The sequence below is a fragment of the Teleopsis dalmanni genome, chromosome 2 (genome assembly GCF_002237135.1).
Source record: "Teleopsis dalmanni isolate 2A chromosome 2, ASM223713v2, whole genome shotgun sequence".
NCBI lineage: Eukaryota > Metazoa > Arthropoda > Insecta > Diptera > Diopsidae > Teleopsis > Teleopsis dalmanni.
Window position 1 is genome coordinate 238,980,816 of NC_051847.1, and position 50,812 is coordinate 239,031,627.

Here is a 50,812-nt window from a genome sequence, read left to right on the forward strand (position 1 = left end):
AGTATTTACACAACGAAAGTTTTTGTACATATTGCATAAAAACATGTTTTTATTGTTGTTGTTGAACGTCAGTTGCAAAAAATTTTTTTGCTGTCACTTAGTTTTATCTATGCAGAACCAAATAAAAAAAGAATTGGAAAGATAACTGTTCATTTGACAAAAATATAAGCAACTGCGCTGATGCTTATTAGTAGTCAAAAGTATTTACATACAATTTTTTGCGTCAAAAGTATTTACACAAAACGTTAATTTCATTTTCTTCTTCTTAATTGATGAATTTTTAAAAAATTTTTTTATTTTTATTTAATTAATATAATTAATATTTGGTTACACCACCTTTGGCATCAATAACTGCCCGTAACCTAGCTGGAATTGATCGCATCCAGCTGCGAATCAATTTGGACCGAATATTCGCTATTTCAATTATGCTATCACTACATTTTGGATTTTTATCAATAGTATTTTGCTGTTTTATGAAGTTTCAAGCATGTTCAATGACATTAAGACCAGAGCTCTGTGCAGGCTATAAAAAAACAGTAGGATTTAACTCTTTTAAAATTGGGTTAAGTCCATATCCTTGATGACATGGTGCATTGTCATGTTGTAGAACTCAGTTATTGATTGGAAAAGGTCTATTCTCTGACGTTAAGACATGGTTATTTAAAATACCAATATAACCGGACTGATTTAAGGTGCCATTTTTTGGTACCAAATCTCCAAATGCATAGCATGATAGACATTCCAAAAACAAAACCGTGCCACCTTCAAATCTATTGAGTGACTGCATTGTTTTATTCTTTTGGCGTTGTCGAAAATGCATGGAGTGGTTATCAAATAAACCCTAGAATTGAAATTCAGACTCATCTGTTCATAACATATTGTTTTAAAACTGTATAGGTTACTTAAAATACTTCAAAGCAAATGAGAGAATATTTAATAAGATCGTTAGAGTAATTTTGACTATTTTGTGCACCACATATGTATTGATATTAATATTTTTCCACCTGCGATGTAGTGTAGCATCACTAATAATCTTGCCAATCAACTTTTCCGATGATGCTGCTATTTTGCCAAAACTTATTGTAGGATTTTCTACGACTACTCCTAATAATCATGTGCATTCCCTTTGATTCATGGGAGGTTTCAACCCAGTTCTCTTCAAATTTATTAAATTTTTGCATATGTTCTAATTTTTATCTAGATTTCACATCGTTTTATGTAAAATTTTACATAACTTTAATAAATTCGTCGCTGAAATCCCACTCTTATATTAGGTGCCAACCTCAGATCGAATTTCAACTGATAATTCCTTGGTTTTTATCATTTTCCTAAATAATTTCTGAAATTTTGAAATCTCTAAACTTGTGTAGTTTGTGACAAAAGCTAACAACTGCACTTACTTAAAGGAAATCCTAGAATAAATGCTCATTAATGTTTTGTATAAATACTTTTGACGCAAAAAATTGTATGTAAATACTTTTGACTACTAATAAGCATCAGCGCAGTTGCTTATATTTTTGTCAAATGAACAGTTATCTTTCCAATTCTTTTTTTATTTGGTTCTGCATAGATAAAACTAAGTGACAGCAAAAAAATTTTTTGCAACTGACGTTCAACAACAACAATAAAAACATGTTTTTATGCAATATGTACAAAAACTTTCGTTGTGTAAATACTTTTGACTATGGCTATATATTGTCCATATAATTAATCAATACTACAATACACTACCGTACAAACATTTTAACAAGAAATGTTATCTACATATATAAAAAAATTTATATGTTACATTATACAATGTATATATTTACTGTGAAGTTATTACATAGCCTACTATTACCGTACAGCACAGAAAAGTACTAAATGTAGTGTGATTGGAAAATAAAAATATCTAATGAAAGACTACCAATGGGCTTGGATCTAAAGCCACCAGAGGCGAGGCGTCGAATGATTCAGAGTGTTCATGGAACACCTTAACAAAGCTTCCTTTTTAGATTCTTAGATTTTTTTTTTATTAGGTAAATAATCTCGCTATGTTACTAATTAAAATTTTTTATAATAGCTCTTCCAAACAGATTAATATAAACACAAAAAAAAGCACACATATGTTAGTTACACCCAACATTACTTATAATTAATAAAAGAGAAAATACATTCCTCTTAAAATATACTAAGGTTCACAATTAAAAATGCACCGCGCTGCTTACAAAGCATGCAAATGAAATCACATTCACATTGGGACTGTTCAATATTGAATATACAATACAAAACATACAAACAAATATAAAAATAAGAGAAATCAAGCCCCACAAAATATGTACGTAAAATAATCATAACTCTTAAATTAATGCGTGCAAGCGGTTCAATAAAAAAGTGAACCTCCAATGTTATGCAAAGTAAATACAAAAAAGAAAAGAAATAACTGAGCGAAAATCGCTTTACATTTGACTAGAGGTTCAGTCGACTAAACTGAACCTCAAGTTCATACAAAGCGTGCAAATACAATCAAAGTCACGGTTTCCGTTTTATATGGGCAAATGGTTCAGTAAAAAAATTGAACCGCGCATAGTAAATACAAAGTAAAAGAGTATATGAATGCATGAGAGGTTCTTACTCTTATGTAGAGGTTGGAAATAAACCAAAAACAAAGTCATTATTGAAATTTTATACTAGCAAATGGTAAAAGTAAAGAAAAAAATTAAAGAAATTTAAAGTGAAACATAATATTTAGAAATGGATAAATGTGTGATTAAAGATTTGATTCAAATATCATTTTTTAAACGATCTTCTGAAAAAAAGGTTTTAATTCATAAAATGAATAGACCAACTCCAGATATGAAGAATTTGGTACCTGATGTAAAATTGTCGAAATCTGTGTTAAGTCGCTGTTTTCCTACAGATATTTACCATAAAAACCAATGGATCACAGGCTGCGAACATTTAAATAAATTGTTTTGTTGGTCTTGTACGCTATTTGCTTGTGGAAAGTACAAAACTCAGAAGTTGGGGGAATACATTATAGTTGGAATTCTGTTTTGATCAAATTGTGAACACTTCACCAAAAAGCTGACGCCCCGCTACTGAAAGCCACCCTATATTTATCAGTCTGGACCGTCTGACTACTTTGCCCAACCATAACTATATATTAAACATATACATATAATATTTCATAAATTGATAATGTGAAACGAAAAAAAAATATAAAATAGCCGAATTCAAACAAGACATTAATAAATTTAAAATACATACAAAAAATTTTTTTAAACAAAAAAATAATGTGTAAATGGGATATTAATGAATTTATATTAATAATAAATATATTAAATGGTTTGATATGAAGTATTTCAGTTTGCCTGTCAATTTATTTGTATAGTTTAAATGATCACCAGTGTCCTTCTCAAATAATATCGTTTTTAATTGTTGCAAGTAATTTAGGAAATAAGAATAAATAGAAAATAAGAACTTAAAGACTGTTTAAAGCTCCATTGCTCAGATAGAACTAACAAGGATTTTTTAAGGTTTTTGAAATTTTTTCTTTATCACACTTTACACAAGGATTTGGGCCCAGAAATGTGTGCTGAAGTTCCAGTATACACGCATTGTGTTAAACGAATTAAATTATTATCTTAAAATTTTAATTAAAGCTTAAGTTCTGTATTTACATTTACTTATCCACAATAAAATAATATTCTCTCCCATGCAATTTTTTTTCGTTTGTTTATAACATATTTGCTGTCATTTGTAACAATATTGCTTCAGTGCTAATGTATATATTCAATTTGTTGCTGATTCTTGTTTAGTAATGTTGATATAAAAGCTTGCTACAATGTTTCGCTACATGACGAAAGCAACTGCAACAATTCTTTCAACAGGTTGCGTAAAAGCAATATACAATACAGCGTATGCAGGATATAAGCAAGCACAAAAAAACTTATGAAATCGTGAATGAAGCTGTCGGAATGGTGGTTGTTCTTCGGTCGGTTGTTATGACGATATGTTGTGTGTTGTAATCTGAAAAAATGAATTCACATTTTGTACCAAAAGCAAACATTTACAGAAGTTGCAGATAAGTTGTGTTTCAGTAGACATTGTTACTTGAAAGAAGTTAGTTGGGTCCGGTTAAACGGTGAATTTAAAATACTTTTTGTTAAGCATTGTAAAAAAATATATGTATAAATCAAAAAAAAATATTAATTTAAATTAAAAATATATATGTTCGCAGAAGTTAAAAACAAAAAAATTTTATTGCTTGAGATTGAGAAAATTTAATAATTATTTAAAAAAATATATTATTAAAAATATATATACGTGAATTATATTCATATATGTGAATAAATTTAAAAATTACTTAAATTAAAAATTTAATATTAAATTTCTATTAATTTAAACAAATGCATTAATCATTTACTTGTGTTTGAAGATCTTAAGATAAAATGTACAATATGTGCGACATTTAACCGCAGCGACGATTAAACGCCGCCTTTGTGTGTAGCGAAATTGTAAACTTAACAGTAGTTGTGTAGTTGTGCATTTGTGTGCGTGTCTCATCCTTTCTATTTCCGTTGATGTCCTCCGCAAGTGCATTTGACATAAAAGAGAAGCTCATACTTTCACTTTATGCTGTTTTTTTTCGAGTCTCGCTTTGCTGACGTGAAAAGTGTTAATTACTCGTAATGCTTTGAACAATGAACACATTATGGTGAAGTACAAATATGCGATAGGATAAAGGGTAGTGTATTCAACCTACACATAAATAGTACTTAATCATTTGATCAGAAAAGTGTAAAAGTTTTATTACAAAGCCAAAAATATACAAAAATATTTAAAAGCATCTCAATGCTTAAAATATAAAAAATTAATAATTTAAGTCGGATTAAGTCGGCATAAATTTTACAAAAATATGTCTGAAATTGTGGATACAGAACTGTTGGTGAATTGCACTGTGTTGGCTGTCAAGCGGTTTGACTTGAGCTCCATCAGTACGGCGATATCGAGTAATTTAAATCGCTCAGAAGTCATTGGCGTACTAACAAAAATAATTGAGAACAGAGAAAACTTGAATAACATCAACGATGCAAAGTAAGTCGTTGCTATATTCAGCTTTTTGTAGTAATTTTTATATTAAAGATGAATTCAAAAATTTTCCGTTGAATGAAAAGTAAATGAACAAGAAATTTATGCTGTGAATGGAAGCATTTACATATCTTTTTGACATGCAAAATAGCTTAAGTGCTTGCAAATATTCACTTCAGCGGAAAAAGTATTTACCTTAGCAACAAAAAAACTATTATGAATTAAAATATTTAAAATTTATTTTGTATTTTGTTTTATTTTGTAGTTGAGTGAATAGTTTGAATATGATTTTTATCAGTGAAAATTAATATAATTCGAAACAAATCATTCTCTTATTGTTATGATAATTTTTTTTCTGTGTATAGAGATGACTTCAATGACTATTCTAAAAGAGAAATTTCGGTTGCTGGAATTTATAATGCGTAAAAACTTTTTAAGAACATAATAAACTTTAACATCCCCTTAATAATAAAATATAATAAATAAGACAAAACTAGTAATAAAATATACATATATATTCAACTACTGTTTTTAAAATTAATATTTCTAAAAATAATATTTATAAAAATACAGTTTATTTACCTTTATACTTATATTTTCTAACAAGTAGATAATCAAAAAAAATCGAGGATTATAAAGCAGTCGATTTTACAGAATGAATAATTGTATTAAATCTAAACCTTAAAAGTGATGTACTATTTTATCGCATCAATTAACTTACGGAACTTTAATGAAGACATAATATATCTACAATAACATAAAAAAATAAACATAAATACATAATATAAATAAACGTATATATACGTGTGTATATAAATAAATATATAAATATAAATATATATAAATAAATATATATAAATATATTGTAAATAAATAAATAATGCATAACATAATTTTATAAAAATATATCTATGTTAAGTGTCAGAATAGTACAGAATATATATGAAATATATTCTACTTCTATGAGACTTTAGTTGCCATATTAATTGAAAAAAACGAAAATTTACGTTTTTTAACACTAATACTACAAATGTACAAATGTTGATTACTTTATGGTAGGTGTCAACCTAAATGGATTTTTTTATTTATTTTTCAGTTTGTTTCAATTTTCATAAAAATCCTACTGAAGCAATCAATCGCCGTTCCCTGTAAAACTACCGACAAAGCCTCGTAAAGAACAAAAAAGGGAATGCGTCTATTAGAACAAATTCGCTTAAATTATTTAATATAATAATTTAGAATAATTTATTAGCGGGCTAATTGGTCACTTAAATAGAAATAAAAAAAAAACTATAATTTATTATTTATATTTAATAACAAATTATATATTATTAAAATATTTTTCCGATATTTTCGACTATCTTCGGTAGTGATCTACAAGTAAACTGGTCACAAATAAAAGAATAAAATATTTTTAAATTATTTAAATAATCCTAGTATACTCATGAGATTAATAATCATCTGATTCCTGCCCCTTTGGGCATCAACGCTCTAAGAAATTTTTAGCTATCACTAAAGTATAATCTTGCTACTGGTAAGAAGAAAAGCATTATAGTATCTGCTGATTTTCCCTTAAAACTGAAAAAAGCAGTATTAAATTTAAAAATAAAACAAGATAAGAATATTGTAATTTTCTATATAAATTGTAAGATGCATAAATGACAAATATGTGGTTATCTAAAAACTTTTATATTCTTTACTTCTTGGCTTGGAATGCAATGCATTTAAGGTGCAGTAATATCTAATAATACTATAACAGACTTAACAGAATGTAGTTTATTAGAACTGAGTATTTACGCGTTTAATTAAATGTTAGAATTTTAGAGAATTTTTTAAATTCTTCTTTTTTTCATTAAACAAATAATTCTGGTGCTTTACTCGGGAACGACTTAAAATTATGATTTTAAAATCGCGGTACTATATGTCTACATAATAATAAAAGTAATAATAAATATAATAAAAACACTGCATTATCAAGGTAGGGGGTAATGAGGGTAATTTTTATGATATATACATTTCTAAATAACTCAAGAAAAACTTTTTAAGTACATAAAAATGTTTTAAACTAAAAAGATTCAAATTTGCCTGCTGGAAAAAATAATATATTCTAAATAAATATTATTTCCCTTACCTAAAGGAAAAGATACTCGAATCAGATATAAAAATGTGCACAGTGGCACATTTTTCAATTTTGTTTAGTTGTGTGTACACACTTTAATTTAATTTAATTTAATTTAATTTAATTTAATTTAATTTAATTTAATTTAATTTAATTTAATTTAATTTAATTTAATTTAATTTAATTTTAATTTAATTGATTTTAATTGAATTTAATTTTAAATATAATTAATTTTAATATAATTGATTTTAATTTAATTTAATTTTAATTTCATTATTATTAATTTAACCTGATTTTTATTTAATTAATTTTAATTTAATTAATTTTAATTTAATTTGAGTTTAATTTGATTTAATTAAATTAATTTTAATTGAGTTAATTTTAATTTAATTAATTTTAATATGATTGATTTTAATTTTATAAATTTTAATTTTATTATTTTTAATTTAACTTGATTTTAATTTAACTAAATTTAATTTAGTATGATTTTAATGTAATCATTTTAATTTAAATAATTTTAATTAAGTCAATTTTAATTTAAATTTCTTAAAATTTAATTAATTCTAGTTTAATTAATTTAAATTTAATTAATCTTAATTTAATTCGTCTTAATTTTATCGATTTAAATTAAGTTAATTAAAATTTTATTTATTTTAATTTAATTTAATTTAATTTATTTCATTTTAATTTAATTTAATTTAATTAATTTTGATTTTATTAATTTTAATTCAAGTAAACTGAATTTAATTAATTTTAATTTAATTAATTTTAATATAATTGATATTAATTTAATAAATTTTAATTTAAATACTTTTAATTTAATTTAATTTAATTTAATTTAATTTAATTTAATTTAATTTAATTTAATTTAATTTAATTTAATTTAATTTAATTTAATTCAACTAGAGATGAATGTTACCAAATATTTTTGGAAACTATTACAAACTTTTAAAAATGACTGAAATTATATTTTTCTCCGAAAAAAATACATGACACTCCAAGAGTGAAGATGTATGAATATAAGACGACATGCCTTCTTTAAGAATGTATATAAATCACTTTAAGACGGCTATCTGATAACTTACTTATAATTTGATATTGAAATCATAAGTATTTATTCGAAATTTCTTAATTTAATATTTATATTTGATATTCAAAGTGATCTTTCTGATTATGAAGATAACAAATTGACTCAAAAATAGCTTATATCGATAAAAATTTGTAGGTGGTCAAACATTTCAACTAGTGGGGATAAGCTTAATATATAGAGCTGAAAAATGGCAACTTAATATAACATAAAGATACTATGTTATATTACTATATTATAAAAAGGCTAGTGTCACAATTTATTACTATAATTATTATAAATGTTGGAAAAGATGTTTCGTAACTCACGAGTACACAGAAATCTTATTTAAAATGTTATTTGTCCTTAACTAATAGTAAATATAATCAGTATATGATGTAAGTATTTAAGGAAAGGTGTTACTTCCTGCATGGAATGGATATGGAAACATAAAGTGCTTACAGCATAACCTCAATATATAGGAGTATATATCAACATTTTTCTATTAGATGTCCTAACATAAAGCATGTACGGTTGACGTACACGAATTTTGGATTATTTTTTCATAATAGCCATAAAATAGTTCACCCTTAAAGCGGAATAAATGACAAGAATTAGAATACTTGTAGGAGTTAAATTTTAAATTAATTTAGAGTTATTCAAAAAAGATAACCATCTAACTGACCTTCTGACATTAGGACGTCCTCAACGGCCGACATTCTAGCCTTCATTCGGAATGCGGAATGTCCTCTGTTCGGTTACAGTCTGTTGAGCATAAAATACCAATCATGGTCGCAGTACTCCGCTCAGTTGGGAGCTACAACCGCGTTCATTCCTATTCCTATCATCTAACTGAAGTCATCAATGTATTATAATATAACATACAACGTGTATCGTGTTTTTACTGTATTTGGTTTTTTTTAAGAGTACACAATTTATTACAAATACACAAATTAATATATACTTTTTGATACAAACTCACTCAATTATAATTCATTGACATTTCTCGAAATCAAAACCACAGCCGGAATGGAAAGTGGAGAGACAAAAGCTGTTTGCGGTGACGATTTCTGGGTTGAAAAGAAAAGTTTCTCAAACTTTATTATCTTTTCATTGTTAACTTTATCAACTTTGTGCGAATTGTTGTTGGAATTGCTGTATTCATAAAATAAATCTTTTTCAATGTTCCACAAATTTACATTTAATTTGCGGTCATTACTGTGGTTTTTGTTGTTATTGTTATTTCTTAGCGCAAAGTTGACAAAGTTTTACGCAATTTAGGGGGTCTATTGAAAATCCATAATTCCTAATATTTGTTTCGCAAAATTTTTGTTTCTTTTTGAACAACTTTTTTATCTTTTTTGTCCTATTTATCTCTTTTTTTTGGTTTTTGAGCGTCTTTTCAAGACAAAATACTTTTGTAGGCAAAGTCTATGAGATTATAACAGATATTGAATAGGCGTAGAATATGTAATGTAGTTTCGTATGTATCATAAGTTAAATAATTCATTCATTGGGCTTTGAGTTTTGTTCAACTTTTTCCTTTTGCAATTTCTTTATGAAATTACCATAGTAGAGATATTTAAACCTCCTTATTCCTTTAATTATATATAATATTTAAGAAGCTCGACTGCATTTTTTTTAAAATTATATCGTTCCTGTAAATTATAACTAGACATCTTTTAAAAAAGCTTTCAATATTGAAAAATATAGTATAGTCATTCTAAAATAATATATCATATTCTATTTACATGTACATTTCTAGTAATAGACACGACGTCATTAAAACCGATTTTAAGTTATTAGTCCATTCAGGTATTGGCTGGCAGGCGAAAAAGGTCACACGTAGACCATTAGGTACCAGATCAAAGTTTTATTTCTAGCAATAGTATGCATTATTTAGGATGCGCGTGTTCCTAGAGATTTGTATTAAAAGCCATCAACGTCAGGCATGTGCTCTAGTCCTGTAAAACTGATAGCTCCCAAGTACTTATGTCAAACTCACGAGGGATCTGGGCAGCACCATAGCAGATGCGCCAGAGTTTCCATTGCATACGGCTCTTTGCATATTCTACCAGCATTGCTGTAATTTAAGCATACTTCACCTGAACGATATAACATCTCCAATGTACTTTTCGTCGTATATATGTCGTATATAAAATCGTATATAAAATATTAGATAACTTGGTACTGCAACCAACCAATCAAACCAACTATTTATTATCCATTTTCGTTGTTGATGAATTACATAACACATATTACCATTAATGCTCCCATATAACAATATTGGTCTTCACAAATTGACATTTGACGTGGGTTAGGATATCACGTACCAGTTATGGTTTGCCACATCTTACACTGACTGACAAGAAACGTAAAAAAATGTAAATTTTCCGCGAATATGTTGTTTTTGCTCTCACAATGCAGAGTTACATGACAGGCAGCAAATCCTTTTCTCACAGAAAAACCATGAAATAATATTACGAAGTGTAATATGAACTTTTGGTTTTTAATATTTATTTCCACGAAATTGAAACATTTTTAATTGAATTATAAATAATTGAAGGCAATATATATGCAAAGCAGTTTTGACGTTAAGTTCCATGTCCAATGCAAATGGTTTTTCTGTTCAACTTCGATTGCCAAAACCACATCATTTTCTCTCAAATGAGCTTAATATCTTAAAAACTTTATATCGGCTTTCACTCACTCAGTCTCTACAGCCTCTCCTAACCTTGCTCCTTGTGTCCAAATCCCACTTGAGCTCAAATAATGACCTTGTGATACCACGGAGACTTTAAGTTGTGATCAACCAATTGTTGCAAAGTCGTTTTTGAGAATAGACCAGAAAGCAAAAATTTAAATCAATTATTTAAGCATTTAACCGATCAATGCTTGTCCGCAATTTTTCTAATTACTAATATTTTTTAATAACATATAGATAGTAGCTAGCAAAATTAAATTAGTGACCTTAACGTTCAAGGTGTTTTTTTCTGAGAAGTGGAAATATGGTTAAAATATATGTTAGAATATGTTAGAATATGTGGAATATTATATCTTAGCTTAGACAATCTAGAATATTATTAAAACGTCCACTTTCTTGCAAGGTCGAAAGATCAAACAAAGAATAAGAGTAGATTTGAGCTCCTGTAGTCAACTAAATTTCTAAACTTTACTATAATCTATATGTTAAGAAAACCAAATAAAATTGAGAAATTTTTTCTCATAAAAAAGACGACATTCGTGATAACACTACAGCTCATATGTTCAATCGAACCCAGTTTTTTTCTTTTTGTGAAATATTGCCACTTTCGGTTTCTGAAACTGAATTTTATACTTGCGATTCAGCATTTGTTTCATGATTGTTTTCAGTATGTTCAGCTGAGCAATTAGTAACTTTTCTTTTTTAACCACTAAATTCAGTTTCTTTTGACGACCATATATTGAATAATTTATTATATAAAAATATATTGAATAAAAAAATTTTGAAGAGAATCAAGGTGAAGCTAAAGGGTATGTTAGCTCTGTGTACCCCTGACTTTCCTCGATACATAAAATGTCATACCAAAGTTATTTCTTTTTAAGATGACATTCCATACACCACATGACACAAGATAAAAAAGTATCTGTAAACTTTTAAACAATTTTGGTATGCAATTTTCACGCGGTGAGTACTTTATACTTGCATGTAAAATACTATTAAGAAAAAATGAAAACAAAAATGTTGAAATATCTGGAACGAACGTGTGTAACACATTTTTTAAATGTTTTAAATATTCGCACGGTTGAGATAAAATATTTATGTAAAAGTAGTAAAGTTCCAATCACTTAACAATATATGATGATATAGTTTGAGAGAGTATAGAAAATATAATAGAATACCGTTTAAAATTTTGTTTTTATAAGGATAATCTATAAGGATAGTCTATGCTTATATTACAATTGAATGCTACTATAACCTCACATTTATTTCCTAATGGATTTCTTAAGCCAAATATGTGTAATAGAAAACTTATTAAAAATTGCTGGAGAACATATATAAAGAAGGCAAAAAATATTTAAAAATAAGTTGAATATTCGATTTGCTGCAAAAGGAAAATCAGACTAACAATATTTTTTTCCCAGAAACAACACTCGATATAAAAATCGATCACTATAATTTAATTTAAACTCTACCTCAACATAAGAAAAAGTACGTGGATATGTAGATTTTATTTTAAAATTTTTTGAATTCACAAATTAATTTAATTAACTATTAATTAATATCTAATATTATGAATTACTTTTGTATTGATACATTTGATTTTTAGCTATTGTTTTATTGAAGTAACATAAAAACTATCAGAAAGTATTGATATTAGTAATTTATCTTATATCAATCTTATAATAAATCTAATTTATCTTATATATACATAATTTCATAATCTTTATCTCATATTATATATATATTATTTATCTAATTTATCTATTTAATATATGTGCCTTGATACTTCTCTAGATTAATCCTTAAAAAAAATAAACCATCATTTTTTTTTTTGCAACTGTTCGAAGATATATTAAGTTATTCGGAAAGTAATTTCGTTTTTTCCCGAAAGAGGATGTAATTGTATTTTTTTGCACCCAACTTTACACTTAAGCCGTATAATTTTTGCTTTAAGAGCTCATATAGCAAGGCTTGTGTTTGAAAAATACCAATTACTTCTACGCAGTAGTTTTTGGTTGGTACCTTTTTAAACATGGAGAGCGATAAGCAGCATTTTTGACATATCTTACTGTTTTACTACAGAAAGGGTAAAAATGTTGTTCAACCCAGAAAGAAATTGACCGAGGTGTATGGAGAAAATGTGCTTGACAGTACGCCAGTACCAGAACTGGTTCGCTAAATTTCGATCCGGCAATTTTAATGTCAAAGATGCCTTCCACGTTCGGGAAGGCCGGTTGAAGCTGATAAAAACGCAATAAAGGCATTAGTTGATTAAATTTAACAGTTTATGACCACTTGAAAGATCTGGGATTATCCTCGAAGCACGAAAACTGTTTTTATTATACGAAAATTGTCCTTCATTTCTACAAAAAAAAACGAAGTTAATTTTCGAACAACCAAATAGATAGAAAAAGATATATGGCTCTTGAAAAGTACTCCTAAGCAGTTTGTTAGATTATACATTGGTAAAGACGAAAAATCTGTTAAATTTTTTAATTATTTTTCCTTTTTTTTTTAAATATGCAAAAGGTTACTTAATACAATCCTTTCGAGAATTTTATAAAATAAATTAAATCGTCAACCTGAAATTACTATAATAAAGTAAAGACATAAACACAAATTGGTTATGCTGGTGTCATACTTTTATATATTGTAAAGAAACATGATATCTCAATGCGCTATATATCTCTCACACTCGCATCAGTGGCGTCGCTAGGCGTCAGCGATGTCAGCGACCGTCGACGGCCTCGCGCCCACAGGGGCCTCGCAAAAAGTTAACGACTGTGGATTCTAAGCACTTAATAAATATTTTGAACAATTTGGTTTGATAATGACATTAACCATATTCGAAGTATTTCCGAATGTTTTTATAGTAATCAGATTCATGTTCACAGCTCCAGTCAGTATAGCTTCGACAGAAAGAAGCTTCTGAAAGTTAGAATTGATTAAGACGTACTAGAAAAGTATTATGATCCAAGAGAGACTATCTCCATTGGAAATTCTAAAAACTGAAGCAAAAATAGCAGCTGGCACAAATTATGATATAATTTAAAAAGAGTGAGGCTAAAAGTAGGAAAATTCATTTATTTTCATTAGTGTTTATTTTAATTTGATTAACAATAAAACTGGGTTATAAAGGGGGCCTCGCAATTCTGATGTGGCCGTCGTGCAGAGTTGGTCTAGCTCCGCCACTGACTCGCATATAAGGATTTTAATTATATTTTCTTGTGTACGATCTATAATTATATATGATATAATTGCAATGCATTTCTTTTAAATTTTAATGAAAAACGTATTGAAGTAAACGCGTAAATATTTTTGCTATGAAAATAAACAATCGTTCACAGTGAAAACAGCAACAACTCTAGTTGTTAACTTGGATATCCTGTAAACCCTTTTGCTTAAGAGCAAAGAGCTCTATTTTTAGCGTTTAAATGATAATTTACATAACAAACAAGTCCATATAAAATAAAGAGTGTAGAGTATATATATATAATACAAAGTTGTTAGAATAAATATTATAAAATCGAGTGGCGTGGAGTGGCTAGTATTTAATGTTGGTAAACCAACATTTAAACATTTAGTATTTAATGTTGGTAAACCAACATTTAAATAGTCATTTAGAAAACCGACTTGCAAACACATTTTGATATAGATAAAATTAAAAACAATTTTCATTAATTGCACGTATGTATGTATGTACAAATGCATTTTATTAAACGATTTAAATAATCGATTTTAATAATAAATATTAAAAACAAAATAAATATATGTGGTAGACATGCAATTCAACAATTTTTATATTTGCTTACATTGTAAAAAGTGACTAGCAATTATAGAAGTAAAATGAAATGCGGAGTATAACTTCATAATTTTATAAATAATAAAATTTATTTTTTAATGAAACAATATTATTTGAAATTGTGAGCTATATCTAATATCGAATTAAATAATAAAACAGTTCGTTAAAAAATTCATTAAAAATGAAGTTTTTGAAGTCATCCATTATCAAGTGGACAGCATATCAAAGAAAGTTAAAATAGGGCACCATGCTTCACGGTTTTATATCCAAGTAATTTTAACCTCGAGTTGCTATGAAGCAGTGAAACTCTGAAGCAGTCTTTTGTCATTGTAATCGCCTTTTAAACATGGAAGCACCTCTTCGATATTGAAACCAACTGTTTTGCATTAAAAACTCTGTATGGGATGTTGGCAGGTATGCACATATAGTGCAAAATAAGTATGAAATCACTTTTCACTATGTTGCATATATTTTTCGATGCTTTTTATATTATAAAATTGTTTATATTATTTTTTATATTATGTAGTCATTTAGATTAATTTAACAATCATATGCGAAAACACTGGCAAATATTTGTTGTTATCATCGAAATAATGATTAGTAGCAAAATTTAGATCAGCATTGTTATAAAACATTATATGATGGGTTAGAAAATTTAATAGAGTAATTGACTTTTAAATGTTTAAAAATGATATATAAAACTAAAAATAATAGTGTTGAGATGTTTTGTGAACAACAGTGAATTATAACAACGCCATTTTATGTTTCATTGATAACTTTTATGGCTGACTCACCTTTTCGAAGTACTGCCAAGTCCATATAAAACTTGTATTAATACAATTTTGAATCCTCGTACACCTATATAAAATATATTGGACATCAAATTAGGGAATTTTAATTAGTTTATTTAATTAAGTTGTTTTTGATTTTCGTTTGACGCTTCATATGTAGGTTAATGATAAAAATTAACTGTTTTCGTTTAAAAGCATGGACCAATGACCAATGACGTTTTTTTCATGGACCAATGAATTACGTCATACATTTATGTTGCATTGAAATACGACATATACATTTTTTCCGAAATACGGGTCCTTATATATTATAATGAAGAACTTAGAATTAAAATATCAATCAACATAATAAAATACATCATGGTGCACATAGATAGGTTATTCTTCCAAGCTATTAGTGCGATTATACAGGTTCCGAATAATAATTTAAATTTTAATAAAAGTCTAAAATTCTAAGGCTGCTCGTAGAGCTTGAATGAATAAGCTATATTAATCTTAGGCTTTTCATACTGCTTATTAGCGTACTGTTTTAATTATACATACAATATTAATATTTTTGAACTGAATTGATTCTTGTATATAAGTGATATTTTATGTAGACAAAGTAAATGTAGGGGGAATATTGAACAAAACGTTTTGCTCAAATAAATCTAGATTATAAAGGAAACCGTATTTAATTAGAAAGAATTCTATGCCTAAATCAAATGGTGTCAATTTCAAATGGTGTCATGGAATTATAATTTGGTATTGAAATTAATAAGCCTTTTTTTGCAAACTGAACTTTCCTAAAATTTTAGAATTATCCTGAAATTAATTCATAATCTTATTAATTAACTAATTAATTAAGTTTTATTCGCGCATTTTCTGCAAACTACGTATATAAATACCATTAAGCATAAAGATTTTTTAACCTTTATAATAATTGCCATTTTTGTTGATCAGTTTTTTTTTATATATTTATGACAGTATATGAATAGTGAATTTAATGGAAGTTACAAAAGAAATGCTTTCACTTACTGATGTGTAACGAACTGTCAAGTACATTCTCAGCTAGCTTACTTTTTAAATGACATTAATGTAAAGCTGACCTTTTGTATGATAAGGTATAATTAATATAAAATGTGATAATAATCTCTAATTGTAGGAAACTGTGAGCTGATAGTATCTGCAACACATTGCCATTTACAGTACAAAAAAAAAATTAATTAAATGCTAAATAAAGTTAATATGCTTGCATTCATAGGAACGCTTGAATGCTAAATTTATTTCATAACTTAAAAAAAACTTCAAAATAATTTTTAAATTAAATTAAATTAATTGCAAAATATATCTACAAAAATAATTATTTCATTTTATTTTTTTGCTAGTTTTAATATAATTTCATAATTGGATTTGAAGTTTTGATTTGTGCAGATTTCCTTTGTGTATTGTACTTTCAATATTTCAAATATCTTAAAAGTATAGTATGGATGAAGCTGACTATCATAATTTTCTTGTCTGTCTAATCTGCAAAAACTAAAGCAATTTACAGTGCTGTAAAATATTTCTTATATTTTTCTCTTTGCTTGCTTTAGCAAAAAAATGTATCTATCCAATAACAATTTCTACGAACATACAAATAATCGAATATAGTAAAGAGAATTTTTTCTATTCCATTTTAATTGAATTTTGTTAAAGAAATATTAGATATTTTGGTACTAAATATATTCTACATACCACAAAACAAAAAAAACCAAAATGAAAATAAATCAATATAAAACAATTTTGAGGTTAAATTGATAAATTAGACAATATTTTAAAGTTACTACATTTTTAATATTTAATTCTTGGAAATACATACGTAAAGATATAAAAGATATGTGTTGGTCCACTACAGAAAAATAGAAAATACTGAAAACTACAACAAACTAGTTGAAAACAATCCTTGACTTTTTAGTGAAGCAATATTAGCTCAGATACATTCATAGCAGAGCGATAGCATCTTTTCCATCTCGGCTTTATCTCTTCACAGTTATCCTTACTAAATCACAATTGCATACATGACAGAATATTGTCATCACAGATTGTGCCTATAGTGCCAACATTTAGATTATAAGTCTTAGATACACGTTTTGCCAAATTGAATTTAGAATCAATTTTTTTGAATAGTTGCATTAAAAGGAGTATCTGAACATTTTATCTCAATGTGAGTTTTTTTAAGTGTAGTAATTTAAAAAAACGATCAAATAGCTATTTTAAATTACTGCATAGTAGATGACAACATATTTCTTTCTATGTCCTCACATTATATGTAATATTCTTTCCATATAAAGTTACGTATTTGCTTGTGAAGGATTTTGGAATTCAAGAAAGGAAACAAAACTCGTACAAGCGGATACATGATATTTGCTGACGCAAGGACTTACATTCCGTACTGCAGTAAAAAATAAGGAAGAGGAAATGCTTTGCATAAAACTTTTTGTTACAATATAAAAAAACGTTTCTACTAGAAATTAGAGTACATGCTTTCAAATCAAAACCAAATCAACTCAAAAGTTCAACATATTTAAAATTTATATGCTGTAATAAAAAATCAAGGAAAAAATTTATGATTCTAAAATTATAATATTGAATAATAATAACAAAAAAAAATAGTAAAGAAGATGAAAGTATGACGAAGGTGTCAAAAAGTTATAAGAGTAAAACTAAGTAGGAGCAAGAATATTCGTGTTATCTGCAGGCATGAAGAATTCTCTTAGATTAAAATTTCAAGCTGAAATTTTAGCGATTAGCGAAGCATGGCGGTAAATTGCAAGTCACATCAAGTACTGATGTAGTATACATAATTAAAGATAGTAAAAGAATACAGAAAGGCAATCGACGTATAAAACCGGTTGGCTTACATCACCCTCATCTGGGTTTCTGAACATAGGAATATCGAACGAAACGAGAAAACTGAACGTTTAATCCGCTTTGATGCTTTCCTGAACAATGTCAAAAACCAGTAAAGAAAGAGAATTCTATGAGTTTTCGGTGCACAAAAATACAAAACTACACATTTTCTGCATTAATTAAACCGAAAAGGTGAACATGATATCTATTTAGAACCATTAAAGAAAACCATATTATTTGACCAAGTAATACTGTCTGATACAGCCAAAATATTATTAATACCCACTTCACACTACAAACTTATGTCCAGAGTAGAATTAGATCATACACTCTCGCTGCAGGTGTTGACGACCATGGTATCTCATGGGAGGAATGTCTTAATACTTAATTTTGACCATGGTATCTCATGGGTGGAGTGTCTTAATACTCAATTTGTGCTCATATATTGGATTAAAATATGCTTTAAGTCGGGCGCAACTTATGCATATGCTCAACTCATTTGATATTTCTAGCTGTTGCACTCTCAGTTACTACAGTTAATCGTGCATTGGGTGTTATTGTCTCATACAGAAGGAGTGCATTTATACTTCTTATTTCCTCTCAGAGCTGCATACTTCTGCTATAATCTTTATAAAATTTAATAAAAAAGCTGTGTATAAAATCGATACATAAAGTCTTTGATTAAAAATATAAATGGTTTTTTTTTTGCGTTCTTGTGCCGGAATATTTTAGAAGAGTTGAACATCAAATCGAATTTAGTGAACATCAATTCACTCAGTTTGTATATAAAGTACTTACTTTTAATCTAGCGGACAGATTCAATTAATTTTATCTAAATAATTCAGCTGAAATTGATACAGTTTGCCTGTTACTAAGCTCTCCCTGTCAAATAAAGTTAGAAGAAATTTGCTATGGAGTTCTTATGTCGAGCAAGAAAGTCACTTGGATAAGCTGACTTAGGAACTACAACTAGCAAATAAAATTTAGAGATTTTGCAAAAATGACAGTCAAGAATTCTAATTTGTGAAACCACTTTTTTGTGACTATTGGGATAAAATGACTTAAACTAGCGTAGAATGCATACTTTGGACGACATGCCAGGCATCTTTTACGTGTATTAATCAATTTGTAATTTTATGATCAAGTTTCTGCACATAAATTTTGTATTAAGCGTAATCTAGATTAATTATCTAGATATGTTATGAAATTTCCTTATTATTATATATATAGATTAATGATTGTAAATAAATAAATTTAAATTTAAAAAAAATCAGGCAAAAATATGCTAGTGCTAGTGAGCTGTTTATATACATATAATTTTATATACATCAAAACTAAATGCAGATCATATAAATTCGGTGAAAGGATGGAATATATAGAGTAACGAATGAAGGTCAAAGTGTTAAGCCAAAAGTCATTGAAGTAAAAGATATTTATTTTATGAAATCCAAAAACAAGTAACACATCCACAAATATTTTATGGTTTAAACTCATAAAAAAAGTTGTGTTTTGCACCTGTGCACTTTGCAATAAATTTCTATGGGCTTCACATCTCCTTCAGCTTGAATAAAGATTTATGTAAATGGTTTAAAATAGTTTTGTGAATGTTAAACCCCAAGAATTTATCCCAAAATTTGCATTTTAGACAAAACTTTGTAAAACACATGTGGCAAAATATTTAATGTTTAAACATTAAAATTGGTTTCAAAAGTTGAAAAGGAAAAATATTTAAAATATTCTTAATATGCTTAAAATTAAGACAGAATTAAGAAAATTTTATCTCAATTTTGAAGTTTTTAACAAGAACTTAAATTAAATAATTTTTGTTTAATTTCTTTTAATATAAAAACTTATTATTGATGTTTTCCACGAAGAATTGCCTTTGAAGGACCTAAAAGGTCTATGCGAAATGCGAAAATTTTAGTGTTTTCTGCAAAATTTAAGCGCAATGAATGCAATATTTTTTCTTCTTGCAATTCAGATTTGTTTGAAGTTAAAAACTTTTTTAAATTAAGTTTATCTCAACAAGATGTAACTTAGTTTTAAGGTTTGTTAACGACAAGAAAAGTTTGCAATATTTTTCTTTATGGTTGCACTTAATTTTTCTTTGATTTGAAAAAGTTGTGCTCGTAAAAGATTTCAATGACGGAATCTAAAAATAACATTCATTCTCGGAATCATTAAATCTATAACAATCGAAGTCATAATCTTCACAGATAACATACAAGAACCAAACCTGTGTGATAATAGAAGAAATTATTGTAGGTATGAAACTTATAATAAATTTTATGAAGCCAATGAAATCATTGTACATTTTTTTCTAAACCTTAAAATTAATAACTAATATAATAAGAAAAATGAGTTTTTTCGGTTTGGATGCTTTTCTATTTTTAGTTGTTTTGTTGTGATAGAGAAATTATATTAAAAATGTATGTATGACCCAGCACAATCTGTATACTGTCGCCTGCATTAGCTCTCCTCCAATATTTAATTTACTACACAAAGCAGTACATCATGTCGTAAATTAAGAAAACAACAGATGTTTTGCACTGCAAAAACGTGACTTTCATTTTCTGTAAAGTAAAAATAAAAATAGTGTAAAATAATTTAATGAATTTGTACCTTCTGCTCAAAAAGCATCCGGATTTTGTTGTTTGTTAACTACTCCTTAAGTAATAGACCTTTTTCAGACCTTTTTTTGTTATGTTACTGTCATCGCTCAGGCACCATAGTCGCCAGATCTGCCGCCGTATGACTTTTTCCTGTTCCCGAAACTCAAATTGCCCCTTCGTGGTAAGCGTTTTGAGTCGATTGAATCCGTAAAAGAGAATTCACCGAAGGAATAAATTTTGAATAAAATTTAAATTTGTTGGTTTTATTTACACATTTTGGGTATTTTTTTAGCTGGAGGTATATAACCGAACCAGATATTTTCACTCAAATTTTTTTTTCCTAAGTGGAGCATAGAGCCTCAAATTTTTCATAATAGTTAGTTAGTTACCTATAGTTAACTATAGAATTTAATTTAGACTGCTATCGTTCACATATATCCATCATAGGTTGATCAAAATTAGAAAGAAACAGAGGAACTTAATAGTCCTGATTGTCTCTCATCATCCATTCCAATTATTCCTTTTAATGATTGCGGTCAAAATTGTTAATAAAAACAGAAAAAGTAAGATTTAGCACATCGACTGCATCAAAATTATCTTCTAGTTTGAAGAGATATACATTCTCTAAATTCTCTCGTCCTGAAGTATATGTCCGATATATTTGTTTCAGCAAATAATGTTCTGTATCTTCTTTGTTCAAACGGTATAAATCACTAATAAAAGAACTTGAAAAGAATTCAGAATTATCTGTTGCTTATATGTTTATGGTTAAAATAAAATACAAAGAATTTTAGGATTATTATATAACTTTGTAATATCACGAAGTTAGTTTGATTTCTTCGGTATATATATTCGACTTTACTATTGATATTCATATATTATTGATATCTTTAAGTATTCACTAAAATATTTCTCCATATATTGTACTACCAAAGCGATAGATCTTGAAATAAAAATTGCTGACTTTAAGAAGCCAAATATAATGTTGTTTAAATAAACAACAAAGCAACATTACTCTGCTTTGTTTCTAAACAGTCTTAATTTGAACGTCATAGATAGTTTTAAAGCTACTAAATGATGAACCTAACAAAAAAAAATTAAAAAGAGAATTATTTCTTTAGACTCTTCTAACATTCCATATATAAGTAACGTTAGGAGATATTGTTATGTTTAAAAGACTTAATTGGTGTGCACCGCAGAAAAGTAAAGAAACACTAGCGTAAATACTATCTATTATATATAGCTTAATTTAATTTCAATGACGATGATCTTCATATTTATATTCAGATAATCTTTTTAGAAAATAATTATTACATTCAATATTCGTACAGTTAGTTAGATACAGTCCACAATATAAAACGTTTAGAATATAAATGAAAGTATAAATTACCTCACACATATAAAATCCAAAACATACGTATTTCTATTTTTTAATATTTTATTCAAATAAACAATTCCAAAAGAGAACTTAAACTGTTACGTATGTGCAAGGTATTATGGTATTTACAAGAAATATATCAATCTTTTCATTTTTTAACAGATGCTTAACTAGCTTATATAGAGAAACTTGAAATAAATTCAAATAAAGTGCTAAAAAGTAGCACAACACCCAAGTTCAATTAAAGAGATTTTTAATGGATTAAAATGTAAATAATCAAAAACTATCTTAAACATATTGCAATGCGGAACGTGGGCGTATTTTAGAGAATTTTGTTTTTGTTTTGCATGTTAATTTTTAAACGACATGTGATCTTTTGAAGCATTCATGTCAAAATAGTACACCTATGAATGCTCCAATAGAACACGTTGTCGCTTAAAGCCGACTTTCCTGTAAGTGCTTAACGAATAAGCCATTCGCATTACAATATCAAATCTGAAAACTGATCTATTATGAATGATTTTGGAGGAAAATACAAAATTGCAATTAGATGGCAAAGTAGATTGTTTAAAAGTCGACATTTTTTTTTCAAAGTTATAAAAAACTGCATTAAGTCTGATTGAAACAAATTGGCATCACTTTTATATGTTGAATGCATTTTTGACATATGTTTTTCGTTGTGTCGCGTACAATTTGAAATATTAAAATTAAAATGAAACCAAAATGAATATTAAACCCATTTTCATCTTAAATATTTAAATTAATTTATTTATTTATGTATTTGAATTTATTAGTGAATGAAATGCTCATATGATTTTTATGGATGACTGGAATCTTGCACCATATTTCCAATGAAAATTCACAATAGACTGATTTTTGAATTTGGGTGCACTGAACCCAACTCTGAAGATTTTAAGAGCATTGTTGTTTCATCATACGTTTTCTTTCCTAAGTTGCGAGTATTTGTTTGTTACTCTAAAATAAAAAATTACGGCTATAATTAAAGTTTTGTATTAGAATAAAATAATATAATTATATCTCTTGCCTACATGATTCATTTTAGATTTATTCATTTTTGTGCACTGTTGATTACTGATTAATTACAAATGTCCTGCTTATACAAAAATTTTAAGATAGTTAAAAATTAATAGTAAATAGTCTTGTTGGGTTTCATAGAATATTTTCTTCAGTCAATAAAAATAAATATTTATAAAATTACAAGAAGCACGACGAAAATGTGAGACTATATAAAGTTCTTTCAATGGAAAGTTAAGTAATTTCCATGACTTATTCCAAGTAGTGAAATAAATTAAAAAAACATAGATTAAAATATAAACTAAACGTAAATTGAACTCAAAGTTAATACTTTAATTTATTCTTAGAAAGAAAGAAATTTCTTTAATATATATATATATATATACATTGTGACCGAAAAGTTTTCGGAAATTCTCATTTAAAATTCGCGCGCTGTATATTTTTTCGATATTTTAAGTTTATGTAGTTTGGCAGCACTGTCCTTAATTACTATGCCAAAAATGAGCGCGATCTGTCGGACAGTTCGTTTACGGCAGCTGTTGAAACCAGTTCACCTCAGTAGTGCGTTGCGAAAAAAACAATGGAAAAAAATATTGAACAAAGAGTTTGCATCAAATTTTGTTTTTCGAACGAAATTTCGTGTGCAGAATCGTTGCGAATGCTACAAAAGGCTTATGGGGAATCAGTTTTATCGAAAACTCAAGTTTATGAGTGGTACAAAGCCTTTCAGGACTGTCGTACGACCGTCGAAGACATGCCGCGTTCTGGACGACCTTCGACCTCTACCACCGACGAAAACATTGAAAAGGCAAAGGAAATCGTGTTCAAAAATCCTCATGTGAGTGTTAGAGAGATAGCACGAGAGCTAGGCATCGGTCGTGAGATGGCTCGTTTGATTTTGGTGGACAATTTGTGTATGCGACGTGTCAACGCCCGGCTTGTTCCGATTCACCTCAATTTGTTCAACATTATCAACGATTTTAAGGCCAAACATTCAATAAATACCATCGAACAGCCACCGTATTCACCTGATCTTGCACCGTGTGACTTTTTCCTGTTTCCCAACCTCAAATTACCACTCAGAGGAACGCGTTTTGAATCCATAGAAGACGTAAAACAGAATTCGCAGAGGGAACTCAAAGCCATACCGGAAAGCGCCTATAAAAAATGTTTTGATGATTGGAAGAAACGTTGGCATTTTTGTTATCGCTTCTAATGGAGCATATTTTGAAGGAGATAAAATAAATATTGATGAAGATTAAGAATTTTGCGTTTTATTTAAAATTTCCCGAAAACTTTTCGGTCACAATGTATATATATGTGTCTGTATCCTAAGCATCTGTGTTTCTTTAATTAATTCAGATATATCTTCAAAATGGAATTTGAATATTAAAAATAAAAATTTAATAATGAATTTAGCTGTAATAGTACATATTCTAGGAATTTTATAGTTAACTTTTCTTTAAATATAACATAATACCAGGAATTTCTCATATCTTTATTTTAGTAGAAAGTTTCATTTGTTGCCTTTACTTAATTGAATTTAAATATTCCATAGTTATTCTTATTTGCCCTTGAACTTAAAATAGGATTACATTTCATCTTACTTAAGGGTTCATAGGTTAGCACAAGTAACTAAATAAGAATTAATTTCTTTTAGTGAAAATGGATTTTGATTTTCAAGCTAATAACGACTGTACTACTAACAACAAAAAACGAGATAAGAAATTTAATTTGCTAGAGTCTTTCATGGAAAGGTAAAAAAGGATTAATATTCCTTAAATCGAAGTAGACAAGTAGGCAAAATAAATAAAACAATCAATAAAAATAAATTGTGAACAAAAAAGATGATTTTGAACTTTCAGATAATATTTAAGTGGAAAAAAAAGAAGACTTGTTCATGTTATACAGTGAAGATTTTTAAGATTATTTGGAGTTGAATCCTAAACACTGTTAACAAAAATAAGTATATAAGAAGATTTGGGATGAAAAAATCATAAAGAGGACTATAAAATTTTGGAAAAATGCATCTCCTATTCCCATCTAAACAAGCAGAATATTAACTGCGGAATTAATGCGTGGCTTTACCTTCATATATTCGTCATAACCTTAGAATAAACATTTCACTTCCATTTAAAATTTCTCTTAAAATGAAAAATATTTAGAATTTTACTGCTTTTGTTTAAAATGAAAACCTTAAATCGAAATTCGTACGGAAGTTAATTTGAAAGTTAATTCTTTTTATATAAGTCCATGAAAAACTGATATGATATTAATAAAACGGAGCTTCGAAATATTAAAAATATTGTAATATTAAAGATTTGAAACATCATTTGAAACATATGGTATACTTCATTTAAAACAGTCTAAATTAGCATTTCTGAATGCGGAAAGTACACCCCACAAGTATGCAATTGGATTGAACAGAAGGGCACAGTCAGAAATCAGATGTAAATGGGCATTGCTACATTTTTAACAACAATAATCGGAACAACTCATGGGGAGATCATTTGTAAGGAAGGTGACATGTACGGTTGATTTATTATAGTTATTGATTTATTATTGATATCTTTAAGTATTCACTAAGATATTTTTAAAAGATAGGTCTTGGAATAAAAATTGCTTGCTTTAAAAAGCCACTTAATTTTTAATAAAAATCGATAAAATAGACATAATACCACATTACTCTGCTTTCATTCTGCAAAGACTCCTTGTATAAGTTATTTCGAACATCATAGTCATTTCTTAAACTCTTAAATGGAGAACCTCACAAGAAATCTTAAAAGCAGACTAATCTGCTTACAACTTAATTTAATTTAAATGAAGATGTTTGCTCCTATATTTTTAAAATAATGCCTTTACAATTTGTGATTTTATTGATCAAATTTTATTTATATATTTTTAATGAGACTAATTGGTCAATGTCTAATAGAACACAACTTTTTAAATTAATTACAGAAATATATTGTCACTAATTTTTCGACTATATTTTAAAATCGTCTTTAGAATACTGATACAATACAGAATACATACAATAATAACACAAGAACACGTTTAATTTTACATAGAATTACTTTTTCACAAAAAAACATATAAAAAATAAAAAAATCGACCTTCAGGGAATTCTATTACGGATAAAAGACTCCGTAATAGGAAATTCTTAAATAAATGCTTCCGTCTTAGTTGGAGAGTAATGATATACTATCTGAGAACCAAAAAATTCGGGGACGGGAAACATCATTAGCAATTTAAAATCCTGCCGTTTGTGCTTGAAATTGGTATGATTGAAAGTAAGTATCTGTCAATTGATCAAACGTCTTGCCATGTTAAGACAAAACGATTTTTTTCTGTTAAAAAAATCTATAATTTTTATGCTTTTAGTAGGAGAGTAAGAGTAAGAACCACAGACCTGCCGTGAAAAAAATTCTTGAATAGCATCTCAAACACAACTTTTGAGTTATGGATGCTGACTATTGAATATAACAACTAGCAATGATTATAGGATCGCTAAATAGAATATTTGACAAAATCGATAAAATATAAATAAACTAATAAATTATAATGCTTGGACTGGTAAGCTATAAGAAATATCGACAAGAATTTTCAAAAAAAAAAACTACTGTAGATTTAATTATGGATCAATAAAAAACGAGGTTTTAAGAGAAACAATTATTATGTAGACCAAAAATGGTACCACCTTCAATTATTTATGCATGTGACTTAATTAATACAGGAAATAATGAGAAAGCACAGTTGCTCTAAGTCATAATTCCTATTCAGATTTATCTACAATGCTAAGATAGAACAATAAAGAAGCTGAATTTTAATAGCTATTGCTTATATTAAAGTGTATTTTTATCAAAGAAGACAGCACCCTATAAAAAAATGCTTATATGCAATATTCAGCTATTAAAACACACTGAGACCATAATTAAGACAAGTAGTTTATGAAAGTATTGACCTACCGCAATCTGTTCCTTTTAAAATAGAAAAAAAGTACAAAATCGACACCACTATCGAGCTCATTGAATTTCATCTGTTCTTCATATTCAAATCAACTTATTTAGAAAATATTCATTTCATTCAATATTCGTGCAATTGTGATGCACCTCATTCAGGCTTGCAATAGAAGCCGTTCATTTGAAATAAGGGATATAGTCCACGATAGTAAGACCATTGCTTTGTACGAGTATTTGGAATGTAAACGAAAATATAAATTAACTTCAGATATAAAACCCAAAATTAGTGTATTTTTTTTTAAAAAGAAGTTTTAAGATACAAAAAAGAGACGGCTTCTATATTCCCTCATTAAACATTTTATTCAAATTAACAACTCCAAAATAATATCGACGGAAATGATGTTGTGTTTATGAACGAAACTACCACTTGAAAAAACTGTATTAAACTTATCGCTTTCTTAACAGCTGCTTATGTAGCTTATATACAGAAACATGAAATAAATTCAAATAAAATGCTAAAAAGTAGCACAAAAAAGTACAAGAAAAACTTGCACTCCAAATGGAACAATTTAACACAACACACAAGTATTAGGATTACTGAAAAACGTTCTAATTTACTGGCAAAAGTAGCCCAACCCACAATGATACTACACTGTCCCACTGTGTCTCTAACTTTTCTATTGCTAAAGAAAATGTAAAATCTTCTGCTAAAATCGATAAATATAACCAACATTGTCACTAACTTTTTTATTTTTGAAGTTAGAAAATTTTCTGCTTGAATCCCGTAGTATTGCTATTATCTAAACTGAAGCTGCTCTTGCTACTTTTTCATTTTAGTTTTATTTAATGTCATGTGATTGTTACTTCAATAACCAAAAATGCTTGAAGGTAATAATAAAAACGAAATAGATTCTCAATTTAATGCAACTCTACCAGGACGTAATTGTTGACAATTTTATTGTACAGCAAAAATGTTTTACGAGAGTTTTCTTAGTCTTAAATGTAATAACTTGTTACAGTGACATATCACAATTTCTGTTACTTTTCCTTTTTTATAGTTTAAATTTTACAAGGACAAGAGAGGAACTCTTTTTTTTAGCATTATTAAGTCCATCAAATGCTTAATTCCATACTAAATGCTAAATGCTATTAAGTTTCCATGCAGAGATTTTTAGTCACAACATGTAAGATAGTCGATATGTCCTACACAAGAGCTATACCATATACAAGTTGTAAAATTTTTACTTTCACAAATATATTTGATTAAAAATAAGTATCGAATAAGAATTAATATGAATTTCAAATCTGAGCAACTTTAAATCTGAGCAACTTCTTTACTTTTTGCGTGAAAAGATTCTGTGGTTTCTGTGTTTCGTCTGTGGAGGTGAAACGATGGACCAGCTATGTTTAAAATCTTTAATTTATTACCCAAGTTGATTTGATTTCAATTATACCAGCACAGTTCTATTTTTTTAGATATATTATACCGTGATTCGGGATTATTTTTCATATATTTCATGAGCTATTAGTTTATCCCTTAAAAAAAAAATAAGGAAGAAAAACAAATACAAAAAGTTTTTATAAGTCAATTGAAATCGAATATTAGAAACCGTCCCTAGTTAAAGCGTTAAAAGTAAGACAAAATATATCTCTTATTTTATTATCGTCAACAAAATTATTTAAAATTAAAATTCCTAACTGAGTCTAGAGTGTTAGTACAATGCTTAAATTAATTGACTTTTTCTTTTCCTTTCTTACACATACAAGACAATTCATATGCAGTTAATAATCAGATATTATAATTATTTATTTATTTATTTATTGTTTATTAATAATTTATTTATTATTGATTTATTATTTGTTTATTATTTATTTATTATTAATTTATTATTTATTTATTTATTATTAATTTATTGTTTATTTATTTATTATTAATTTATAATTTATTTACAATTTATTTACTAATTATTTAGTATTCTTCTAGTTTGACCCTCTATCTACTACCCACTATTAAGAGGTTTTTGTGGATTCAAAACGGCTTTCATCCTTAGCTATTTGAGGAGGATTCGTCCTCTCTCCACCACAACTATCTAACTAGTATTTATTTATTATTGAATATTATTCATTTAATATTTATTTATTATTTGTTTATTATTTATTTATTACTTATTTATTATTGATTTACTATTTATTTATTATTAATATATTTTATATTTATTATTTATTCGTTATTTATTTATTATTTGTTTTTTAATTATTTATATATTATTATTAAGCTTTATATTAATGTAATAAAGGTCTTAAATCTCTATTCCTCAACGTTTAAAAATCGTTCCTATAAAACTCTTAAAACTTTAGTTCCTAATGTTAAAAAAGTTTTTCTACTATAATTTCAAAGACAAGAATAGGGGCAAAAAATTCTGAGTTAGCATTTTTTGGAACCGAAAAATATTAAAAAATTGCAATTCCAATTCATTTTTGCTGAACAACAATATTTTGCAACGTTCTGGGGAATACAAGCCCATATTTGGGCGAGTCTCATATTTGCAATTCAACAACAGTTTTCACAACATTTACATTTGCTATTTGCTGAAAAAAATACTAACCTAAATAAACATTTAAATGAAAAATGAAAAATGAAATGTGAAAGTCGTTTAAATTGCATGAATATGAAAATTTTATTCTCAACTGAGTTTTTTGCAAGGACATACCTAATAAAATTGACCATGTTAAACAACACCATAGGCTGTTTAAAAATAATAACACATTGGTTAAGTTCTATATTTAAGGACACATATATAAAATTGTGTGTTCCTATTTAATATAAATATTTAGATTAAATAATTACCTCATTTATGTTACTATGAGAGTGACTTTATTGCTTATAGTCCTGTGGAGTGCTATGTCAAAGAGACATAGATTTTAGAAATAAAACAGAGGACAGAGTACGATTGAGGTATTTAACGACATATAAGGTGTCGTCGAATATAAAAAAAATCAAATTCAAACACCTCTATTATACAAGTAAATAATCCAAATACTTTACATAAACACTAACTTTTTAAAACTCTTTCAATTTTGTGTTTTTTTGTGTAAAAGTGCACAATTTTATTTTCTTATGTTAATGTGTTTGTACTGATGTTAATTTATTTATAAATTTTCTGAAATTTTTGAAAAACCTTATCTCGATTTATCTTAAAACTTGATAATAATCAACACACTTTCAAGATAATTTTGATACAAAAATTTTTCATCTGTCATGTATCATATTCTCACAAGGAATCTTTAAAGTGGTCTAAAGAATTCTTAATATAAATAAAATAATTTTTTTATTCTATATTTTTTATTCTATATTTGAGAAAATTTTAATAGTAAGTATAATATTCTTGTAGTCTAAATGCCGCAGTAGTAACAGTTTTTCGGGAAGTGGTCATAGAGTCCGAGTATGAAGTGGTTAGATAGGCACTGCATTATAAAAGGACTTTCACTTTTCACTTTTGACTGCGTCAAAAGTGTGTTATTATATGGATATGAATTGTGGTTGTTACGCACGCAATCTCACAAAAACTGCAGACATACGTTACCAGATGCTTTCACCAGACCTTAAACATTTGGTGCCAGAGAACCATACGCAATAAGCGGCTATGAGAAATTACAAATCAGCAACCGATTGAAAAGCAGATAATGTACTAGAAATATGGCTGGCTGGGACATATGCTTAGTGAATCAGAGAGTGAAATTGCACACTTAGCATTAAAATGAAAGTCACAAGGTAGAAGGAATCGTGTAGGGCCAAAATTACATTGAGAAGAACTAAACTTAATAACAAATCTTCATCGGTACAAGTTTCTTTATTCATCACAGGGATTAAGTTTTAACTTTAAGTGTACGAAGCAGATATTTTAAATCAATAGCATTTGCATGAAATTTAACTCCAAGTAATATAGCCACATATCATATATCACGTCCATTTATTATTTGTAAGATTATCGTAACTCGGTCTAATTACGAAATGAATCAGAAATTAATATTACTCAATAAAAAATGTTATTTTTGCCTTTTAAATTTTTATATCTGATACTGGCTTATTGATAAATAAATAAATACAAAAATAACTTTAATGTATTTTGTATGAATCTGTGATGAAAACAAATGTAATAATTTTGGAATTATGTATTAAATGAATAATTTCATTTGCCATTAGAGTATTTTGAACTCATTGACGTAATTCCCAAATCAAGGCAGGATCCAATCAAACTAAAATGACGCTAATAACATTCTTAATACAAATAACAGAAATATTTAATCACTTAATATTCTGTATATTTGTAGGAATTATGTGATTTTAATTAAATAAGGCTTTTATGTAAATATGTATACATTTAGTTGAGTTGAATAAGTTAGCTCGATTTATTACAAATTAATAAAATGAATTATTAATGTAATTAAATTCTTTTATTGGAAATTTCATTTATTATTTAGTTGAAATAAATGCGTTACCAAAATAATGATTTGTAGTACCAGTGGGAGTAAATAAATACCATATTGACTGTTATATTAAATATTTTTAATTATTTACTAAATCAAGTCATTAACTTAAAATAGAATTATTTTAACTATCACCAAATATATTTTTAACTCAACTGTTGTTAATTAATTAAAATTAAAATTTCGTAAGTTATTTAATTGCTCACAAATTTCATTTAGATTAAAGCTAAAAAATATTAAAAAACTTTTAAACATTTATAAGTATTAATTGAAATTAAAATTTTAATTATAAGTTGCTAAATTTATTAACTTTATTAATTTCAGTAATTTCAAAGATATTTCAACCACTTTAAGAGTACAGATTAAGTTTTGAAAATAAGTACGGAACACTAATAATTATCTTTACTCGATATAATACGTGATACCTTTTATTTAAAAATAATTTGCCTTTAGCCGAATTTTCTACAGAAATGAGAAGAAAATATAAAATGTCAGATATATCAGATATAATTGATATTGGACGGGTACGTCGGAGAGTACTTTAATATTCTACAGTTTGTTATATGCACTCTGGATCTATGTGCACTTAAAATAAAAATGTGGCAAGTTGGATATGAAAATATAAGTGAATATCTGGTTATCATGGACCATCTCTCTTATTTATATCGAAATATCTATAACAAAATACCAATATGTCTTATCTTTATAATTAAATATTGTTATAATCACAACATGCAATGATTAAATTAACAAAATCAAACATATTTTAGTAACACATGTTGAAAGAAATGATTATGTATTGAGTGAGATAATAAGGGAAAAGTTTAGAAAAGAGTTAAATGCAAATTTTTGTTCTTAACATTTGCACGGCATTATTTCTTTTACATAGTTCCTCCTTCATAATAGCAACAATTATATTATTACTTCAAATTTTTTAAAGTTATTCTGCTTTGTACTATGTTTTATTTAGAATGCGAGATATATTTTAATTGATCTTATAAAATAGAGGTTTTATAAATTTTGCGGTCTCAATATTTTCTCTCATAAACCTTCTAACTGTACCACTCTTTGTACCATATAGCTGAAAACTACTTACGTACTTACTTAGTTAGTTGACCATTACCAATGTAAGCCGCCTTGGCCGTGTCGAGTAGCCTTCGCTAGACATTCCGATTACCTGCTTTCTATCGCCAGTTGGTAGTATCAAGTGCTCGTTAGTCCCCTGGTCCTTCTACCGAAGATGTAGACGCCCTCTACCGCGTTTTCCACCTGCGGGTACCGAAACAAATACCTTTCTAGCCGGAGCACTTTCTTTCATCAGCACGACATGAACAAGCCAGCGTAGCCGCTGAATTTTTATGTGTTTAACTATGTCAATGTTGTTGTAGCTCATACAGCTCATCGTTTTATCCAATTCGATAATCGTCGCTAACGCGTAAGGGACCATAGATCTTTTGAAGAATTTTTTTCTCGAATGTCCCTTACACTACACACTAATCTTGACAGGTTTTTAAATATCAAAGAAGTTTAAAGATCACTCATACACCATTTTGTTGATATGTAACAGAAAACCATGTTCATAACTTATACACTACCAAACCATATTTAAGGTATTCTTTTATAGTGTTCTTTTATGAATGCTGGTAAATTGAGATTATGTAAAACTAAACTAAACTTCTATATACTGTAAAATATAAATATTTTGCAAATTGAAATGGAAATAAAATGGAATGGTTTAGTAAATTATATAATAGACTCACAATAAGAATATTTAACATAATTAAAAAGAATTGTAGCTTCGATAAAGCCATTCAAATTTCTCTTTTGATATTAAAATTTTTATTAAAATTTATTAAGCAAAGTAATTATTTTATTTTAATATCTCCATTTTATCATTAACACAATATTTGAGTGCATATCGAATAATGGTTTTTAAATTACACAAAATACTCATTGGTTTCCCATAAAATACATTTTTTCGCAATTTAATTAAAATAAAAGCCGTAATCATGTCAGCAAATATTGCAGTTCCATGTAACCAAAGAAGGAATTCAGTAATTACGCCCGCAAGAGATAATTAATTGGCTGACAACTTACACGAAAAACTGAATTGGATTAATATGGAGAGGAAAACGCTTTAAATTTCATTCGGAAGTATTTAAAAAATAGCTTTTATTCGAATGACAGAAAATATGGATTAAATATCTGAATAACATTCACTGAAGCATCCACTAAATATGCTCATAGGCTTACATTTTTATATGTACGAAATTTATTAATTTATATTAGATTAATATATATCTATATAATGTAAGAAATAGTTATCTTATTTAAATAATAAAGAAATATATCAATATTTATATAAAAAAAATATAAAAATAAACTTAATCCCATACATTTATGAAATATTGAAGTTTTAAAAAAAATAAATAATTATTAATAGCCCATGAATGCGCAAATCTATTGTACGCCTTAAGATCTATTGTGATTTGGTACTAAGATCCCGCTTCCAAAGTAGTCGAGTCTTTGTCTTGCCGCCACTAGGTGGGTGCATAGGATATGTTCTGATGTTTTCTTCTCCTCATGACAGAGTCGACAGGGTCGATAGTAAGTGATTACTACCGCACCTATAGTCTTCATGTGGTAATTAACTCTACAGTGTCCTGTAAGAAGTTCAGTGTAAATTTTAATATCGTTTCTGCAAAATTTAAGGATATCGTCAACTTTAATGTGTTCAGGATCAGTGAATCTTTTTGACTGCTGCATGCCTGTTTGGGCTTTCCAGTGTTCAAGTACATTTTCTTTCTCCCGTTCACATAATAAATTAATTGTGAAGATAACTATTTGTTATCCCGCAGATGGGCTCTGCACCAATGAAAAGAGTACGTGCACCCTTCTTTCCTAGGGAGCCTGCAATTTTATTGCCCTCATGCTATTCATGTCCCGGTACCCACACAAAAGTAACATAGTTTCTTAATGCTAGGGTATTGAGAAGTTGAAAGCATTCCCAGACCAACTTTGATTGGGTTTGCTAAAGATTTTAGAGCTGCTTGGCTGTCCGAAAGAATTAAAATTAATTAAATTAAAATTAAAAAAATTAAAATTAATTATTCTTTAACTCGACTTCTTAGATTTTTGTGTTATGCATGTTCATTTTTTCGCAATAAAGTAATTCTACTGATGAGACTTAAATTTTATTAGCTGAATATGTCAACTACCGAAATTTTTGCATCTGTGGTAATAAGAACCTACGACTAACTATAAGAAACCAATAACATTCATAAAAAGTTATTGCATGATATTTGGTACATTTCAATTGGAGGTGTAAATCGTCTTTTATAATTTAAAAACGACGATAACTTGACTGAAACTGTTGATTCTGATTATGACAATCACAGGAATACCAATTTTTTGAAGCTTAATATAAGAAGATATAGCTCAATACACCTATAACAATACATTGTACTTCTACTTGGTCACTCTCGATCAAGTGAAGAATTTTCCAAGCCATTTCTTATATTTTAGCGACAATATTCTTGCATTTTTGTATTGTCGTTGAGATTCATATCACTTACATTAAACTAGACCACATAAACAATATTTCTGAACCAAAACATTTTCCATTTGGTTTGAATATCTATGGCCTTTAAACCTGTTTTAAAGTTTAGTAACTACACAAGGTCCATTCTTTTTAATTGCTACAAAGTACACTGGCACATCAACTTTGAACTGTTTGTACACAAAGAATCAGTAGATAGATAGTGATAAGTGTGATAGCTATAGGTTAACTAAAAGAACTAAAATAAGTTAGTTATTATTACATGTACTAAGAATCAACATTTTACAAAAAAGTGATATTGCTTTTAACTCTTTTTCATGCTGCATTTGTTCTAGATGTACAGGGAATGGAAATTTGGATATTATTTATTTTAATACAATTTTGAACTGATTTTATAAAAATAAATAGGATTTTTATTCAAAAATTCCCTCAATTTTCTGCAAATAATTATTTCACACATATTTTTTCCATTAATTTATTATTTCTGGAGTTTGCGGTTCACTTAATTGTAGTGAATAAAATCATTAAGTATTTGTAAAACATGCCCTTCATCCATGCGCAATTTATCATTTTTTTGTATCGACTTGCGTGACTGTACTCTGTACTATGTTAGGCTCATAAAATATGTTCATAAATTTAAAAAAAATTATTTCTATTTATATTACATTATTTTAATGTTTTAATTTTGAAATGATTAAAAAGTTATTTATTACAAATTTTGATTAGATCAAAGATAGCATGGATACATGCTCGCCTTTAAAAATATGAAAGTATATTAAATTGATTTTTCCAAAATTTATGCACTTCATATACTCACATATTCGAACATATTTCATATAAATATTGTCGCATATGTAAATTATTGATAAATTTATAAAAAAAAACGCTTAAAGTAAAAAATATGAGAATAAATCAATATTGAAATTTAAGTTTAATGGGGCGTATGAGTCACATTTTGTTACATCTGTTACTTCAGCTGATTTAGTGACAGATACAATAATTTTGATCATTACTGTCAATGAAACCGAATAAGCTGTTGCCCCACTGGTATTATTTTGTTATTTTATTATTTAATATTTCATTATTTTTATTATTTGCTAACAATATTTAAAATCTAATTTAATCATATTTATATTTGTGAAGCGATTCGTATAATTTTTAGTGGTTTGTGATTATTTATCATAATAACTAATTAGCAAAGCGACACAAAATACAAATAAATGAACAGGAAATTTATGAATATATTATATGTTTAAATATACTATTTAATATTTTATTATTTTTATTATTTACCAAAAATATTTCAAATATAATTTAATCATACTCATATATATATTTGTGAAGTGACTCGCATAATCTTTCGTGATTTGTGCTTATTTACTATAATAAATAATTTGACACAAAACATAAATAAATGAACAGGGAATTTAATATTTTTTGCATATGTATTAACAATAATAATATAGCGACGAGAACTTAATACCATCATTGATTATTATATCTCCATTACCACTCAACGTGTCTGTCGAAAGAGTACGCTTTAAAGCACTAAAAATTAAAACTTAAATAAATTATAAACATACTATTCGCATTATAGAATTTTATATTATGATAAAGCTAGATCGACTATACTAATATACCAATAATAAACATATTTTACTTTTTTATGGTCTTACTTTGCATTGCGCCCAAACTAAATCCAGCTGCTTATATATACATATTTTTTTAGTTGGAAAAATTGATTGTAATTTATTAAAAACTTTTGCCAATATTCTGCTCAATAATAATAAAAATAGAAATAATATATTAATATCATGCAATATTCTTAGTAATTTCTAGAGCTTCACAAGCACTGATATTCCATTCTTCTAAGTTAATTTAATTACTAATAGTAAGTATTCAGGTAGATTGCTTTCAAATAATCCCTTAAGCTTCATCCAAAAATACACCGAAGTTGATAAAACCTATAACGAACTACGGCATTTAGCCAGAGGCAGAGACAACTGGAGATTCTATGTAAATTGTCTATGTTCCTGATGGAATACGGCTTATATATAGATTTATCTCTATATATATATATATATAAAGGTAAAAAATTTATAGATTTGAAAGATAAAAGAGGAAAAGATTTCTTTGAAGACGTCAAAGAATTAATAAAGGAATCTTCCAATTTACGAACAGATGACAGAAATAAAAAAGATAACTAAGAAATGATTTTTTATTTATTATATATGTTGTTTTTATATACATGCATATAACATCAATAATAACTTACTCAAAAGTTGAATAACTTCAATTACAACAATAATTTTATCAAGAAATAATAATCCATCTATGACGTTTCCAGTAAAAAGCTATTGTGAATGTCATAACGTCACAGCTGTGACATAAACACAAAAGACACAGAGTTTTAACAAAAACTGTTGTCAGTATCTAGACACTAATTTTTGTTCACAATGACAGTTCCCACTTTGTGGTAAGGAGCACGAGATAACCAATTAACTTGGTATAAAGTAATTACCCATTCTTTTGATGCTATATTATTTTTATTCATAAAAATTATAATAAAAAAATGTCTGCCATGAAGGACGAACATAAACAATTACCAAAGTTCAGACAAAGCTAAAAAAATTGTCACCACAAACATGTTTCGCAATTTCATGACACGCAGATAAATCAGCAAACCGAAAAAAAAATTTTAAGTTCTGAAAAGCACAACGGTTAATTATAAATACTTAACAGCCAAATTTTAATTAAAGCAAAAACTTTTTGCCTTTGTTCAAGTTCAAAAACTCTCATTAACAATTTGATAAGCAATTATAATTTTGTTCTTAAAGGGATTTTCTAACTGAATGCCTATTCCCATCACCGACTCGGCCATACGAATTGCCATGGGAACAGAAAACCATTTGGGCGATTATATTTGGGTTAATGCTCTTCGTAGCCATTGCCGGAAATTGCATTGTGTTATGGATTGTAACAGGTAATTTTATACTAATAATTAATTATACACTAATTTATTGATTATTTTTAATTATTATTAAAGGAAAAAATAATTTTTAAATATGTATTGTTGTAAGCTTTATAATTTCTAATAAATAAGCTTTAGAATTATTTATTTGAAATATAATAAATCTTTAATAAATAAGAATTTTTTATAATTGAAGACAGAAAGTGATTAGCCAATGAAAAGCCAATGTATGAGCGTTATGTGCCATTTAAGATAAACATATATTATGTATATATACATATATATAATATAATGTTCATAATATATAATTTAGCATATTTATATTACGCACATAAAATATAAAAATATAATATTCATGACAAAAGAAATATTTTATCCACAAACACTTCAAAAAACCGACTAATATTATTTTTTCTTTTTCCGAATATCACTGAGAGTTTTTTTATTTTTATAACATTTTTTTAATTATTGACAGGCTTTGAGTTTATGTAATATCTCTACCATAAGCTTAAAACTAACATAACGAATATCTCTCAATTTAGGTCACCGTAGTATGCGCACCGTCACGAACTACTTCCTGCTAAACTTGAGCATTGCTGATCTCTTAATGTCCGCACTCAATTGCATATTCAATTTCATCTTCATGTTGAACTCGGATTGGCCTTTTGGGTCCATTTATTGCACCATTAATAATTTTATGGCAAATGTTACGGTTTCTACTTCGGTTTTTACACTGGTGGCGATATCCTTTGATAGGTAAGTGTATTTTGTTAAATGTACATTTCTTTTCAAGAAAATTTTTCAATCTCGTTTTTTATGAAATATCTATTATGCTATTTTATATTTATATTCTACATTTTGCATATATTTCTATGTATTAGATACATTGCAATTGTGCATCCCTTGAAGAGACGAACTTCACGACGCAAGGTGCGTTTCATTTTAGTGCTCATTTGGGTACTGAGTTGTGTTCTTGCTGCACCCTGTTTAATGTACTCCAGTATTTTGACAAAAAGGTAAGATTAGAAATATATCATATCGTATTGTTATATTAACTTGTTATCACTAACAAATTTTCTCATAAATGACACTAATAGTCTGTGATCAAAACAAAAGCACTCAATCATTATTGATGATAGGTATTTGGCCAAAAATTCAATTAATTAAAAATAATACAATTTTGTTGTTGCAATTCAATAATATTTGAAAAAATTTCTATGTTAAAAAAACAGTTTTAAACAGTTTTTTATAAAGAAGATAGCTTAATATAAATTCTTTAAGCAATAGCAAAACGTTTTAATTTTGTATTGAAACTAAAAATGAAAACGTCAGTGCAACAAACGTCAGAAAACATCAATCAATCAAACCATTCAAACCATTTTAATAAATGGAGTAGTACCACAATCACAAATCGAGTTTGTACTAATAGATAATTACACCCATATAATTATAATTACACCCAAGCGTGTTCATCATAGGGACGTATTTCAACCAAAGTCAATTGAGCATTCAGCTAATTAGTATACATCTTTTGATTTGTTTAAATTGCTTTTTAGACTTTATCGTTCCACCTACTTAAATATGGTTATTCATATATGTATGTACAAATAAATGTATGTTTGTATAAAAAAAGTTTTTAAATTTAAATTAGTTAAAAATTGGTTGAAATTTGGTTGATAACCAAATAGTAAGTTCGACTTAAAGTATTTCTCAACGAAAGTTTTGTATTTTTATAATATAATTATATTTGTATAATTATCCCCATCCATAACTCTTAAAATTTGTTTAAAAATCATTTAAGCACTCTCTGACTCAATTATGTCCAACGTCATCTGGTGCGAAATTCATAAAGCCAGCAGCAATATGTAAAGCTGACTCAACACCAGTGAAATTTGGTTCTAAGTCTTCAAACGTTTTCAATACAATAACATTCAAATCCAAATATGTTCCCCCATAATGATACAGCGTCAAAAATTGCAAGAAATCTAATATACAAGGTACCGCATACCTGAAGAAGAGATTTTAAATAAGTAACTGCTTTCAGTTACTTATGTAGTAAAAACTAATGTGCTTACTTGGATTTGAATATATCTCATCGAAGAAACCACTCATGTACAGGCGTATGGACAGTAGAGGTTAACAAGTTTACTTTTCGCAAAAATACGTTTGAGGATGAGAGTAATGCTTTAATTAAAGGATGATACAGTGTTTGGCTAGTTCGGTATACTTCAATAACAAATAAAACAAAAATATTTAAAATTGGTTTATGAAGTGCGGCATAATCTTTCATATCTTTATTTTGAGAAAATTTAATATATAATAAATTAAATATGATTATTGCCTAATTAAAAGGCAATATTTTATCTGATATGAGATTTTAAGTGCTTTTATAAAATGGAATAAATCCACCGATTTTTATTTTCTAAATGTTATCATTTTCACAATCTTGTCATCACGTGTAACGTGATATTTGTCATAATATTATGATCGCCGTACTTTAGTAAGACTTAGTAAGGCTACTACTAGTAAGATTACTCATCGAGTGTAGTAAATATAAATATATGCTGAATCATTGTTGCAATTGCAATATTGAACATTAATGACTCACAAAGTCGAATGATATATAACAAATATGATAAGATAACATGGTCTTTTTGAATGTGATTTCTATATGTTGAAAAACGTTAAGTCCACTCTATTAAACATCGATTGAAACTCTAATGGCGTTTTCGAATGGTATATACAATATACCATGGTATGGATTCAATACAAATCTAGAATATCGGGTATTATAGATTTAGCCCCAAACTTACCAAACGAAAATTAAAATTGCAATAAAGGAGCATCTCTATTGAAAAAATTACCCGATCTACCAATCGAAAGTCCCAAAAGACTGATATAGAAAACATTAATAATCCAGTTTGACTTTCCTTCTTTATTGAGTTCGACTCAATGCTAAAGGTTTATGCTAAAGAATTATCAGAAAGTATTACAATATTTTTATGAACCTTTTACTTAAGTAATAGTGAAATAATTTTCCAAGTATGATAGTTAGTTGGGAATTAAATTGTATGATATTATTATTATAAGAGAAGATTGTGTATTAGCGGTTGCTAGAATTTAGAACAATAAAAAACGGTTATATGAAAGACTCAGCTATTCAATTGTTTATCGGGATTTAGTTTAAAGCAATATAAAAGTGTTATATACAATAAGAGTCAGCTATTTAATTGTTTATCGACTGACTACGCCGCAATCTATGTATGCAATTTTAAATATATATTAAAAACTTAGCAGTATATAATATTACTAATATAATATTATATATAATATTTAATATATATATATTATATATATTATATAATATAATATATATATATAAATATTATATATATAATATTTAATATATATATATATAATATATATATAAATACATATATAATACATATATAATATATATATTAAATATTATATATAATATTATATTACCAATATTATATACTGCTAAGTTTTTAATATATATTTAAAATTGCATACATAAATTGCGGCGTAGTCGGTCGATAAACAATTAAATAATTACAATTTAGAGAACTCAAAGACAAGAAAACATTTATTTCAAAACTAAATTAATATTTCTTAATGAATATTTCTAAATGAATATGTACGAATGTGTTATTCAGACATTTGTATTTTGTTTGAAGGAATTAACTTAAAATATTTATCACCCAAAAAAGAATTTACAAATGTTTACATACCTGAGTAATAATGTTACTTTGTAATATAATTCTATAAAAGGTAATATTATTTCATATATAATAATAAATATTGCTAAAAATTCAATTTGAGTGCCTTAAATAGAATTAAAAAATTTCTTTGAGTTCCTATGAAAAATAATTCAATAAAATACGATTTGTTAACAGAAAAAGATACATAAGCCCTTCTAAAAATCTTCTAAGAATTTATTTTTTTAAAAATTATAAAATTGTGAGTTGAACGTGTAATTGGAAATGTGTTAATAATATAAAATATCCGCATTACTTGTTAAAAAAAATTTATAAATTATTCTACATAAAGAAACATAATATCATAGACTTCTAAATAATTTCTCAGAATTTAAGTCAATGAAAATATTAAAATTTCTCCTAATGAAGAGGCAACACGTGTCACAAAATAACAGATTTATTATTTTTAAACAACAAATGTGTATTATATTAATTTATGTTTTTTATATATATATATATATATATATTGTTAGTACACTGAACTAATATCAAATGTTTAAAAAATTTTTATCAATATTTAAACATACAATTTATTAAAATCAGACAATAATGTAAACTTAAAATTATTCAATGTAATATGTACGATATTAGTTTCCAGAGTAATTTTGATTGCATTTCTAACAAATTTTCCAATGACATTACAATTAGAAGATTCATCATAAACATGGGTACATTTGAATAAATATCAGTCATCATTAGCACTATCAATACAGTAGCTTTTGTGGCAATCACTTAATTAGCAATTTATGACATACAACCAAAAATTGATATCATTAACTTTGCCACATTGTAGGAGCTGATGTAGAAGGCAATGTTTGTATTGCATTTCTGAAGTAATAAGGTTTATAATTTCAAAAATATTTTCCATTAATTAAAATTTTCAGTATTTGCATTATCAAATATGTGAACACTATTTGTGGCTACTTAATTAATTTTAGACCTGCAAGGCCACAATGGAACACACCTATAGCATATTTGCCAGTGAAGCTGCTTTTACACCGTTTATTAAATATCAAATGAAATTCCAATATCTGTGATTCGGTTGGAATAGACAGCTTACTATTCATTTTAATGAATTGAGTATATACAACCAAACTTCCGTAGTACATACGACAGCATTATTGTTAAAGCAAATTTTTCAACACATAGTTTTTCATATTAATTATTAAGTTGAACTCAATCAGCTCTCAACTCAACCCTCAAATCAAACTACATTAAGAAGTGTAAGAGAAAGGAATATCATTGAAAATCCTTATTTCTATGTTCACCTTACTACATAAACTTTCTACGTTGTTGATATATCTTTCCCACAGCGTCACCAAATCAAGCAACAGTTAATAAAATCATATTCAATCGTTCTCATGATACTTAAATTTACTATGAAAAGGTTACGAAATTTGCTAAATTACTAAATAGACCATAACGAAGAAATACTTCTCTTATAATTAACGGGTATGACAAACGGATTTCTTATTTCTTCCAATTGCAAAGCAAGAAAATCTGATTTTTTTGCAATTTATTCCTGCAAAATTTGCACTTTATTCGATTCGACCTTTCAAAAGTTAAAACGATCATACAGATCTACATACTTTCAACCCACAGTCTTAAAGATATTTTAAAAGCTGCTCGTTAAACGCCGTAACAAAATAATAGAATAGTTTGTTCTTAAAAATGAAAACCCTGTACCTCGATGATCTACCAAATTTATTGAATGCAGCATTTAATAGAAAAAATTATTTAAAGGAAAATGTTCTGCTGTTGTTTTTGATGCTGCAAATACATTTGACGAAATCTGTCATACCCCTCAACTCATAAATCTCAAATCATAACACACCTAATAATAGTGGTACGTGCCAGATCGACACTTCCACATTAAACAGAATAACTCTTAATCAAGTTTCAGTAAAATAAGATTCGAGGTACCGACATTACTTGAGTACTTTGCTATTCACTAGTAATCTTGGATCTTGGATAACTATCACTGTTATTATCACAGTTATACTTTATAAACCTTATTGTAGTATATTTACATTCACAGACGAATGCAGTGCTTGCTGTTGGTAAAACCAAAAAGGATTCATCAAGTAAACTTCAGGCTCTGTTACACACATATCTCTCATTAGACAAAGAGATTACATATGAACTTTAAATTCAAAAATTTATAATCAACCAATTTTTATTAATAGTACAGTCTTCCGTACTCATATTCCCACAAAATCTTGGGAATGACACTCGGTTCTAATCTTTGAACATGTCGGAAAGAAGAATGAACTTGATAATTATCCAAAAAACATGATATGACTAACAAGTAACAAACCAGTTTTACGTATTATAATTTATAAATTATTAAAACTTATATGGACCTATAAACTATGTTGAATACATGCCAACTAAAATACAAAAAGAGGCAAGTCCGGCACTTATAGTTCATAAGATTATAATCGAACGAATAAATACGTTATGTCTAAAGAGCACTGATTTTGGGTATTTGGCAATACTAGAAAGAACTCTATTCAATTAATTATAAGTACAAATTTTTGTTTAGTTATAGATTTAAAAATGTTTTTCATCATCATTAACTTTAAAACAAAATTATCCAATACAATCCAATCATTATAAAATAAGGATCTTAAGTGTGTTGCATTATAGAAGTGTCGACATTAAGTTCGAACTTTAAAAGATTTCTTTAAATAGTTAAATAAGAAAATTTAAAGCGACCTGTATATAAAAGCTTTAGATCTTATTAAAGAAGGGGCGTCTATTGTAGCTCAAACTGATGGACTATTATGACGACTTTAATGAATTGAACGCAGCAATTTTAGACCTTCATAAAGAAATGTGTTATACCTAAATTGCTCGTTTGTCATCAGCTTATCACAATAAAAATATTTATAAGCAATAAAAATCTGTTTATAAATCTAATATCAACTCGTGTGGTTTGTTATCATATCTAACTTTCAGACATGATTTCAAAAAACAGAACTGTAATAAACTCTAATATAATCAGATACTTACTATTAATATGCTTAACTCATATACCACAAATCAAAACTAAACTAAAATTTTCAAAACTTTTTCAAACCAACTATTTAATAATAGAAAAAAGCATGCAATTTATTCGTTTTTAAATTCAAAAATTCCTATATAATTCACTCCAGCTAAGTGAAATAATCAAATATCTAATAAGCTCAACTTAAGTAAATGTTTGTAATTTTTAGAAAATAAATTTATGCTAATAATATGCATGTAATTCCTAATCGGACTTAAGGCCAATTCGAAAAACAGTTTGAAATTAGTTAGTGCCACTGCTGTTTGAAATTTTATGCAGAAGATAAATATTTTATATTCATATTTTTAAAAACTTAATCATATTTTCTATTTCAGATACTACAATGGAAAGTCTCGCACAGTTTGCTTTATGATGTGGCCAGATGGACGATACCCCACATCCATGGCTGATTATGTGTAAGTTGAATTTTATTATATTTTACAAGTCATACTGCATCAGAATTTCTAAGACTATTATTATTAGTTTATATGAAAAGCGTATAAATAGCTTTGAGGATGCACTGTGAACTTACAGAAACAGTGTAGTACAATAACAGAATTATATTATTACTGCTCTGTTATTTTTAATGACACAATTCTACTAACAATAGAAATTGAGTTAAAAGCACAACATGAAGGATATAAGCATATTGAAACTGTAATAATATAAGATACTTACACAGTATTTACCATTACTTGAAAGAATCACATATCTAAGTTAAAGTTATATGGAACTTATAGCGTCCGCTTGTAGTCGTGGCACTGTTGTTATCTCAAGTGCACACGAAATATATCTACAAAATTATATCCAACTCTAACGTATTTTAAAAAAATTTTTCAAATTTTTGTTATTCATTTAAAAGATTTAACGACGTTTTTATACTTTAGACAGTACGTTCTGGCTTAAACTATAAACATAGACAGCACTGCGATAAAATTCTTGAACCTAAAGCAACATAATATTATGTTGATTTTTTTGTCAAAAGTGACGTGTCTAATGACGAAAAGAAACTATTTTAAAGTTAGAAGGGTTCGATTTGAAATGAAAAGACAACAACAAAAATTTTAATATGACATAAGTATGATATAATATATTTGTGTATATTATCACAAATATATTCACATCATACTACATTCTATAATCATTTTGGCGAGGAAGCTAAACACATTCTTGAGACGGATATTGATTATTTAAAAGAAGTGGATAAAAATCCTAATGTGACAAACGTTAAGTTTATAAAGCAATTAGTAAAAAAATGCATAATACGTAAGCTGCCTTTTAAGTCTTGCGCCTGGACAACAATGAGTATAGCCAGACCAATTTCAACATTTCTGTTCGAAAGTTTCACAATTCCTAGGATGAAATGCACTTCAACGTTGTTTTAATTTCCGCGACCTTATTATCTTGTTTACATTGATACTAAATTCTGCCTCTGTCAAATAATTAAATTACATAAAAAACATTTTGGTGCGATGAGTTTTTATGATTTTCGACGCTAATTAATCATAAAAGAATGTATCGATCAACTTACTTCATCACATCCAGCGACTGTAAAACGCTCATTCAACCAGTTCGAACGAGTTCCTCCCTATGAAAAATTTTGTGAGCGTCGTCCAAGAACGGCTGTTGTAGCAGAAAACATCGGTGCAGTGCGAGATATGATTGAGATGGATCGGCATGTAATATACCGATAGATGGAGGTATCTATGGGCATGAATAGGATCAGCATACTTTCAATTTTACATATACATTTAACTATTCGAATAATTTGTGCCCGGTGGCTTCCCCATAATTTGACAATTGTTCAAAAGAAGGTGCGAGTTGATTGGTGCAAGGAAATACTGAAAAATACGACCGAAGTATGGTAGCTCAAAACACGTCTACAGCATTGTGATAGGTAACGAATCATGGATCTACGTCTATATGCCCAAAACAAAATAGTAATGAACAGTTTGGGTCTTCCAAAGTAAGCAGAATCCATCAAAAGTTATTAGCAGAAGGAACAAATGGTCGTATGTTTTTTCAGAAAACCAGTCATGTCGCAACTGTGCCACTTGAATAACATAAAACGAATAGTCCAAATGAGTTTAGATGAACTACAACGATCAAATTTTTTGCAATTCTTCACCGGTACGTTCAAAACAGAATTTTTTATGTTGATTTCAAATGATTCAAATTAATTGATATAAAAAAACTTATATATTGATTAAGTGATCAAAAATATAAAGAAATCGCATTAACTGTAGTGTCCTTTAGGATGGTTTGGGTTAGTAGGTAATTTGCCAGTCTTTACAAAAACATTTGTTGAAAACATATAACATAACTAAAGGACACAATTTTAAAAGGGTTCTGAAGCTACTTAGATCGCTATAGCTATTTAACGTAACTGATAAATCACAATAAATATGAAATTGTCAGGTTGACAATTATAAATGCAAGTATATTCTTAGCTCAATAGAGCTATATTTAACTGCAAAACTTTTGAATTATTTTATTTATACATCATTAGCTTTCATTAATATTAATTTAAATATCAAACTTTGTACTTAAATACTATATACTTTATACTTAAACTATAACCTTTATTTATTATTGTAGCTACAATATCATCATTCTCGTCCTCACCTATGGCATACCAATGATTGTAATGTTAATATGTTATTTCCTTATGGGACGTGTATTATGGGGCAGTCGCTCTATTGGTGAGAATACCGATCGCCAAATTGAATCGATGAAATCAAAACGAAAAGTCGTTCGTATGTTTATCGCTATTGTATCCATATTCGCCATTTGCTGGTTACCGTATCACATGTTTTTCATTTACTCATATCACAATAATCAATTAACAACGACAAAGTACGTGCAACATATGTACTTAGGTTTCTATTGGCTGGCCATGTCAAATGCAATGGTCAATCCAATTATATACTACTGGATGAATAAGAGGTAGGTCCAACAGTTCACTTACGCGTTAGCACAAATTTTGACTACTGCATTTTGTAGGTTTCGAATGTATTTTCAAAAGATAATTTGCTGTTATTGCTTCGGTACCGCAGTGCTTAAATCAAGCTCCCCTACGGCATGCACAAACAAAAACAGTTCACAAAGATTGGCAAAAGGTATATGTATATATGCGCTATAATTCATATATCAACAAAATTTTATTGCTCAATCCTTTGATTACGTGAAATGTTTGTTCATCACCAAATATTTTAATACGAAATTCTGTTTATTTGCAGCTGAAAGCAAGAGCCTTTGGAAACGCAGCACGATGGAAACGCAAATTCAAATACAGCCAACGTCGTCTATACGCGACAAGCAGTCAACACATACTTCTCTCATGAAAAAGATATCGAAGGAGTGCATCATCGAAAAACCACAGCACGACAGTGGCTCACCAGTGTATCTGTCGATAAACGAGGGCAACGACAAACAACGCATCAAAATAAAATACATCTCCTGCGATGAGGACAATAACTCTCTAAGCAAAATATCCCATCAGTTGAAAAACGAAAAGCTGTGATGATCCAATAAATTCGATTAATGGTACGATTTTTAACTTGTATACATAAACATAAGATACACAAGATATTAATATTAGATTACAAAAACCACACATCGATATAAATACATATAAAATACATTTATGACAGAATTATTTTACATGTACAGAAATTATGTTTATAATTAAAATATAAGGTTATTTTTAAAAAAAATTATGCGTTATGAAAAGGTATTCATTTAAGTGTTTCGAGACTCGAAATATGTGAAATTAATCTGTTATATTTAACTCAAGAATCAAATTTATTTATATACATTTTTTTTATGGTTTGTTCTTACTCGTAAGTTGTTAATATTAATATAAAAATTTACATTTCAATTTTAATAGCAAATAATAAATTTGAATTGTTTGTGTATATATAAGTATATAGTACTTAAGAAAAAAATTGTAAATATAAAAATAAAAATTAATGTATATACATTTTAAAGAATAATATGGTGTTGACTAGTTTTATTTATTTAGAGTAAAGTGTTATATATATATAGATCACTGAAACTATTTCAGAAAACTTTTCTCAGTTGTCTTTACCACTAAATGTATTGAATGGATAAGCATTTTCTATAAGTTTTCTGTTAAAAATTAAGGGAATACATATCTTCTGTACATGTTCAGCACCGATTGACTGAATTGTTGGAAAACGTTACACCTGAGTTATAATGCTCCAGCCCATGCAAAGCGACTTTTTTAATATTTTCTTTAAATTTATTTTTCATTTCACTGTTTTTTTTTATCAATTTAGAATCTTTAAAACAAATTAACAAAATAAAATTTATTGTTTTACCAATACAGAAATGCAGCAGATAGTTTTAATTTATTTTACAAAAAGTAATACCCCAAGTCCATGGTCTATTCATTTATTATTTGTAAAACATCTATTTATATTCTCTAAAGGTCACATATTCAACACTTTTTGCACCATTTTTACTAAAACACACACATTTGTATAATAAATAAAGGTAATTACGATCTCTGTCTTCAGAGGGTTTTATTTTCCAAGCCGACGGGGTACTTATGCAATATTCAAACAGTTGTGTATCCCAAATCGAAGGTATCAAGCAACTTACGTGTTTATTTGAAAGATCCACTATATACGCTATTGCTCATAAACTGTAGCAAATTCGTGAATTTTTTTCCTAAAAAGCAATATGTAGCTCATTTTAAAGTAGACTTATAGAAAACCCATGCTTGATGGAAGGACAATTGTTGCGTAGAAATATTTTCAAGATAACAAAGTATTGACATACAAATAACAAATGAAATAATTTACAAGAGTTTTAAATTGAATAATCCAAATAATTGAACATAAAGATATATTTTCTTAAAAAATCAATACAGAAAAATCAATACGATACCCTGTATCAAACAAAGAAGTCATCTTCCAAAGTTAAAGCGTTTTAAAATAAAACATTCTGTATGTCAATGGGTTTTTATTCGTTCAATATTCGCATTTATTTTTCATGGCATCCAATGTCACCCAACCAATTTTGTATGCATCGGTCAAAAATTGCTGTCATGCATACCAAATTAATGTCTTTTATTTATGATTTTTTGAAGGACCGCACGGTATACTGAATTTAATATATATAAAATATCTTTCATACAAAAATGAAATCATATTTTTTATCAAATAAATTTTTTTATACACATTTATCACTGTGAATTTCAATATTTTGACACGCTGTATTGTACACTGTACAGTGTTTTTTTTCAGGTAGAAATTGATTGGCGTTATTGGCGAAATTGAAACTGATTAAAACATATTAAAACTACTGAAATATTTATAAATCAATATATACTTGTGTGGGATTTTTGAAACTATACTGATTAAATGTAACTGTGTCCACACCTTTTCAAAAATTTATTAACCTTAAGGACAAAATTAAAACTGTTTTACCACACATAAAACACACATAACATTAAATACTATATAGACTATAAATATATACATATATATATTTGTATATATATATATATATATATATATATATATT

General features: G+C 27.4%; 1 protein-coding gene across 1 annotated transcript; it reads left to right on the forward strand.

Moving 5' to 3' along the window:
* The first annotated feature begins 4,846 nt into the window (after nt 1-4,846).
* On the forward strand, nt 4,847-48,867 carry LOC119681597 (tachykinin-like peptides receptor 86C). The gene is made up of 8 exons (XM_038094840.1): nt 4,847-5,079; nt 38,295-38,440; nt 38,971-39,184; nt 39,310-39,444; nt 45,595-45,675; nt 47,858-48,205; nt 48,263-48,378; nt 48,499-48,867. Exons 1-8 carry the CDS (start codon nt 4,901-4,903, stop codon nt 48,780-48,782), a joined length of 1,503 nt encoding a protein of 500 aa, XP_037950768.1. The 5' UTR covers nt 4,847-4,900; the 3' UTR covers nt 48,783-48,867.
* The last annotated feature ends 1,945 nt before the right edge of the window (nt 48,868-50,812 follow it).

Bases quoted from the DNA above. Each gene is read 5' to 3' on its own strand.
- LOC119681597 (XM_038094840.1), top strand. From the start codon at position 4,901: ATGTCTGAAATTGTGGATACAGAACTGTTGGTGAATTGCACTGTGTTG. The intron at 38,441-38,970 runs GTAATTTTATAC...CTCTCAATTTAG, and splicing joins TGTGTTATGGATTGTAACAG to GTCACCGTAGTATGCGCACC. The intron at 39,185-39,309 runs GTAAGTGTATTT...TCTATGTATTAG, and splicing joins GTGGCGATATCCTTTGATAG to ATACATTGCAATTGTGCATC.